This window comes from Catharus ustulatus, chromosome 5 (genome assembly GCF_009819885.2).
Source record: "Catharus ustulatus isolate bCatUst1 chromosome 5, bCatUst1.pri.v2, whole genome shotgun sequence".
Lineage (NCBI taxonomy): Eukaryota > Metazoa > Chordata > Aves > Passeriformes > Turdidae > Catharus > Catharus ustulatus.
This window is the reverse complement of record NC_046225.1, coordinates 17,861,659-17,922,606: the sequence shown is the minus strand read 5'-3', so window position 1 is coordinate 17,922,606 and position 60,948 is coordinate 17,861,659. Positions and strand designations below refer to the sequence as shown.

General features: G+C 43.7%; 1 protein-coding gene across 2 annotated transcripts; it reads left to right on the top strand.

Annotated features, from left to right (window-relative positions):
• The first annotated feature begins 1,314 nt into the window (after positions 1–1,314).
• Positions 1,315–34,014, top strand: GPRIN3 (GPRIN family member 3). 2 transcript variants are annotated; one of them, XM_033060318.1, is made up of 2 exons: positions 1,315–1,917; positions 25,376–34,014. In XM_033060318.1, the coding sequence occupies exon 2, from the start codon at positions 25,468–25,470 to the stop codon at positions 27,844–27,846; it is 2,379 nt and encodes a 792-aa protein (XP_032916209.1). In that variant the 5' UTR covers positions 1,315–1,917; positions 25,376–25,467; the 3' UTR covers positions 27,847–34,014. The 2 variants fall into 2 exon arrangements, with proteins under 2 accessions (XP_032916209.1, XP_032916208.1); XM_033060317.2 differs by lacking the exon at positions 1,315–1,917 and adding an exon at positions 2,150–2,370.
• The last annotated feature ends 26,934 nt before the right edge of the window (positions 34,015–60,948 follow it).

Sequence of the window (60,948 nt, the reverse complement as noted above, 5' to 3'; positions counted from 1 at the left end):
TCAACTTCCCACAGGTTCTGGGACTGAGTCCTCCACATGCTCTGAAGGTGCTTCACAACCCTAAAATAGCAAGGACACAACAGCCCATAGGAAAGCTTCCTAGTCTTTACAGCTGAATGTATATAACTCTTCTTGCTGTGGCTTTCAAGGCTGGATTCAAAAGAAAGGTCTCTCAAGAATCCAGATAAGGAGTCTCATGTTTAGGAAGGTTCATGAAAACAACACTACTTGTAATTGTCCCTTGGTGAGTAGCCCGTGAGGTCCAACAAAGTCCTTGCAGCTGCAAGGTCTGTAAGTGCTGACAGCTATCTCTTCATAAAAGTGTAATTTCTGACAAAAGGAAATTGCATCATCCAGCCTTTTTCCTTCTTTATCAAAAAAAAAGGGAAGTTCTACTGTAGTGATGTTAATGGCAGGAGGATTAATTCTAGGAAGTTTGGCAATGTTTCTTTAAAAATAGGTCATTTAGCAGTATAATGAAGAGGCGTTGAACACTGACTCAGTTTGCCAAGCTGACCTTGTATTCCTGATTCAGACATGGGCACAGGGAGGACCAGGCTTTGTTCAGCCCTCCAGAGCTGAAAAAAAAAAAGTAGCAAGGTTCTGAAAAAAACAAAGTAAAGAAGAGCTACTGGGAAGTCTTGGATGTGCTAGAGCTGTAAATCTTTCGCTGATAAAGTCTGATGCTCCCTCCAACCTCCTTCCAGTGATGGATACTTGGGATGTTCAGGCTCTTAAGAGTACTGCTGGTTTGGCTTTGGCGTATGAGAAACAGTGACTATTGCAGGTGAACATTGAAAGCATATCTTAAATTTTCCATGCTTAAATAACTGTCAGAAAGCCACATTAAGGAATGGCTACTACACAAACGTGAGCTGATGTAAGTGGCTGCTGTTGGGGAAGAAATTATATTTTCTGTGGTAGGAAATGTAAGGTGTTTTTCATGATCACTTAACTCTTGAGTCAAGGAGATTTAGGATCAATAACTGAGATGGAGGGTGTTTGGTAAAGCAGTAAATAAAATATTTGTCCATTTATAAGGATCAATGGAATATGATTCACTGGTGACTACAGTGTTTAGGGATAAAAATTATTTTAGATGCCCTAGTCACCTGTTCTTTTTTCCCCTCAAGTTTTTCCATATTGCAACAGAGTTCTCCTCACAGCTTGTCATACAGCTTTTTTTAAAAATCCTGCTCCTGTTCATCCTTAAAGGATTACAGAAGAGTTAAAATTCTCCCAGTTAAAAACCTGTACTTGACTCGAGTCTCCGGGCACTGCAGAACCATTTCCTGTGATTGCAGCAGAGAGAGATAAAATTCCACTGTGGTGGGAATAAACTGAAATTAGATCAAAGATTTCCGGATAATTAAGAGTTCCAAACCAAAACCTTTATTGCTGCTTTTCGCTTGACTCTACTATTTAATTTTTTTTTTTTATTCCCAGGCAAACAGGGCAGTGCTTCACACAGGAAGCCAAATTTACCTATCAAAAACAACAACCCAAATTGAAAACGTAACAAGAGCCGAACCGCATTTGCATCCGCTGCGATTCCCCGCGCAAACCTGGAGCAGCCCGCGAGCAGAGGGCTCAGGAGGCGCCTGGCTGGCTGAACGCTTCCTCCGCGGACACACGCAGGCCTAGCACAGGTGGATGGAACTGGCGGATTTGGGGTGTGAGGCGCCAGCTCCTCTGCCCTGAAGCAGCTCAGCGCCTAGTTTTGGGTTAGGAGCTGCGGAGAAGCCGGCTGGCACAGGTGCCAAAGAGCGAGCCCGTGGCTGTGGCACTGCTGCCGAGGTCCCCCTGCTCAGCCCCATGCTCTGATGGAGAACAGGAGCCTGCAGCTCCCGCGCTATAAAAGCCAGGCGAGGCCCGGGGTGGGGCTGGCGTCAGCGGGAAATGTCTCCCTGGCAGCAGGTACGTGTCCGCGCCCTGCGCGTTTGGGAGGGCTCGGGGCGGGCGGCGGAGCCGAGCGCGCCGGGGCTGCCGCGGTCCCTCCCCGCCGGCGGGGCCCGGAGCTGCCCCGCTCTGCTGCGGCCGCGGGGGGAGCCCGGCCCCGGCCCGGCGCCGCAGCCCCGGCGCTCCCCGCCTCCCGAGCCGGCCGGGAGCCGCAGCTGGCAGCGGCCGGAGCCGCAGCTCCGCGGGCGGCGGCGGAGCCTGCCCGGGCTGCCCGCGCCTCGTCGGTGGCGGTACGGATCGCCTCCGTCCTGCCCCCGCGGCGGGAAGGGCCGCTTAAGCGGAGCCCTCCTTCCCGCCCTCCTCCGCCCCGAGGAACGGCTTGTTTTCCTGCCCGGATGATGGATTTCTCCGCAAGGTCATCCCTGCCCGCGGCGGCGGTGTGCCCGCGGCTCTCCAGGCGCCGCCGCGGAGGTAAGGGGCGGGGGAGCGGAGCGGGCACGGTGAGCGCCTACACGGCACACACACACGGCGGCGAGGGCGTTCGGAGCCGGAGAGCAGCGGGGTGGCTGCGTGGGCAGGTGCCGGGGCGAGGCGGGCGTGCCTCGCCCTGCCGGCCGTGCCGGCTCGGGAGTCCGAGCGGGCGGACCGAGCGCGTCCCGCCGAACCGAGCCGGGCGGGAGGGGCTGCGGCCGCCCCGCCGAGCGGGCACCAGCGGGTGGGAGCGGCCGGGCCGGCCCCGAGGGTGCGTCTCATCCTCAGCTCCTTTCTACCCGCGCTCGTAAGCGACTTTGGCTCGCGCGTGGTCCGGGAGCGCGGAAAACTTAAGAAAAGAAATAAAAAAGGTGGAGGATTAATGATGAGATGCCCTCCCTACCGCCGGGACGGGCCGGGGGGATGCGCGGCGCGGTCGCCACGGCAACGTGCCCGCGGCCGCGATGTCGCAGCGCGGAAGATGCCCCGGAGGCGGCGGCCGCCGCGGGGCAACCTCAGCCACCGCCCGGAGCGGGGACTCTGGCCAAGGGGCGTCCCCCGGGCAGCGGTGAGGGTGAGCTGGGGTACCCCCGGCTGGTTGTCGGCGGAGCCCGGGGCTCCCTGGACCGTAGTGTGGCGGATCTCGAACTAGAGCGGGAGGGTCCGTGAGGGTTGTGAGCTGGGATGTCACGGTCAAGGAGCATCGCGCCGTGAGGGTTTGGCCGGTTGATGTCCCTTGCCTGGCTCAGGGCGTTGGGGCTGGGCACGGATCCCTCACGGCCTTTTCTTTCTCTAGCTGTAGTTGGTGACAAAACTACTGATGATGTCAGCTCCTGCTCTGTGGCTTGTATTGTCCACATTCAGCTTGTGTTTTGTGCCCCATACAGGCCTTGGCTTCATTAATGCTCTATTCCTTCATCCTTTTTTTGGCGAGGAAGATAACAATGCTAGTGGTGTATTTTTTAGTCATAAGACATTATTATGATCCCATAACCTAACCTCTTCCATAATATAAAGCAGAGACTATTCCCCAGTGATTCCAAGGTCTGGCCCACCAGCCTCTTCAAATGGTCTTGATTTAATTACTTCCAACAACGAGAATTGACTACATTCCTAGATAATTGGCTCCAATTTTTAATCACTTTGTTAAACGTTTGCATCTCTTTTCCACTTTGAACTTTTCTGCCTTCATCTTCTAGCTACTGGATCTTGTAGTGTTTTGCCTGTCAGCTTAAATAGCTATCTAGTTTCAGATCATCTCTCTTTGCTCAAGTATTTAAGGGGAGTAATTAAATAGCCACTTAACGTAGTCTCTGATGAGATAAATAGACCTGACTCTCTTGGTCTCTCCCTGGAATGCAGATGCTCCCCAGGAGAAATGTCTGGGCTGCTCTTCTCTGAGCCTCCACCACTGTCCTCGCTGGCCTCCGGTGCTGCACAGTGGATTCCAGGAAGGCCCTTGTTAGTGTCACGTGTGGAGATAATACCCTCGTGCACAGTATTCCCCTGTCTATTCCCCCAATAGTACAAACTTTTCTTTCCCACGACTACACAGTGGGAACTTCTGTTCCATTAGTTACAGGCAGTGATCCTTGCACTTCTTTGCAAGCCAAGGTCTTCTCAGAAGCTGGCTGCCTATCCTGTAAGGAGCATTTGAATTAAATATTTCTACGTGTATACCTTTGAATCTGCCTGTATTAGTTTTTTCCCTCCTCAGATCACCTCAGTTCTGTGGAGTCTGCAGCTCAGGAGTCACAATAGATTTCTGGTATCCTCTAGAAGTCAGAAGGATTTCTTTTCCCAGGACCTCCCTCCTAAAGGTCTGTCTTCTCCCTCAGCCAACTTCAAATAAGTTTAAGGTCACCTGAAGTAAATGGAACCCAGAAGTTTTACTGAGTAATATAGAAACTGGAAACTGAAAGAGCCAGTTACATTGAATTGCTTTTGGATCTGCTTTTGTTCAGCTGTGCCTCCAAGTGTTGGTGAGAGGAAAAGAAAATTGCTTTCCTGTCTTAAAGAGCTGTAAATCCTACCACTGGCTATGATGTCTAGGCTGACATATACAGCGTCATTATTTTGTGATTCTTTAGCTGGAATGCTGTGAGTTTTACTTGCTCTGAAGTGTGCTTAAGCCTGGACTTACAGCTCTCTAGAAAGCACAGTATGTGAGAGCATGGGCCAGAGGTAGGTGGCTTTGACAGAATATTGTCAGTTTTTCTAGCAGCATGTAGCATCTTGAATCTCAAGAAAAGGATAAGATTGAGTAGTCTAAAGGCACCTTCTGTGGGAGATGGTACAAAACAAAGTTCTTTGAAATTAACTTTCTTTTTGTTTGGGTTGGGTTTTTCTTTTGTTTGGGGGTTGTGTATTTGTAACCGCCTTGATTTGCCCTGTGTACAAGTTTAATGTGCAGTGGGGGAGGGTGATGTAAGAGGTCTGAAAATTAAAGGTCTTTACATGCAGACCATCCCATGGAGTAAATGATATGATGATGCCCTTGAGTAAGGTTTGTTTGCACGAATAAAGATAGGTTTCAGCCTTTAGAATGACCTAGCTGTCTTCAAACTGTTAAAAGTAAGAAAAGTACCTTCTGATCATGTAATGACTTAAATGTCAGAATAAAGAGTGTTCTTGAAATTTCATGAAGATTTTATTATAAGTCTCAGAAAATGTCTATTAATAAGATTTCATGAAGTATAGACAGTGATGCATTAAATATAAACAGTGAGGGACCCTTAAAAGGTCTGAAAAATCATCACAGAGCTCAGATACCATATCTGGTTGGATAGAGCTCTAGAATTCTGCTGAATTTTCTACAGGCTGGTGTCATAGGAATTGTTTTCTCAATTGTTTGTCTGAGTGTATACCCCCCAATACAAAATTTCTAAATTAAAGATACCTGAGAGGTATCTTTCCCTCACCCATTCAAACTCAGCTTCTGTCCCTCAGATTGGGCTCCTGAATATCTCCTGAGTTTTTTCAACATATGCTTTCCCTTCTCATGGCTGCACCTTTTCTTCAACTCCTTCTGCAATCAGAAGAATATATGTATGTTTCTTTAGGGTGGCTGGTCCCAAGAATTACACATTTCTGAATTATGAAGCCCATCCAGAGTCAGCCTAGCACTAAGAATAGTGGCTGTTAATTAATTCTACAGGGCCAGAACAGAGAGAGATAGTAATTTTGAGTCTCAGACTTGCTGAAGACTGTCCAGTGAGTGCTGGGTTAGACAGATTTCACTAGCAAAATACTATGGCAGTGGTAAAATTTGTCAGATTTGGGTCCTGCAACTGTTACTAACACTGTTATTTTTAGGAACATAAACTCCCTCTGTCAGACTCAGCCAAAACTAAGGGGAACAACACCCTGCCTCCAGTTTGTGAAATCCTCACTGCTGTAGGAGTACAAGCAATCTGTTCGTAGTCTCACAGTTACAGACAGAACAAGATTTCATAACTGAGAATTATGCTCCTAGCAGCACATCACTTCTTAATTTATAACTCCCACACTAAAAGCAGAGTTAGGATACAGACTGAATCTGCTACCTTTGTGGATTTAGAAGCAATCCTGAATTAAGATCTGATTTTAACTACTGTAAGTAAACAACTTCTTGAGAGTCAAAAACAAAAAAAAAAAGATGGATCGTTTTACTAGGGGAAAACAAGTTCTGGACATGTTCTGAAACAAAGTTCCTGTCCAGTAGGAGAAGTTTTTTCAAAGTGTATCTACATACAGTTTACTTTTGCATATAGTAAAAATAGAAAAGGTCGACATATATCTGTTTTATTATATATATGGACTTTGAACTCTGTAACAGTTCTATAGAAACAAAGACTGGTACCGATTAAAAATTTAATCTCACACGATCAGTTACTTATTAACATGGAGTTATTTGTCTCTTGGGAGTCTGTGGCTAGGAGCTCACATTTGTAAATTGGCAGCAGATCCTAGAGGATTGAGGTGTCAGCATACTGCTGAGTAAACAGGGAAGAAAATGCAGTGCCAACGCCTGCAACTCCATGCAGGCTGTGGGGAAAAAAGGCAAAGAAAAAGGTGGACACCTAAATAGAAATGACTGGGAACCAGCATAGTACCATTTTGCACCTATTTGTCCTCTGTCAGCAGTGGACACGTGCACTTGGTGAGAATAATTAAGTGGAAAAAAGAATGCCAACAATGACAAATATTACCATGCATTGTGGTAAAAGAGTGCTGCAGGTGTGTTCACAGAGGACAGATTCAATTCTTTCCCCTCATTTTCCCCATGCCTCTAAATCTGTGATCCTGTGTAACAAAGCTTGATGACAGGTATGGAAGCTATTACCACAGCCAGTATCGGCCAGTCATCCAGGAAGATACGGTATCTGATAAATTATCCAGGAAAAAGTGTCTGTATATTCCAGTGTAACTGTTAGCAACAAATTACTTCTACTGAGTGTTTACTGTACTTATTATACATTAGTAAAATGTGGTAGTAACAGTTGAGTTTGCTTGTTTCCTCCCTCTGACAGTAGTTCTTTTAGAAGAACAAGGAGTTGATCAAGGGGGACCCAGACATCCCAGTGCCCTGTTAAACTGTTAGCATCTGTGCTGCCAGCATCTCTAGGTACTGTTGGTGTCCCTGTCTAACATAGTGGAGACCAGTTCTGAGCTGAGGCTGAAAGCTTGTACTACTTGGCAAGTGGTAACAATTCATTTTCCAGCCTAAGTTATATCACTGTTGTCTAGCTTTGGACAAGAAATACTATGCTGAGGGTGTGGAGGAGAAGTTTTTTAAAAGAGGATCATAAGAAGTATGTGTTCTGAGATATTTATCATCTCCCTCTCAGGTAACCCTCATAGTCAAACTCAGCTATGATAAAACAGATATGAAGCATATTGCTAGACAGGAATCTTCACTGTGGTCTGGTGACCTCCTAATCTAGGAAGCAGCAGCATTGCTAAGTTTAAAATCACTCATATTGCCTGTGGATTGATCGTGGTTACACAGCAATAACGCACTTGTGTGCCTGTACATTAATGCACACACACAAGTTGTGGGAAGAGCAGTGCTCTCTGAAGCATTTGTAGTCTGGATGATTCTGGCAAGAGGTATTTTAGTGCTTCAGTTAGCTACAACTATGAACTAAAGCATAGGTCAGGACTGAAGTGACTACTGTAGGACAGGTTGCCTAGAGAGCTTGAAACCAGTATTCAAAACATATACCAAACATAAGCAGACCATAGTGACCAAACATTCAGCTTTGGAAAGACAGATGTAACTTATTTTCTCTTTTTCTGTTTTGTTTTTGGTTTGTTGTTTTGGGTTGTGTGATTGTGGGGTTTTTTTTCTGCTAAATGGACAAGGTGTTTCTAAAAATACTGAGAAGTAATCAATGTTTGTTTGAATTCTCACAGTAATACCTCTATCCTGAGATTCTCCTGTAGCTCAGTGATGGTAATTAATATTGTCAGCTCTTCAAAATCATCATGCAATTATCACCAGTTGGCATTTTTATCTGGATGAACAGGATGGCTTCCTATATGCACATGTGCCTTCCTATTTCTTTTGGAAAATATTGAACAAATATTGACTACTGCAGTTGAAATCCCAGACTGCATTCTAATGGTAAAAATCTTTTTCCCGGTGATGCTGATGTGCAAACAAACAAAGTTCTGTTTGTAAAAGAGAAGTCAAACAAGAAAAAAGGCAAAATGAAGCAAGGAGATGTGCAATTCTTTTTAATATTCTTCATGCAAATAGCCAACAGATTCAAACAGAGGGCATGAGTACTATGCTACATTATGACTAATCTTAAAAGGATACTATAAAAAGCAATGGCTTACCTCAATGATGATAGTGAAGTCAGTGAAGAATTAATTCAGGAATTTTCTGGTGACTCCAGGACCCCTCTTTACATGCAGGAAATAATCACTAGAAAGCTGAGAAAATCAGTCAGGATGTTATCATGGAAACAGTGGGAATTTCCAACACAGGATAACAAAGGATCTGATGTTTACCTTAAATTTGCATAAACAGGAGTCAATTCATTAACATTTATGTGAGGGGGAAAAAGTTATGTGGTTAGGCATAATTTTCAGATGGATGGATTTTTCCTTTTCTGGAAAAAAAGGAAGGAAAATAACAGTAGACTGGTTACTAATCTGATTTTACATGGCTTTGGGAAGAGATGAGTGTTCCTCTTGGTAGCAAGTAGAGCTGGCACATGGTTTCTCTGGTCAGGGAAATGTGGTGTCTGCCAGCTTTGGGGTGAGCAGAGTCCCTTAATCTAAAGCCAGCCTGACTGAAAGTTATTTTCTACTCGTGGGCAGTCATTTTGTCTTAGTAAAGAAACTGTCAAATGTTTAGAAGTCTAAGGACTAGTGCTTTACTTTTGGTGTATTGCCGGGGAGATCTTAATCCAGAAAGCAGTGTGTCTGCTGAGTGCTCAGAGAGCAGACCCTCCCTTCCACAGGGCCCCAGGACTGTGGAGTTTTGCTAAGACCAGGGTCAAATAACAGATTAAGTCTGTAAAGCTGGTATAATAGAGCAGGTAAGAAGTTTTCCAACAAAGAAGGTGGTATGGATGGGGCAGTGTTGCATTTCAGCAAGTCCCTCTTTTCTTAGACTACTGGAGCTACAATTTGGAGCAGCTTCCAAGATGGCCTTTGGGCACTAAGGAATGAGTTAGATATCATCAGGCCCCAACTTCAGGAAGTGGAGAGGTGTAAAAGTTATCTAAAGCTTCCCAGCTCAGCTCTCCTGGAAGCAGTCTGGCTGTTGAGGATTTAGCCAGCCCTATGGCTAGAAAATGCTGAAGGATAATCGCACTTTAGTATTTAGCAAACTAAAGGGTCACTTTCATTGCAGTCACTCTCCTTCCTCTGAAGTATCAGTTTCATGAAAAACTTCACACAATTGAAAGATTATGGTTGAGATGACTCATTAAGAAAATTATGGAATATAATAAGCATACTGAGGAGTGTAGTAAGGGGTAGAATTAATGGTAATAAAATACTTGTCAGAAGGATGATAGTCTTGAGAAGAACTGTATGGAAACAAGATGACACAATTATTCCTCTCTGAAAGGCTGGCATTTCAGAACTCTTTATAATACTGCTGCACACCACAGCCTCTCCATGTTAATTAAAATAAAAATGTTAATCTTGCCCTTGAGGTTAATAGTTAGGGAGCATCTGTTAAAAGCTGTTGAAGAGGCTATGAAGGCTTGCATGAGTTTGAGGACCCAGATTTCTGCTCAAGCTAAGCAGTAGCCTTACCAGATCTGCTGTTTCAGTACTCTATAAAATAGCATCAGTTTCTAGCTGTCCATGGGGACAGGTATCCAAAGCCAGCTGTGGTAACATTTGACAATTCTTTGTTGCAGCATCAAAGGCATTTTCACAGAAAGGGTAAGAGGTGTTTCAAAGAGTCACCTCAAGTGCATGGTATGGCAGAATAAAGTGACCAGGCTTTCAGCTCCCTGTCTCCTGCCCCATTCTTCAAATAAACTCGTTCATACTATAAGTGAGAGCATTAGTAACTGCAAATGTGCTTTCATCTACCTCTGCCAATAGCTGCTAGTCTTGGAAGACCATACCTGCATGTGATGAGTTCAGGTCAGGACTGTGCAGAATCTGTGCTGTTATCTCATGCCTGAGAACATTGGGTTCATCAGCTGAATTCAGCCTGTAGTTTTGGCCACGTGCTAGTGGTGCTAAAAATGCATGAGGATGCACTGTGAGCTACGACTGAGGAATAAAAATGGTTCATTCATTTCCTGAGAAGTCAAGCAAGCTGCATCAGGAGCTGCAGAGAAGTTTTAACAAATGAGTATTACAAAAGGATTAGCTTCATTAATTTAGCTGCTTGTGCTTTTGGCACTCAGGAATTAATCCAGCCTTTATTGAATGTTTTGAGTCTCAATTAGCTTGATGCCTTTTAAGGAGAAGGGACAAGCAGTTTTCTCCTGCATAGAGCAGGCATAGAAACTCAGAGATTTCCTTTGGTGAGAAAAGGGGTTTTTAGTTCCTCTCTGGGTTTAGGGTATGCATCAACTTAAAAGCAACAATACAAACCTCAAGTCATGGGGCCACAGTGCAATAAAAGCAGATAATATCCTACCATAAAGCCTGGGAGCTTTCCCTCAGGAATATTCCTCTATTAAATGGTCTATTTGAGAATTGCTTCCAGCTGGACCATGCTTGGCCATTATCACATAAACATGTGAGTTGATATTGGGAAATAGAAGAACAGTATTTATCCAGTTCAAAAGATGCTCTTAATATGAAGGGCCTCAAGGGAATATTGCTTGGAAAACAAATTTTCATAATAAAATGACCTATTTTAGAATTACAGTTTTCCATGCTGGAGGGGACAGGAAGGTAGCAGGATGCTTGCCAAAGAGATGGACAATAAGCACACTCACACTTGGTCCCTAATGAGAAGATGAGTGGATTGAATGTGTTCATGAGATAGTACACTGGGGTTTTGGAGTGATTTTTTTGTTGTTTGTTTGGGGTTGGGTTTTGGTTTGTTTTTTTCTTTTATTTTTTTTTTACTAGATTCCTGCATGCAGACTGTTTGTATGTGTTTGGTGTATCCAGATTGGCATGCCTGCGGGAATGTGAGCAGACCTTACTACTAGCAGCCAGCTCAAACATGTAGATGACAGGGAGAAAACCCACACAAAGCCTGAGCTGTTCCTTAAAAAGCCTTAGGAGAAGAAAATTAAGTAAAAGGACAGCAAAGCTAATAATAGTTTTGTTAAGTATGTACCAGGAAAGCAAGGTTCAATTACATTATGCCTCTAATATTATGATCCCAAGAAGGGAGCTCTGTAAGAACTGTTATTTGCTGTTACTCATCAGTTCCTTCTGTGTGGATGCTCCAGGACAATTCATGTGGTGGTGTTCCTCCAGGAGCAGAGCCTGCCTTCGAGTGACTAATGAATGCCACCTACTCAACCTCAGTTTGTCTCATATTTGCCTGTTGAAACCCTTCTTCTTTTTCAATGTGATCTATAATCTCGACTTCAGCAATCAAAATTAGTCTTTAATGACCACATGAGTTCAACCAGCTGGCAATCAGAGCCACACTGGTTGTAAAAATCATATCAGAGTCAGTAGCTAACATGCTGCTCAGAGCAGGAAACTTAATTAGATGGGTGAAATTTGACCTTGCAGTTAAAGGCTGTAATTCCTTTGTAGTTTACCGGAGATATCTAACCAGAGATATTAAATTAATATGAAATTCTTCCAAACACCATAGTTGTCACTCTGACAGGAAGCCAAACCACATCATCCTTTCAGTCATCCTGTCTTAGATGGCTGATTCATAATGAATATAGGGCAGCTGAGGTAGAGATGAATGAAAAATGTTGTTTGCTAGTAGACCATATGATGACTCTTGCAGTGTGGAGTTAAAGACACGGTTAAATGTGTTTTGAGGTAAACCTGTTGGCTTACATTTGGGGAGCATTTTGAAGATGAAAATATACATCACCCTTTGAATTAATGTAGGATCGATATTTGTGTGTTGCATGGGGAATTTCATTCATGGGCTTCTGAGCTGACCTCCAGGACCAGAATTTAGCTGGGATAAATATCTTGAGGTCAACTAGTCTCGATCCTAAATTCCTCACTGTTGACACTTGTAAGTGTTAATTGGTTATATACACATAACAACTTAATTGGTTACATACTTTTAATTCTATTTTGAGAGACGACTTTCTGTTCATGACTGAAAAGAGGGCAGTCTTTGGGAAAATAGGCTTTCCCCACTTATGCATATACACTTTTTTTTTAGTTGAGTCTATTTGGTGTTTTTAGTTTGTCTGAAGGTTTTTTGTGTGGATTTTTTTGGTTTTGGGGTTTTGGTGGTTTTTTTATGTCCCTATACACAGAAAAATACTTTCTGTACAATCAGTGAGCAGAGAGCTTTTGAATTGTTTGACATTGGTCAACTATTAAAAGGGAGTGACCTAATACTTTACCTAGAAAACTCCAGGAAATGGGAAAAAGTGCTCATCAGAGGCTTAGAAAGACAAATGCTTACACTATTCAACTGCACTTGAACATGCAACATGAGGCAGCAAAGAGATAGGAACATGGTCAACATCACAAATACTTGAAACTGTCTTTCAAAAATGATGCTATACCATGGTACAAAAGACAATTTTAAAATAACCATTTATGAACAGTTTCCTGGCCTTTAGCGATATGAAGCTGTGAAATGGTCTGGCAAGGAGCACACAGTAAGAGACAGATGGGGAATCAGTGCTGGAAGAGCATTCAAGCCTAGGTCCAGGAGGCAGAGGGCCAAAAAATTTCTCTTATCACAGGGACCAACCAACTTACTTTCCTCTGCATATTCTCTTTTTTTTTTTTTTTCTGAAAATGCAGGTCTCCCCTTCACCCCTTATCTTCTCCTGCCTTCTCACCCAGAGGGAATTCACTTAGCAGTTGTAGAGCTATGTCAGCCTCGTAAATGGAATGAAGTCACTGAATGCATATGGGAGAAGGCTGGTCTTCCCAAGGTCAGCATTAATACTCTGGTTTTGTGGGAGAAACTCAGGACTGAGGCATGCTAACCTTGAAATTCAATAGCAGAGCTATTTCATCTAGTTGCTGCCCAGAGAGATGGCCAGAGACTTAATGAATTTCTAAGTGTTGATGTTTCTCCCTTAAAATAAAGGCAAAGCTCCTACACAAGGGGAAAAGAACGCATTTTCTGTCCTTCTGGAGCAGGAAAAGGGTGAGAGTTTTGAAGTGGTGATGGGGGATTTTTCAGCCCATCTGCAGTGCTAATCAGACATCTGTCTCTCTAGAACCGCCTCACATGGCAGTCTGCATTTGCAAAAACATTTTTCTCCTCTTGACTTGGAGTAGAACAAACCTAACAGTTTTCCTGTGGCTGCCCACACCTGTGGCTCTCAGGATTGTTAATAGACGAAGGACCCGAGCGAAGAGAGCTGAGAATGAAAATGAAGCTACAGGAATTATGTGGATTGTGCTAACCAGCAGCTGAGCAGGGATGGAGGACAAGGATTCTCACCTTAGTGACAGACAAGTTTCTTGGAGTGTGGCCTAGGTTTTTGATAATATGGTTATACAATGAGCACCTGATAAACTGCTCTTAGTTTCCCAGCTCTGTAGCCTGGCATTACTTGGTCCTCTGACACAATCTGCCTCTGTTCACATGCTGCTGCCATTTGTTCTTGGTCTGCTCTGAGTTCGCTTGTTCTGGCACACAGGCTACAGGTTTATAGGAGAGGTGTTTCAGAACAAATTGCCAGCCTTGCTCTCTGTAAGAGAAGAGCTCATCTGTAAGAAGATGAAAAGATAATTGAGTTGCTGGCTCAGTATCTCATTGACTGCTGCCCTGTTTATGCTGGAAGTCCCGTTCTCTCTTGTCATAAGTTCTTACCCCACCTGATCCCATGCCCTGCCTGAGCTTTCTGAAGAACAAGAGCAATAACAGAGCCCTTTCCAAAAGTGCTTACCTCCTTGTATGAACACTGATGAATCTGCAGTGGTTGCAAGTACTTTTCTTGGGTGGAGTATGTGCAAGTACTTTTCCTGGGTCTGCAACATCCTTTGCTTATTCAGCTTTAAGGTGGTGGTTTGGTTTTTAGCTTTGCAAATGCTAGCAGCAGCATATTCTGTACACTTGTTTTGTTTTTTGCCTTTCTTTTGGCAGAGGTCTCTTTCCCTCTTTGTAGATTCAGGACTTGAATCTAGGAAGCGAAGGAACTAATTTGAATATTTTTTCAGTATTGATGCAGAGATGGATCACTAAAGCCAGAATTGCTGGGCTCATGATTGCACAGCTTCTAGTAGTAGATGATGAGATGTAGAAGAAAGGTGTTCTGTACTTAAATCACTGGCATTAGACACTGGCTGTTGCATAGCTTACCCTGTGATCTTCATCTGTGTTAGATTGTATTGAAAAGACAGAAAAAGTAGAGGTTCCTACCTTTGCTCTGTATCTTTTCTGCTTGAGTGATAATGCTTAGTATCTCTTTGCTTACATGCAGCATCCAGCAAAATGGCACAGTATGTTAGAACCTTCTGGCATTGCTTGGATAAGAACAGGAATTAAAAAACTGTATTTGCAAAAATATTGAGCAGCTTTTACTGCTAGAATCCCAGTGGCTTTTACTGGTATTTCTGATTATTTAGCACTTTTGGGCATCAGACTTCTTTGATTCCCATGCCCAGCTTTAATCATTCAGATTAGGCTAGATGACTATCTTTGTTAGCATATATCAGATTTTATATGTATGTCTGTCTTCAATCATGTAAGTACTCATAGTTTGTGGTAATTCAAACTGTATCCATAAACAGGTTGTCAATAAAAATATATTGTGGTCAGAAGGCTGCTGTGCATTCACAGCTGTCAGATGACTGGTTGAAGTATCTAGTGCTTATCTTCAAGGAGGTCCTATGTGGAAATAAAACATTTTGTCTGGATTTTCATATTGGCTCTAAGATTGCTATCATTGTTTCCTCACTTTTTCAAGTGTGCCTCTGTGCATGGGGCATTAATGTCCAATGCAAGTACAGTAATTAAATCCTAAGCTGTGAATGATCCTTTTTCACACCCTGCCAGCTTCCACTGCAGCTGACTTAGAAACAAGGACAAAGCTTTCTCACAGCCCTGCTCGCTCACAGATGTGCTCTAGCAAGGCACAGCTTGACCTTAGATCACTTCTATCATCTGCAGGTTAAGTATGCTGGCAGCTTGAGCAAGGGCAGCTAAAACTGCTCCAAAGAGGAGTAAAAAGCAGTGCAGCCTGATGGGAGGTGCTGGGCATTACATGATAAACTCAGTAATTGTTTGGGGATGCTACATCTTTTTGTTTTGCTTGATTTGCTTGCAGTGTGTAGTGTGAGAAGCTGGAAGGTGAGCTGGAGTAGTAGTTTCCAGGTGAGTACCAGTCACACTGCCCATGGGGACGTCTGCTTTGAGCTTGCCCGGCTGGTTAAAGCAGCCAGCTCCAGTAAACCTGACACTCAGTTCAACTCAGATATGATATAACTCCTTTGAGCTGTCATTTTAATTAATGATAATTATTCTCATTAACCAATTTGGCAATCATCCTGAGGGACAGTGATTCAAGTCAAAGTTAATGTTTTACCAGTGCTTTCATCGCTGCATGCATTGCTTCAGTCACCTAATAAATGCAAATGTGAATTCCCTTGTCCTAAATGCTGAAGAAATAAGGAGGTGTGCCCAGAAATAGGCTCAGTGTAAGCCTTTAACTTGGAAGATGCCTTTGGCAGGAGTGGGGATGTCACATTAGCCTGGTGTAAATCTTGTAGAATTCCAAGGTGTGGACTGGACCATAAGCCTGGTATGGATAAGACAGAGACCTAGGGTATGGATATGGCTATGCCATACTGCAGTGGCAAAGCTTCGGCTTACAACACCTGCTGTGTCTCTGTTACCAGCCTGTTTTATTGAACTAGTCTCCAAATTTTGCACTGCTACCTCTTACATATTGTCTGTCATGAGGAAGTGGTCCTGGGCTTAGTTTGGCTCCAACACAGATGGGACTTCCCAGGTCAGACACTAAATAAGGATTTGATTTAATAGCACTGAGATTTTTTAAGAATTCAGAAGTAGAGAATGTAATTATTCTTAAGCTTGTGAAAATCATATTTGAATCACAGAATAAAATGCTGCAGACAGTTGGATAGCTTAGCCCCCTTTCTGGAGCTAAAAGGATAGAAACACATTGAATGTAGGGATAAAAATACCTATTTTGTATAAGCTATTGTTAGGAAACAATTCTAACAGAAGCGAGGATGGTTCCTGCAATTGTTAGCATCAGATTTTTACATCCCAGGCTCCCTGCAAAGGCAACTTTATACAGCTATTGCCATCAAACACCTGTGGGATAAAGTGCAAATAATGAGTTGGTCCTAAAATAAGCCATCATACAGCACAGCTGTTGGTGTTTTTCTTTGCTGTAGGAAGATGGAGGTGTTGAGAGAATGACCTGGTGACTGAGTTTGCCTGGAGGAAGCATTGCGGTCTCATTGTTCAAGCACATCTGAATGCAGGATGGAGAAGGCTTTAGAGCCTCTCTTTGTCCCAAAGAACTCTCTGGCTACATAGTGAATTTCAGGACAGGACACAAAGTTAGTGATGCAAGGTTTGGAAGTTGATTTTTTTTAGCAATGCTGAGTTGGTATCAGTGCCAGTACTGCCTTTTGCTCAAGCCAAGAGCCAGACTAGAAAGTTTCTCTCAATTTTATTTGATCAGCTCTGACATAGCAGTCACTGTAGCAGTCACTGTCATCTGGGATGTTGCTCAGATGCATCTTTCAACACCTTCTGTCAGCTCTGGCTGGAGACCAAAGAAAACCTGGGGTGGTTTATAGTTGTAATATTTTACCACCATTTTCCCATCTGGCATTGACCTTCATTGGAGTCAGGTGACTGGAAGCCATCACCCACCTACAGTGCTTTGTATGCCATTACACTGTTCCATAATTTCTGGATATAAAGAACAGTGGTCTCACTGATTATCTGCAGTACATGACAAGTGTCGGTTCCCCCACATCCCACGTGCAGCTCTTCATTAAATAAATAATGAATGAGGCACTGATGTGGTCCAGTTCCACTCGGATCAGCATTCAACATAATAAAGTGTATAGCCTCAAGTAAAGAAAAAGAAGAGGCTGAGATGACAACTTTTCATGTAATGGTCTCACTAAAGTCACATCATAAGCTTGAGTGACTGAGGTGAGCTGCTTAGAGTCCTTAGCTGGACACACAGGTTTGAGTCATTGCCCTCAAAAGAGCATTTACCAGCATTGTAAAGATACCACAGTATTGCTCAGATTTTATCCCTGAACACCGAAGGCCTCCAACCTGCAGCCATTTGGTTTCCTGCAGAGCCTCAATACATCAGACAAAAAGTGGCCCAGCACATGGCACTTCCTCTCATGGGTTTTTTGAGAAGGTGTTTAGCAGGAGGCAGTTTGCTAAGGAGATTATTTTGTTCTTTTTGCTGCTCTTACTGTCAATGACAGCCAGCAGCAGAGCAAAGTGACAATGTGAAAAAACAGGAAGCAACTGCTGAGGTGGCAGCAGGAAGAAGGCAAGATATTTTTAACTGTTGGGGGTTTTTAAAAAAAAAAAACTCACGGTGATAGCTGTTTCAGCTGCCAGCCTCTCTATTCACATGAGTTGTGTTTTGTGATAGCCAGGAGGCAAGAGCAGACATGGTGAGATCATCGTCATGCCTTTCTTAGGTTAATCACACGGTACAGCAAATTTCTGTTACAGTAATGACTGGGTAGGCACTGCATCCTTCTTCTCTAATTACATGCCATTTGGAGTAGTTCTTTTCCGTTAGGATAACGCCTGCAAATGACAATGGATATGTCCCTTGCCAGGTGCCTGTTATGTAAAGATCTATTTCCCTCTCTAATACTGAGCCCAGCATCTTCATTAAAATAATATGATCTATTAGAAGAATTTAATTTTTGCAGACAATGCATGAGAGTTAAACGTTATCATTTTTGGGTTTTACCTTATGCAAAAGACATTGATCCTGCTGTCAGCTCTTCCAAGGCAGAATTTCCTTATTTGCAAGGTTGGTTTTAGAACAAGAAGTGCTGCTGCATTTCTCTAGGCACTGATAATATGGTTATTCAGCAGCAAAGCAGGCCTAATTGTCTAGAGTGGTATTTCTGCTCCTGTGGATGCTTCAGCCACAAGATGAATGTTTGTATTCAGTGCACTGTGGGGAATGCTCTTAACTATAATGAAATTCAGGAAACTTCCCTTTGAGGACTTAGAAGCACGTTAAAAGTGCTTAACAGCCTTTGTCCCTAGAGCCACCTTTTCCCAGACACACCTATTCAGCAGTGGTTATGTTTTCCTGACCACAGAAATGTGATTTTGGTCTTAGTCCAGCTTCCAGTGGATGGAGGTCCATGTAAACCACATCATCCTGGTTATTGCAAGTTGTCTTGGCAACAAAGAATTGCAAGAATTGCATGGGCAGCAAGCCAGCATTATGCTTTCATCCCTAAAGATGATCACTCTGCTTTATGAAGTCACGTTGGCATTGCTGTGTAGGAAAAAGGTATTTACTGTTGATTACTGACTGCCAAACTGCTCTCACAAAAAGCTCATGAAGGGCTTTTGGTTGTCAGCTGTCAACATTCAAATGCAGTGAGCTACATAATATGCATTAATGAGGGGTTAGATTTCACCATGATTTTATCAGAAAGATAGCAGGATAGGTAAGGAGTGAAATCCCTTGGTCATTAGAAATTCTGTTGCTTTCCACACCAAATACAAAAGTGGTGTTTGAGAGGGCCACATGACCCTCCTGTTCACATTCCTCAAAAACTACGTCTTGGTTTTATGCAATAATAAACTGAAGAGAAATAAGCAGTGGCAGTGAGCTATGTGGAGTGGAGTCACCTGCCTGATGTGGACAGCAGGGTGCTGGTTTCCTCTCTTGTGCATGTGTCAGAGTGTGCATGCAGACTTCCTCCTGAAACATGGCTTACCCTTGGAGTCAGGCCACGTTTCCTTAAAAATGACTTTCAGGGTCAGACACTGGAATTAGAAAAAAACTGCTGATAAATAATGAGGCTAAACATAACATACAATTAAACAAAAAAGGTATATCCTTGTGGGTTTTACCCACGTGTTGCCTCCCCTCCAGGATGGCCCAGGATATGAGGTAGGAATATCACTGTAGCTTATGCAACTGTTACAGCTGGCTGCCAGTCGGTGTGGTTGTTGTTTGATTTAGCTGCTTTCATAAGACCGTTTATCCTTCCCTTTCACCTTGGAGGAGAAAGACTGATGGGCTCTTTGTGGTGCTCTGCAGCAAGCCCAGCGTTCCGCGGGGGCTTTTGCGTGCTTACACGCCTTGCTGAAAAAAGCCTTTTTATCAGATGCTGTAGCCCTGGGAGGAGGTGTGCAGGGAGAGAGCCTGTCTTTACAGCCCCTGCTGCTGCCCAAACCCTGTCTGCAACAGGGAGCATGCTTGGGAGGGTGAGCTGAGTGGGGAAATAGAGGGGCAGGATGATATGGGAGATGAGTGTGGAGGGGATGGATGTTCAGGCTGTCATCCAGCCCTCCCGTGGTTCCTTCCTGTGCCACCCTCCTCTGATGATGTGCGAGGCTCTTTGGAGAGATTCTAGAGGCTGCAATTACCTGAGGATCTGAGCTTCTCCTGGAAAAGGCTTTTAATCTGTGAGAAAGGAGTCAACTTTGAAGGCTCAAAACTTCAATGGCAGCAGATGATACCACAGTTCTTAATTTAAACCAGGATTTTCAATCTCCATGACAAGTGTTGTCTTCTGGCAATCTTTTCAATACTGTCTCTTCTATCACTTCTAAGTACTGGTTTTTCTTGCTTTGAAGTGTTGGAGTGCAAGGCAAATCCATTTTTTCTGGAAACGTGGAAGAATTTTGCCAAACCATGTTGCACCTGTAAATCCATAACCACTTGATTCTTACTCCAGCACAAACAAGATGCTCTTGGAGGACAATGACATTTTCAGCAGGGGAGGCCCAGCTTTTGGGGTTGGGTTGCATCGTGACATTGCTAACAGTGCACCGGCTCCCACCAGCAGGTACCAGAGCTGAATATGGGGCTTGCTGCTTGTCTCCTGGCCAGGGCAAGATGGGTGCTGCCCACAGGGAACAGATGGGACACAGGCTGGAACATCCTGTCTCGGAGCAGAACTGTATTTCCTTTTAGATGGACATCTTTCTAATTGTAGGGTAACTGCCAGCAGGACCGTAGAGCTGAATCATGCTTGATCACCACACAGTTTTTATTCTCTGTGCCTGCCTATTAAAAGCCGATTGCAGATATTCTCACACATCTGTCCCTGAGCAACTGCTGAGGTACCCATGTGTCCCTGGACTGCTTTGAAATGTTGGGGCAACGTCCCACTCAGGGCTCTTGGCAGGATGCACTTAAGGTTTGCCAGAAGCTGAGAGATGAGGGAAGGTGCAAAGCAGTTTGCTTTACTTTGTATTAGTCCCAGAGGCCACTGTGCTGTTTGTAGGACTGGATTTACACATTTTCTCATCTGTAGGTTGTGGGCAGCGGGTTAAGCTCAGCTTTGTCCTTCCAAAGTGGAGCTCCCATGCTCTGTGGAGTTAACTTCTATACCTGGCAGAGAGATGCAAGATGGGAGGAGTCAGCAACCAGAAAAATGCATTTCTTCAGCATGTACAAATATTGCTAGATAAGTCTTCTGTGGGAGTCAGGCTGATTGGCAGCCATCTCTTTTTGGCTGAAAATGGTAGTGCATCTTGCTCTTGATTTTCACATTATTCTCCTCAGTTTATTACCATTACAAAGTAAGGATCAGCACTTAGCCTCTGTTTTTGTGTTTGGACTTATTTCCCATTTTTGTCTCTCCGTTTCCATTTTTCATTGTGTCATGACACCTTTCTGAGCAGACATTGCTGGTTGTGTGTCAGCATCCAGGAACTCTGAGGTCTGGTAAGGAACCAGGCTCTGATCCTGAGAGCCTTGGCTGGATATAATTTCTCCTCAGGGCTTTTCATGTGGTTCAGTTGGTAGTTCCAGCTGATTTAGTGCTGTGGTGTGCATATAATCACCCACTTTGTTTAATGTCTGCACAGGGGGTGCTGCAGCCCTGTGGTGCTGAACGTGTTGCTTGTACTGTCCAGCCCTCTGCCTGTCTCTGGCACAGGTTCCTGCTTTGTCTGCAGGTCTGACCTCTGATAACCTGTGCATTCCCAAGGTGTAGAACGGGAAATGGGATTTGGGGCACCCTCTGCTTGAAAAGCCAGCCCCGTCTCTGATGGGAATCACAGGTGGGCAAGGTATCTGTGGGCATCCCCACCACCTCTTCCCTCCCTGTCATCGAATAATTTGACTCTTGTCAGCATCCCAAAACGCACTGAAGGATGAAAGCTCTGCATCTTGTATCTTACACCCTTTGACATTGAGAAGAGGGTAAAAAACCCACAGGCTGCAGAATTTGAAAGATGCAAGGGCATGTATATTTAAATTTTATTTTCTATATATTTACCAGTCTAATATGAGTTCAGGTGAGTCATTGTCTTTTTCCTCAGATCGAAAAACGAGAACAGACTGAATTCCCACTTCACCAGATGTTTGTCTCTGTTCTTAACCAATGTGGCTGTGTAATGATTTTTGTGATGGTCTGAGAGATCTTGTAAGATTAGAACTATTAAGGGCAAGTGTTCAGCTCTTCCATTTGCAGAGACAAGGTTGAAGAGAGGGCTCAAAGAGTACAGGATTCCAGGAGTGGAAAGGTTATGAGTATCCAGAACTGGGAAAGGGGTGCTTCATTTGTCTGGGAGCTGCTTTTTAGTTGTTTTTACAGAGGGTAGGTGGAGATGCTGGAAGTCTTATTTGTGCTTTTGCAGATTTTCAAATTTCTTGCAGAGGGAATGGAGGGCAGACTCTTGTGTAGGAATTTCCTGAAAATTTATTATGAAACATGCAGACTTCCTGGTTTTGTTGACTTTCTCATAAGCAGCAAGAGTAAAAATTGCAGTGTTATTTTATTGTGGGTTGGGTATTACTGAAAAAATATAAGTTTCTTTACGTTGTCATAATTGAGTTGCCTGGAAACTTCTTGGGATTTGGGGGTTTTTTTTGGTTTTTTTAACAGCACATGAAAAAGACCTACTCAGTTACAAGAGTCCATGAAGGCCTTCTGGCCACTCAGGGACCATCCCAGACCATTTAAGCCAAACATAGACTTTGTCAAAGTTAGAGACCTCTTGTGGCTAAAGCTCCAGGATAATTCTTTGTTGAGATGAGATTGACACAGCCAGGCAGGCTAATTTGATGTGCAAGAATAAGGATGAGGAGAACTCTGTTGGTGTAGCAAATCTGTTCTTATTACTAAAAATTGATTTTGACCTTTGTAGAGATATTAATTTCACCTCCTGTTAAAAGAAAACTTTGGATTATTGCTCCAGGTCTGGCATACAAGACTTGAAAAATTTATCAGCAATCTTGATTTGTTTTGACATGTTTTTTGGCCTTCTACTGCGTTTTGTATTTCTGTTTTTCCCAAGTATTTGCTTGCAGGCAATGTTGTTTGTTTGTTTGAATCCTCACTGTCTTGGCAGTTGAGTAGTGTTGCCATAGGTTCCAACATTGTTCTTCATTCCTATATAACAGGACTCAAATATTAAAAATGAGACAATAATCATAAATGAGATTCCCATAATAAAGATGCATTTCCAGTTCTGTAATCTGTAGGGCTTCCTTGCTGCTCTCTTTCATAAGACTTTGGTTTTTATCTGATTTTTAAAAATTCTTAAGTTAGAATATTTTCTTAAGTTACCATGTTTATTTAGACTACTTCAGTGCCTTTGGCTCCTGTCATTAGGACGGCTTAGTGACAGTCTAGAAAATAGTTCCTATGGCTTTGACAACAAAGTCTTTATAGAAACCTTATTCTCATAAACTAACTCATTTGCAGAGTCATTCCAGGCAGAAGAAAGATCCACCCTTCAACCCATATTCAAGGGTCAAGTAAAATGTCTGGATTATGCTCAGTTGTCCCACATCAGAGAATAGGTCCAGGTGGGTTTTTTGGGGCAGAATTTCTTCTGTTGATGTTGTATATCAAGGACTGGTAGCAAAATCTCTTCTAATTACCAGGTGAACATTCTACTGTGAACATTCTACTGTGGGTTTTAGGTGATTCTGGTGAAGAGCCACTAAACAGATGGGGAGAAGTCATGCAGAATTCAGACTAGAACTAATTCATTTAATTTGAAAATTAGGAATCACTCCCCCGTTGAGTGGGTATGAGTTAAAAGATAATGCTCCAGTATGCAAATTGCCTTGCCCAAGTTTTGTATAGTGAAGAACCAAACAGATTTTCTCTGAAGTCTTTTATTCTTCTGACACTATTTGCTGAGTAGTACATCTCATCCTAAAAGTGGGGATTAGTTTTTTTCTATTATTTGCTTAATTTTTCATAAATAAACTCTGGATCTAAAAAACAAGGAAGAAAGATATCTGACCTCTCCAGTTGTATATATTGGTTTGGTTTGCATCAATATTTGGAAAAGGAAAGAAGAGAGTAACAGAATTTAGTCCAATGGATACCCAAAGCCATCTGCCCCTCTCCTCACAGCCCTTAGATGTTTATAGCATAACAGGGTGAACATGGAATGTCTGTCCTTCCTTCAGGACTATATTGGCTGTCCTTAAAGTGAGAACAAAATGAAGGTAAGACATGTTGAGGGCAGCCACAGCCATTGATTTGCAGCCTGGTTTATATACTCACAGTACTTAAAGCTTGGCAATCCTTAGCCATCCTGAAAAGCTGGTGTGGGGTGATGCTGGGCTGCTGTCACAGAGTGTAGCTAAGGAACTTGGGTTCCTTCAGGGGCAGGATTACAGTCTCAGGGCTGGCTTAACCCTGCAGACTACATCTATGTGGTTGGACAGAACCCAAAGAGGCGGTATAAAAGTAATAAAATTTTAATACCTGGAAGACAGAAAGCTTAATGAATAAGTAATAAGTTGCAGCACTTTCCTTTTCTTAGAAAATATAGATTCTCTGTATTTTTAAAATTTTTCCTTCATTGAGCATTTTTCTCCTATTGCTCTTAAAGTATCCTAAGGTGCTGAAATTTGGGACTGATTTTACAGAAGGGAAGTTATAAGTTTAAGGAAGTTAAACCACTGCCATCCAGGCTGAGAAAAGGAGAGTAGAGATTTTTCTGTCAGAGCTTTTGTTGATTTTACTAGTGGGTAGGGAATGTCTGGAACAGCTGAGTGATTTATCCACTGCTTGCAGCTGCATCTCCCTAGTAATGTAGCAAGGGAGATCCTACTGTGTGCCTGCAGAGACAGGGGCACACACACAGGTACAGTCGTGTTCTCATCATCAGGTTAACAAAACTTGGGTGTCTCCCAGGTCTCATACCTGTGTTTTGTTGGCAGCATAAGCCAGTGAAAGCTTTCTTAAAAAGCACAGATAGCCTGCAGTTTAAAAGAAGAGTGGGGTAGGATTTTATCACTGGCCACCACCACTCTGCTGACATGGATCCCATCCTTGATCTCTAGGGTGGGCAGTGCTAAGCCCTTTGGAAAGCCAGCAAGTACATTTGGAGATCACCTCCTATTTGAAGGGATGGTTTCTCTGCAGTCCTGGCATGATTCCAACCTGGATAACTCTGTTCTACCTGCTAAAAATCCCTTCCACACACTTCCCTAGATAAGGCATGAACCCCTCCTGTTCTGCATGCTGCAATGTTCCCCTTTCCATTTCATACCACCTACCTGTAAGTTGATTTCTAGGTCATCTGTACCCCCATTTATTAATCAAGCTTGTAATTATTTCAAAGGATCTAAATGTGACAACAGTAAGTATGTGCACAGCTCTGGTGTGCAATACCTCCTCTTGGTTTCTATCTGCATCACCCAGCAGGTTGTGATCCCTCCATATTCCCTTTACCAGTGAGGTTTGGGCTCATCCACATAAGTCTGAAATGACCTGTTGCCCCCCCATTGACCATGTCCTTGTTGGTAGTGGAGCTAGAAAGGCTATCCTTGAGTAAAAGGGGGAACTGGTGCTCACTGAAGATGTGGAATTCACTCAAACCTAGGGATCTGTTCTTCACATAGCATTTCCTTCCACAAGTGGGTTGCTAGAGAATATTGTCACAGGGATTTTATTTTGTGACTCAATCTTCCATGCAAAATCTATACCTCTTCTTTAATTTCTTTTTTTTTCTCCCTCTTGGCATGTCAGTGTTTTCGTTAATGTATCAACACCACAGGAGCTGTTGTTGCTTTGTCACTAGTATTGTTTTCTCCATCCAGACCTGAGAACTGGGAGATCCTTGAAATCTGTGTCTTTTCTGTGACTTTCAGGCAGAATTGGGTGTTTTGCTTTCTCCCCTGCCTGCAAGTATTTCTCTTCACACTGTAAAATCAATTAGTTCTGGGTACTTTCTTCTTAGATCTGACTGCTGCTAACACTGTGTTTGTTTCATTAACAGATTAGCTTCACAGGAAACCTGTCCTCGACAGCCTGCCCAGCGAGAAAACTCCAAGGAGAAGCTGAGGACAAACAACATCTCGAAGACAGTTCATGGGGACTGTACCAGATCCTCTGAGATCTGCCAAGCTTTCCCTGGTCTCAACTTCTACAGAGGAGGAGCACCTGGGAGACCTGCAGCCTGCTAAGCACCAGCCCCAACCCCCCAGTGATGAGAGGGCCAGCAATGGCTTCCCGTGCGCTCCGTCCAGCTCAGCTGGGCTTTGCTTGTTCGACCTGAACTGCACAGGTGCTGCCAGCACACAGAGCTGTGAGCAGTGCCACACAGACAATGACAGCCAGCAGGAAGCCTTTTCTCCCAGGCTGGCCAGCACAACTGCAGAGGGGCATCCTGCAGATGTAAAGCCTGCTGGTTGCTCCCATCCAGCGGGCTTCCAGGCACCGGCAGCGCCAGCCCTTGCTGCAGCAGGAGCCCTCTTGGTGGGGTCAGGGCCAGAGATGATGCCAGCCCCACAGAGCTCCCGGCAGTTTGTGCAAGGCAGCCAGGCCAAAACGAGCTCCCTGACACAGATAGATGACTCTGCCCTGAAACCTCAGGGAACTGAGGATCAGCCAGCGCTTGAAGTGTTAAATTATTCTTCCCCGGGTGATCCTGTCGGGGTTAATCAATTCTGTCATACTTCTCAGGCAAACCTTTTGCAAACAGGGGAAAAAGACAGGGTAGCAGAAAAAAATGGTTCTGCCGTGTGTCAGTCAGCCTTGCCAGCAAGGCAAACCGAAGCTGAGCTGGGGAGAAACCTGCAGACCAGTCTGGAGGCAAAAAGCAGCACTGCAGACACAGCGCAGCTGCATCCCCCAGATAAAGCTGAAGTGGTGCAGAGCAGCGAGGCACCGGCCCAGTCTGGCCACGGGAGTCCACATCCTGTACACAACCTGGACCCCATGCCTGGGAGTCCAAACCCCACCCAGATCTCCAAATTCAGAGAAACAGGTACAATGACAGCTCAGCCAGAGAGCAGCCCTTTTACTCAGGAAGCTGTAAGCAGGACATGGCGGGATGCTGAGGTTCAGGCTGTGGCTACTGTGGAGAGCAAATCAGCTTCCACCAGTCCCAGCATCTTTGCTGCCTTCCTAAAAGGGAATCCTCCTCCAGAGGAGAAGGAAGAACTGCACATAATTTACCAAGGAGGTACGGGGCTGAGCCAGGCTGCAGTTACTGACAGTTCATCCTCACAACAGTTTCCCTGTTCTCCTGGTATCACATCAAAATCGACTGTTGTGGCTGTGACTGCTTCAGCCCAAACCCAGCCTGTCAAACTGCCTGGGGTCCCATCTGACGTGGCGTCTCCAGTATCAGCAGATAATGCAAAACCTGTTCTCCCCTGCTCCCCTGCAGCTGTTACCTCCCAAGGAGCATCTGTGGGTAATGCTGAAATGACCAGTGCAGCCTGTGATGTCAAGGATGCTGCTCAGCTGCCAAAGGATGCTCCAGTCCCACCAAGGCCCATCCCAGCTGAGCAGCTTGGAGTTGACTCCAGCAATCAAACTCCATCACAGTCTGGGGCTGGCACTGGTGAGCCAAGCACCACTTCCACTGATGCTGTCCCAGGAACCCAGAACAACGTGCGAGATCTCACTCCTCATGCAGGAAGCAGCCGGTCACCTTTGCTCTCTGGCAAGGACAGTGATGTCAGGCAGAAGGAGGCCCTGGGCAGCTCTGAACAAAGGCCTGTGCAAAGCGAGGGTGTGAGTCAAGGGCAGGCCAGTCCTAATCAATCTGTGGTAAAACCAAAGGAAGAAAACGTGGTGGTGCTTGATCCTAAAGGAGGGCTGAATGCTGGCAGCCAAGCTGCCTCTGTCCGTGCAAAGACGTGCTCGCAGGATGCAGGTCAGGAGGGGAGCAGAGGCCGCGGAGACAGCGGGCAGGCTCAGAGGGCTGGGGGCCAGAACCTGCAGGCAGGACTGATGCCTGAGCTGAGTGTGAGTTCTGCAAGTCTTGCCCCTTCCACGGCAGCATCAGCAGCTCCTCAGCAACAGGGCCTCCATGCCAGGGAGTCCAGACACGATCTCCACACTGCGGCAATTCCTGTTTCCTCTCAGGCTGTGCCGAACCTGGGGGAGAACAAAAAGCACTCCACCCCAGCCATGGAGGCGAAAGTACAGGTGAAGCAGTCCAAACACGTCAGGGATGTTGTTTGGGATGAGCAAGGAATGACATGGGAGGTTTATGGTGCTTCCCTTGATCCAGAATCCCTGGGAATTGCCATCCAGAACCACTTACAGAGACAAATACGGGAACACGAGAAACTGATCCGGGCCCAGAACAGTCAGACACGGAAATCTATTTCCTCAGATACATCCTCAAATAAAAAACTGAAAGGGAGGCAGCACAACGTGTTCCAGTCCATGCTGCAGAATTTTAGGCGTCCCAATTGCTGTGTCCGACCTGCTCCCTCTTCTGTATTAGACTGACATGGTTTGCAGGGGTGCCTAAATACCTGCAGTGGTGGAGAGAATCCCTCCCCTCAAGTCCTGCTGTTTGGTTGTGTAATTGGGGTTGTGATGCAACAGTGGAAAATGATTCCCCTTTGTTTTCTGACTAGCCACATGCTCCATCCTGCCATTATTATTGTCACAGCTGGTATATTTCCACGTTATGCCCCAACCTTGACTGCTGTCTGATGAAAAGCTAGGCACTTAGCAAAAGCACAAATTTCAATTGCCACCTTGCTGCAGGGAGAGCAGCACCTTCTGATAAAGCAGGAAGCAGAGGGATTGTCACAATTATGGGAATTTATTTATGTGCGTTATGAGGTCTTACTCAAAGGGATGGACTGGGGGGAGCTGAGGGAGGTTGAAATAAGGTTCAACAGCTGTAAGGATGTAACACAAGCCAACTTTCCTGGATTGTAAGTTACCTGTGCTGAGGCAAGTCCACGAACAGGCTATGGACATTGGCTCGCTTCTGTTGATACTCAGACGAGCCCCAGGGAGCCCAGTCTTCCCCTCCTGTTGAAACGCAGAACCAGGCAAAGAATGAGGATCAAGACTGAAGGATTCTCTCTTTGGGAGAAGCTAAGTCAGTAGGATGTTGATGGCCAGAAGGGGAGGTGAGAGATGCTTTTTGTCCTCTGCAGTGGCCACTCAAGTTACAAGCCGTCGAGGCACAGGAGGGCGCATCAGTAGATGGACCTGCATCCAGCAGGATGGTGCCCACCCTTACTCTGGTACTCCTGCCAAGTCTTTAAAAAGCAGGGAGCCATTCTGCCTGCTCAGGTGGGCTGGGCAGCCCCTGCTCCCAGCCTCCCATGGCGCTGAGCACCTCTCTTCTAAATCACTCTTTAAAGTGATGTGGATCTTTCTTCTCTCTCCAGACATGCACAGTAATGTTTTCCCATAGCAGCAGGCTTTCCTGTGCATTGGGGTCCATGAGCCTCTATGTCTAGTGTGTTACACTGATTTTTTTTCCCCTTTTAAGTCCTTAGTGAACTTTACTGGTTTTTTCAGTATTTTGGTGCTTTTCCTGCTGCCTTTCATAATCTGAATACCATTTATTTAGCCTGTATGTTATTTTGTTTTACTTAGCACTCTATATTATGAACCATTATACTGTTAACTTGAAAAATTTTCAGCAGTACTGAAATCTTGAGACAATCTTTGCTGTATTTCTGAATTTAGTTGTAGAAACTGCTAATAAAAGGTAGCTTAGTGACTGTTTCTCCAGAGGTATGATATACAATAATGTCTCAAATATATGTTGGTCTCATTTCTCAATAATATTTTTCAACTTGGGAAATGTGTTTCCCAGTAGCTTTGTATTTTGTCCACTAGAGTTCATTATGGGAGGCTGGGGAACTCCTGCAGTTTGTAGAAAATTTAGTTATTAATCCTGAAAAGCACTGATGATTTGGATATTGTAATCCTGCAGAGTACTAGAGTTAAATAGGAGATACTTTTAGCCCATTAAAAATTTTCCATGAATCACGATGATAATTTATTTCTGTCTCTAGTACCACACACCTGACTTACTCTGTAGATCTTACTGTTACAACTTACTCTAAATCTTACAGGTTTACACTGTGTAAATGAGTATTAGTATCTTTTTTTTTTCCATATGAAGCAAACCTGAAGTGGTCCCCAGTTATTTAGGAGGCCAGACTTCTCGAGTATATCAACTGCCAAGCCTGCATAGTAGCTGTTTGGGGGCAATTTTTCTCCAGCAGAAAAGTAAAATACTGTAACATACAGCATTTTAACCAAGTGCAATGAAAAGTGTTGCCCCTAAGCATAGTACTGAATTGACTCCTAGTTTTCCTCAGATATATACCAGGGGGCTTTATGTCATGTCCTTGTTCAATTTCTGTATGTTATTTCAAGTCCTCTCCTACTTGTGTTGCTGAGCTTTTAATTCTGAAACACCGCATTAGAGAGAATCTTCCCACTTCTGCGTACCAGGAGGAAAGTCTACAACCTTTTTTGTGTTAGTACTGCTGTTTCCACCCCCTTCCTAGCAGTGTCTGAGGTGTGAGTTTCACGTGAAATTTTGTGTGGGATTAGTATTGACAGTATCATTAGGTCAGATTAGTTGACAAGTTCAGTGTCTCTTCCCACATTGTGTCTGTGTCAGCCATGCTGAGGTTCCCCGAGTTTTCTGCAGTTTTTGCTGTGTTCTGTCCAGGTCCAAAGCTCTGTGATGCTCCTTTTGCCTCCCTTCTGCCCTTCTCTTGCTAGCTGTTGCCCAGCCTGTCTTCCTGTGAAGCCGTGTCCCTTGGCTCAGCTCGCGTCCCCCTCTGCGTTCCCGTTGCTGTAGCTGTGAGCCAGCTTACTCTGAACTGTCCCTTTACAAATATGCTCAGTCTGAATATACAAATGGATTGTCCTATTTTTTTTCCTTCCAGAGGAGAATAAACAGCTATCATTCATTCACTGATTTCCATGAATTTTATCCTTTAGCTTCAGCTCTGCAAAATATTTCTAGGATATGGGTAGTGGTTGCTTTATTGAGGCCAAACTGGGCTTGGCAATGAATGAGCAGGATGCTGGGGCAGCACTGGACTTATTGCTTCTTTGCAAGGAGTGAGAGATCTCCCCTGCTTCCTTGCAGCTTCTTTCAGCTGTGAGTCTTCAGTAGCTGGTCCACCCTTCCTTCCCCACACCAAATTACCTTTCTTCTAGGAAAATCTCACCAGTGCATCCATATTACAAAGCTCTAATGGACAAGTTACTGAGTGGATGCACCTGAACACCTGCATGGGCATTACTGAAACAAAATGTAGTGCTCAGCCTGTGTTCTGGGCAAATACGAGTGCAAAGATGCAAATTGTCCGTGGCACTGTCTGGTGGCTGCAGAAGTCCTGTAGATGTGTGTTGGAAGCCAAGCAATAAAGTGCCAAAAGCCAACATATAAAAATGAGTCGATAATCACCAGCACATCTCATGGAAAATATTTTAGGTTTTGATTGTGGCTTGCTAGGGCAGACTGTAGGCAACCTGCTAGTTTAACACTGGTGATTAGTGCTTTCTCCTGCATACAATGTCTAGGTGACAATGTGAGTCCTCACTGACGACACAACAGCAAAACAACCACGGTGGGAGTAGCAATTAGCAGATATTATGCATTTGAGTGGGCTTGTAGCAGCCAAGAAAGGCTGTTCTTGGTGTCATGTCAGTCTCAAAATTTGAAATCTGCTTGGAGTAGTGATAGGGCAGAGAGTAGGGGGAGATGATCCATGTGCCACCATCCCATTCTTTTTCTCTGCCCAGTGACTCAGAATCACATTGTATTAGTTGGATGGGTAATAATCAAAGAAATCCATTTGGGCTAATAAAAAGAGGATTCAGAACAGAAAATACTTGGTCATTCCCAAGAGCAAATCTATATTAAAAAAAAAAAAAAAAAACAACCACCCAAACCTGTGTTGCAGCCTAGCCATTTGAAGTAACTTAAATTCATTTTTTTCAAGATGAGAGATTTTGGGAAATAAGCTCATTGTCAGGAAACCTTTCCCTGTCAGTCACATCTTCTAGGAAGGCTGATGTAGCAAGAACCATTAATAAAAGCAGTGAATACGAATGGAAGATTTCTAAGTTTCACTTATGGGGCTTTCTATTTGCAAAGATGAGAATAAGCACGTTTCAGTGTTGCCAATACAACCCCTGAGTTGAAGGAGCATCTTATTGCAGGCAATTTGCAATATAGGCCTGGATTTCATATAAGGCTGTGATATTCATCTGTGTGCACTTGGTTGGGATCTGCCAGCTTTGTGTTGTTTAGGCAGTACTGCTGAAGTTCTGACTCATTTCTGCTGACTTAGTGTGGAAAAAAAGAGTGGGGAAAGAGGTGAAGAGACAAGAAGGGGAATATCTGTCTCCTCTATTTCAGGAGAACAAAACATTCTTTTGAATACAGAAGAAGAAATTGCTGAGAAACATGGGGAGGGAAGGACAAAAAGATAAGTAAAATTAAGTTGGTGTAGGTGCTTCACAATGAAATCCCATTCCTATGTCTGTTTTTCCCACTTGTTTTCTGACCTCACAGGCATCCCATGTCTTTTAGGAAAATGAGTATTTCCAAAAGCTGTATATTTTGCTAGTATTTATAGATATATCCAAATAAGATTCAGCAAAACCTCTAAGCAGTCAACCTGTTTATTACTGCCACTAAAACATAAGAGGTTGTAAAATGTACCATTTGAAGAAGTGTATGGAAGGGATTAAAAAAATTGAATATATGCTCCAAAGACAGCACTAGCTTTTCTCTTGAGTTTCATTACTATGCTGAAGTGTTAAAGTTAGAAGTGGAGATCCAAATTAAAATCAGTGTTGATGAGGAATTCAAATTGGCTGCCACTGATTTTCAGTTTGGAAACTTCATGGAATGTACCATATCAGTGTTTCCTTAGTTAGCTCAGTATATGCAAGGTTTGTATGAAAGTACAAATTTTTTTAACTTATTAGCTCCATTATCTTGTTCTGTGTCTATCCTTCTACACCTTTTAAAAATTAACACAAAATGCTACCACAACAGAGTAATTTAGGCACTCAGCTTGTGGGAATGGCTGCTCTGAAGGACAGACAACTGATTGTCAGACTCTGTGGGCTTAGAAAATTAAGGGCTGTGGTCTGAAGGAAACTCTTCCCTCCTTCTCCCTAACTTCCTGTTTCAGCAACCAATCTCTGCTGGTTTATTTTTTGGTGTCTCTGTGATGCCTGTATGAGTGGTCAGTATTTTCATTTGTCCCAAAGACATGCAGGTAGATCCTTACCCAAATACTGCACACTACGAAATATCTCTGGTGCCATTGGACGCTGCGGTGTGACCTGAAGGTCAGGTCCAGTAACTTGAACTGGTTTCAATATTCTCTTAGGGGCCTAAATTATGCCTCTTGAGTCACTGTAGATGTTTAAAAGGAGCAGCTGAATTGAGCCAAGCTGATTGTTTTTTTAAACTCTGAGATTTATTGGGGTTTTTTCTGCTTTGTGTTTTTCTGAGTAGCTCTTCCTTCCTAGAGTTTATAGATTTTGCATCAAATCCTGGCAAAGAAGATTTTGCGAAGTGAAACCTACTTTTCATCATTCAGGCTTCTTTAAAGAAAAGTGATATTATTACTGAGCCAAATCACACAGAGAGGAAATATTTTTTCCTCTAAAAAAACTTCTGATGTAGGTAAGCTTATGTGTGTGTGTGTCGCTATTTAAAAGGCGAGTACATGTGTGCAGGTCTCATGCATCACTCATGCTCTAATATGATTTTTTTTTCCCCTTTGCCCTTCTGATGGAATGCTGGAGACTTAGCATCTTCCACAACCTTGAGGCAAGTTTAAATCTTTCTCTGGTCTCTAAAAAGCAGACTGTGGGTGATAGGAAGCATCTGATCTCCTTAGGAACACAAGCACATCAACTAATCCCCATTTGAAATATCAGGCCTTAAGTTTTTGTTAGCTTTCTGCTAAGACTGACACTCTAAGTAGAAATAAATGACAAATCTGCCTGCAAAGTCTCCAGTAATTGCTGCAGAATATGAGTCTCTCAGATACTTCTCAACAGCTCTGCTGTAGGAGGTGATCCTTCTGATGGAGGGTCCTTCTGACACTTCCTTTAGCTCAGTTCACAATCAATAGTTTCAAGTACATCAAAAGCAAGGTTAGACACTGCCCTGAGGAATTTCCATAAAATGGAAGAGAACCATTTGTGTGTTTGTGGCATATAAAATCACCGAGTCTGAGTTGTGAAGCAAAGGTCTCAGTGACACTGAAGAGTACTGGGAACTTCTGCCCAGAATTAAAGGTAGGGAGTGTATCTGAACTGTTAATTTCAAAAAACTATGGCCATGAGTCAGCCAGCATCAGAAGAAAACCAACTTGGAAGCTTCTAACAATAACTAATATTATTGTGGCTTTATTAATTTTATAGTTACACTGATTAAACGTGATGTACTGTACAAAATAAAGCTAGTCTTAGGCTACCAGGTGTACCATGGCATTCATTTGAGACTACCAACAGAAGTTTGCATGTGAAAAGTCTTAAAGTGATACTAAAGCATTGTTACCCACCTGATTGAGTCCCTTAGGAATTTAATGTTTTGCTGTTTTACATCTGGTTTCCATGCTGAGTACAATAAAATGAGCACTGTCTTAATTATTCTGGGTCTCTGTTTGTAGGCTGACATGGGAAAAGAAAGGATTTCCAAGAGTGAACATTCTGCCTGAATTTATGCATGTGTGTAAGTCAGAGCAGCTACAAAGAGCTTTCTGGATTCAGTCCTGAGATCTGGCACCTTGCAAAGCTCAGCGTGGTGGTGGGAGCTTCTCTGTGTTGTCCCTGCTGGAGAAGAGACCTGTCTGCCTCCTGTGTGAGTGCAGTTGCCTTTGCACAGCTGCTCAGGAGCACAGGCTCTTCTGCATCAGCTGCTGCTCCGCCCTTCCGCACGAATTCACTCAGCCTTTCACAGCCCCCTGCCACACAACAGCACATTCCTCACCCAGCACTGCCAGGAGCTAAAGGCAGCGCTTTAACCCCGCGGTGTCCCTGCTGGAGCAGATGGTCACCACCACCCAACAGCATGCCTGCACACCACACACAAAGCTGAGCATCAGCATCACAGGAACTATTTTCCAACCCCAAGTTTTGTCTCATAGTACAAAAGAGCATAAGACAACAGATTATGGGAGCATTTTGACCCAGTGCTGTTACAGATATGGGATATCCATGTACCTATCTTCTAGAAGGCATGAGGACTCCACCTTGGCACACACTTTCCTTGGATGAGAGGACAGGAGCAGAACAGACTGAAATGATGCAGTTGCATTGTGCCTCTGCTACAGGTGATGTTCTGTCTGCTCACCCTAAGCTGGAGTCTATTCCCAAAAATAGTTGTTTTTGTTACTCTATTTGTGCCTTGTACTTGTCAGGGTGCTTCAACTAATTGCCCAGTCCTTCGGGCAATTGCAGAAGGTATTTTATCAGTGAGCTTTGCTGGATTCCTTGTCGGGTGGTTCAGGTTCCTGAATGCCAGTGTCTGCCAAACATTAGTCCCCAAGCTGCCAGAGTGGAGTGCTTCCCTGTGGCAGCCTGGTTCATTCAGTTCTGTGCTGCATTTGTCAAGGAGGTCTCTTAGCAGACAGGAAATCTGAAGTTTCCCTTTTGTACTTCATCCTTGTAGCCTTGCTGCAGCAAGGAAAAAACCTAAAGATCCCCCACCCTGAGAGGACTGACCCAGCAGAAAAAGGACTAGTACAGGAAAATAAGCTACCATCCTATCAAACCAATGATGACCAGTGCACATTTTCTGGCTGATGCAGACTTTGTCATGCAACATGACAGTTTCAGGGAGATGGTGCCTTCAAAAACAGAGAATAAGTCTGGCTTGTTGTTCAAACACCAACTGATTTACTGAGGATGTGAGCTTTCCAAACAGCCGCATTACATCCCGGGGTATCCGCTTTACTCAACCTGCTAGAGAAACCGCCATGCCCTTAGGGGTTCAAATGCCATCAAAATCACTCTGTGGCAGGTGCTTCCACTCACAATAGGCGGTATTGAGAGGGAAAAGAAGATTTCCTCAGCAAATTTCAAATTATGAGAACATATTGCTCCTATGAGAACCATAAAATTACTGGTTTGGTTAGCCAATGTTTTAAAATGTAGGCACTTACATCTGCAATTGAGTATTTAAAGAAAAACTGCCTCATTGGTGAGATGTGTAGTGTGCTCTTATCTGCTGTTAAGGTCAGGTCACGGAGGCCTGGAATGCTTGAAATGTTCACAAAGCAAGACCCTGTTGATGAGACACCTGTATCCAGTGTGATAGTAGGTAACTCATTGAGGTAGCTCTCAGTAGCAAATTAGGAAATGGTGATTGGATGGATGGTTAGCAGGACTAGGGAAGTGATCACTCCCCTAATCTCAGTGCTGGTGAGGCTGTACTTCAAGTGCTGTGTTCAGTTCTGTCCCCCTCACTTTAAAATGTCCATTGAGGTGCTGGAGCATGTCCAGAGAAAGGCAAGAAGGCTTGTCAAATGTCTAGAGAGCACATCTTATGTCTTATGAGTAGCAGCTGAGGGAGCTTGGGCTGTTTTGTTTGGAGAAGAGAAGGTTCAGGAGACACCTCATCCTTCTCTACAGCTCCCTGAAAGCAGGCTGTAGTGAGGTGGGTGCTGGTCTCTTCTGCTGTGCCTGCAGTGGGAGGACCAGAGGAAATGGCTTTAAGCTGAGGCACAGGAGAGTCAGATTAGATATCAGAAAAATACTTTCCACTGTTAGGGTGGTCAGGCACTGGAATAGATTGGCCAGGGAAGTGATGGAGTCACCATCCCTGAATGTGCTCAACAGGTGTCTGGATGTGGTGCTGGTTTAGGAGTTACCATGGTACTGCTGGGTGGATGGTTGGACTGATGATCTTAAAGGTGTCTTCAAATCTTGATGATTCTAAGACTCTGGGGTATGCCCCATTGTCACTCATATTTCAGCAGTGTTTGTAGGAGTGCTTGTGCCACAAAGCACTTCTCTTTCTAAAGTGTCCTTTGCACTTACAGTAGACAAATTAAGTGGGATCAGCTGCTTGGGAGAGCGGGTGCCAGCCTACAAAAGAATTTGCCTTTGCTGTGCCATCTTAGTGATGAATTAACTTTCTTTTTAAAAAAAGTTTTCTATAGCCTGCTGTGGACTGCAGCACAAGGAAAGGATTTGGGTCATTCATGCTGAGGTTTTGCCTTAATTCCATAATTCTTTTTATTTCTTTTCCTAATTAGAAACCTGTTCATGGCAGTGCTTTTTCTCTCAATCCACTTACGTAACATCAGAAAGACATAAGTGAGCTGAGCAGTTAAGGACATTTTTCTCACGGGCTGGTGAAAAACACCACTGGGCACCCACCTTTCCCTCAGCATCTGGTGGAGAATGGCTGGTGTGCAGGAATGTCTGCTGGGTTCTGCAAAGCCCCCACGCCTGTGCTGAGCCAGGAACTGCTGCACTGTGTCACCCTGGCTGCAAGGAGGAGAAGAGACCAGGTCTGCCTGGGAACCGGCAGAGGTGAGGCCATCCATGAAGCTGCTCCTTCTGGGGTTTGGGAGCTCCTCATGTTTCTTCCCTTCCTGTGTCTCTTATTTTTCCAAGGACAGCTACTGAGCTGCCAGTTAATGAGAGAAATTGCTTAGGTTTAGTAAGTCTTAAGCTAGGAAAAAGCCTCTAGGAAGATACTGTCTCCATGCATTGGGTTACTCACCCTACTCAAACTCCTGGGCTCCCCTTTGGTTTTGAACGTTTGGAGTGCCTGCTCTGTAGGCAGAGGCTGGTGGACAAGCTTTGAGAAAAAAATGGGGAATAAATAGGACTGACACTTGCTCGGGTTGTATCCAAATATCTCCCTGTACCCAGTGTGACTTCTTCAGCAATTTAAAGAAGAAATGCTGGCTAACAAAGCTAAAATTAGTAGAGTAGTTTAAGTAAACCCCCTGTTATGACTCCTACAAACTACATAAGGCAAATTCAAAATATGTTCTAATTTTGGTTCATAACATGAAATATCCTTTATTACAGGTTTATCTCTTTGCTTTCACTGACATGGTTCTGCATACTTACATATTTCCCTGCTGGGAAAGTCTCCCTGGTATTCACCCTAACTTTCCTGCTGTGCAGCTTATGCACTGACAATATACCTCCTTTCTGCACTCATCTTCTTCTATAGAAGAATAATGCACTCACTGTAACTGAAGTTCTCTGGAAACCACTATCTGCATTGTCATTTTGGGCTTTATTACCCTGGGAGCTGGCAGTACTCTCTCTCCTCCCAAACTCACACACCTTTCCAGCTTGACTCAGTTGATGATGAATGACAGCTGAAGAGTGAAGTGGTTGGTTTTTCACTCTCCTTTGCCCCTCACTTTTCAGATGTTGCCGTGAGTGATACTGCCAGCTGCCTTGCATTTCCTAATGTACGTTTCTGTGCTATGGGGACATATCCTGACATCACTAAACTGAGTGCAAACTACACAGTCAGTACATGGCTCTCCTTCCTGGGCTGAATATGGATAAGTATCCTTTTGCCCATCTGCCACTCATCTCTCTGCCCCTACAAAGCCAGGTTCTCTGGCCTGTTCCCTTTTGGTAGCACAGGTGGAGCAGAAAGCAGTCCTCTTTTTTTTTTTTCACTGGATATTTCTCTGAGATGGCAGACTTTCCAAAAGTACAAAGCTGCAGTAGCCATCTCATAATGTCCATTCCTTTGCTTTCAGGGAGAAAAATCTGTGCCATTTCATTTGTGTATTTTCTTTCCAGCCTGGCTCACATACAGGCTGGAATAACTACTGCAAGCTAATTGATGGCACTGTAGAGAGAGCCTCCAAAATTGAAGGCAGTTCCCTAAATGGTCCTAATTTCTGCTGAAATAGAAGCTGGAGCTTTTGCAGAACCCAACCCTGACAAAAGGAGAACTATGTGGTATAGATACAGCTTTTTATAATAGCTACACATATGGAGGTTGTGTCTAGCTTCAGCACAGCTGCTTCTTTCTGTCTCCAGTGTAGACTCAAATAGAAAATGGAAAAATACTTTCATTGAATCCGCTCTCTGTTGGGGCACACTTGTCTCTTCTACTTGTCCAAGCACATAGATAATGGCACAATGCACACACTGCTCTTTCCTGGCAGTCTGCTCTGATCACACACATTTCTATTATTGTGAGGCATTCAATACCAGCCCTGGAAGAGCTTTCATACTTCCTTAACTTGTTTGGTAAGTTTTGTTTGAATAAATTATTTGAGTCTTTCAGTGCTGTGACCTATTTCCTTAAAAGGTCATCTGCCCAACCAACCCCCAAAAACTATATTTCCTGATTCTAGGAGAAAAAAAGAGGCTTGGTTTAAGCGTCCTTGCCTAAGAATATACAGCTTGTAAAACAAGTGCAGAGCTTTACTTGGATAGTAAAGAAAGATCTGTAGAGAAAGGTTTAAATGCTCCTTTTCCTGGGATGCTCCACACCTTTCCAGGCAGATGAGCTATGTTTTGCAAAGGCATTTCAGCACTGTTAGAACAGTTCCGTTTGGCTTTCCAAGTGATTGACGTGTTTTCAATCGTGCTGCAGCGTGCATGAAAATGACCTATAGATCATTTAAAGAAAAACATCCATCTAGATGAAAAGCCTCTGAGCAGCTTTCCTGTAAGATTGGTTTCTAACCAGTGCTCTTGGCAGGTTGGACTTTGCAAGGACAGCGAGAAAGGAGGCTCCCATCTTTCCTCACCTTTGCAAACACCAGGTGTATTGGTGATGTGCATTAAGCTCAGGAGGCAGTGGAGGCTCTGGCAGGTGGGAAGAATGCAGGGACACAAGTGCTCCTCATTACTTGAGCTCCTGAGCAGCAGGAGATAGCAACCACGAGCCTAAAGGCATTTGATGAAGATGCAGTGAGCTGTAGCAGAGCCTTAGGTATAACAATGGGCTAAAGATCCTCTTCAGGAGAGATGGGAAAGCTTCTAGACAAGACTGTCTGTGCTGAAAACCAGCTGAGGTTATCAGGAATACTGCAGGTAAGGTGCAACATGGAGTTCTCGCTTATGTGATGACTTTATTCAAGTTTTGTTCAAAGGGTTGCAAAACTTTGTCAAGAGGAGAGGATGGAGGGTCTGAGCTGAGAGGAGGGACAGGGATGTGGGATATTGTGCTACATGGGGTGTATGGTGTTATTAGTGCATAGCAATTAAAAGGTGCGGATTCAGGGGGAGATTTTGGTTCTCAGCGCAGGAGTAAGGTGGTTTGAGATGCTTGCCTGAACGTATGGTTCTTGCTTTGCAAGCCAGGAGTCAGAACAAGTAGAGTTAGGTCCAAACAAAAGAAGGACACAGAGCTAAGGCTGCAGCAGTTGTGCCTGTGCCCCCCACCAGCCAGGGCAGCCCAGGGAGTGCAAAGTGGCTCAACTGTATGGACTTACCAGAGAGGCACACAAAACTCTGCAAGGCCAAGCTCTCCATCAGAAGTTTTACAGTTCCCCTCTCTTTTTCTTGCCATGAGACACAGCTGTAAAAAGAAGTTAGAAATCCCTGGTAGTTTGTTTGCATTGGTTTTAATGGGTGAATGATGTTTTAACTGAGGTTTGAGAGATAGAAAAGGCAGATGCAGATTGATTGGGTAACTTCCTAGAGTGTTAGAGAAATGGGACATAAAAGCTTTTTCCTGTATAAAAAGGTATTGTCAGCACTTTTTTTACAATTAAAGCTCTAGCAGAAGAACAAAAAGGTGCTCCGGTATTTTGGATGTTCTTGACAAGTTATATAGAATTGCCACATATTTTAAATGAGATCTCTTTTAAATAAAGCAGAGTTCCTGCATTCTCTGTCTTGTAGCTCTCATCCTAGCCCTGCCTGCCTTGTTTACCACGGACCAGCATTGCCTGCAGGTATACAGAGCGCACATCGATTTTAATGTCACACTTACACACTGCACACAAACACCATGGCAGTTCCTGGCAGCAGCAGCACCAGCCATGGTGTCACATGGATATTTAACTCCTTCTCACACTGTGCCTTTGGCATGCAGAACCTGCAGTGGATCTGCTCTTGTAGGACTCAGTGGGGGGAATCAATTTGGGTGAGGGGAAATTGAGGTTTAGCTCTCCAAACTGCAAAGATGGCCTGAAATGGTGCTTTCAGCATAATCAATGCAGCTGTATGCCTTAAACCTGCAGGTAGCTCTAAATCTTTTCTTGCAGTGCAAATTAGTATCTGACTGGAGAATCAATTTTAAAGCTCTAAAAGACTTTTGGCAATAATTGTTCACAGAACTGGGTCCTCCCCTGCTGTTAGCTATGGTGCAGCACAGAAAAGCTGGGCAGAGTGAAGGTCATTTTTTCTTCATTGTTTGTGAAAAAGGCTAAGCCTCTGTGATTTGCTTCTAAGTGAAGCAAATCAAACCCTTTTCCCCTCCTAACTTTTAATGAGCTGTCAAAGCTTGACAGAAATCTAAAGGAAACAGCTGATCTTGGCAGGACTGTTGAAGTGCACTGCAATTTATAGTAAAGAGGGCAACTGTGTTGGCCCAAGGTTTAATTCTCACGTGTCTCATTCCAGTGAGCAGTGCTGTCTCTGCCTGCTGATCCAGAAACAGAGGGGTTAGTCTCAAGACTGTGGCACTTTGTATGAGTTCCCCTCAAAATAGCCAACCTGTCAATTGTGGAGGCAATTTTAGCTCTCACTTAGATTCCACTTTTATTGCAGGCTATTCTGAAGCCATTGGACATCAGGGAATCTTGGGGACTACTGTGTAGGTAGGTTTCAGTTCATGATTTATGCATTCCAGCATGAGTCTTCTAAGACTAGCCCCTAATATCTGAGAGAGAGAGAGAGAGGCTTCTTAATCTTCTGATTACCTGTCATGTTTAGAAAAAGTCTTTGCTTCCACGTCACTTGTAACAGAGGGTGCAGGCATTTGTTCCTCTAAGAGAATTTTTGTGTCTGATGTGCTGATAGCAGGGGAGCCAGAAAATGCTGCAGTCACACTGCAGGATGTTTTACAGCTTCTGTACTGAGCCCAAACCCAAAATCCAATTCCCTTCTATGTGGGAAGTACTTAGGTTTGGGTTTTTTAAAGTCACCAGCTGTTCATCAGCTCATGACCTGGACAAGGTGCAATGTGTGAGACAATGCTGGCTGTCAGGTATCAAATTGTGTCAGTGGCAGAGCCCAGGAACATTCTTCAACTTTAATCACTGGGAGTGTTTCACACAAGACCAGTAAGTTCCAGCTGAGTCAGCCGGGTGCTGAAATTAGTTAACATGTTTTTCTGGCATACAGTAGGCAAACAATCTGTTCAGGCGACAAGGACAGTGCCTTCTGATGATTAAACCTGCAGAAGACCTTCTTGCACTGGGGTTTTCCATGTCTCAAAGGACTAAATCTTACAGAAAATAATTAATTAACTCCAGAAGCTGAGCTTGCTCGCCTCCCACAGGGTCCACCTCAACAGGGAGCAAAGGCCTTCAGGCTGATCTCCAGTGAGTGGAGGCTGACAGCCTTGGCATCCCTTTGCTAAGCAGACAAAATGAATGAATGGGGAACCTCTGCTGATTAAATGTATTAAATAATGATGCTTCCTTGGAAGAATCAGTAAATCAATGCTTATCTCTCGATTTGCCCAAGTATCTTCCATACAACCTTGCAGCAGCATCACCAACAGCCCAGTGACACATCCCAGTGGTGCCTATGGCACCTCTCCATCTCTGATGCTATGTGGGCACACTGCACAGTGTCTCTCCTCTGCAGAAGGGTGAATGAGGCACAACTCAGGTTGCCCTCAACCAGTTCATGCTTTGGTTACTCTACAGCATCAGCTTACATTCTTGCCTGGATCACTAGGAAAGGGGGTGGCCACGGATTTTCTTGACAGAGGGCAAGGTTGTGGGAAGTCCACTGGAGCAAATGTCCCATTGCCTCCACGCTGGCCTTTGGGCCAAGCTGTCCCTTTGCAAGGTGGACACAGCCTGGCAGCTGGCCAGCAGCCTACCCTGCCTAGAATTTTTGCCTTGCCTGAGAAATCACTGCTCCCTCCTGTCCAGGCCAAGTGTGATGTTATGTTAATGTGGTACTCTTCCTCAGATCACAGTGGAGGTTGCAGAGAATGGATTTTCCTTTTCCTTAATCCTACCTCTACTTTACCTATTCAGTTAGAATTCCCTCTGCAAGTCTTATCTCTAGTTCTGCTCCTTAACCTTAAGGGTTCATAAGAGTAAAGAAATTCCTGAACTGTGGGCGCTCCAAGAGAACCTTGGGTACCAGAGCACAGCAGTGCAGCATTGCTGAGCAGGGAGATTCTTACCAGGAAACAAAATTAAGAGCTTTAATTCCCCTCTGAAAGGCAGGGGGAATCTGCATTTACCTATGCTTCAGCATCCTATCTGGCTTTTAGTTCAGCCAGCCCCTGGACTGCAATTGCCAGAGCTCTGGGCATTGCAATCGACTCGGATGACTGCCCTGGAATGTAATGAGACTGCAGTGTATTGAGAATAATAATTCACATCATACTCCTCAGCTGCACTGCGTTGTCCTTTTATATTAAAGGGCAGGGACTCTGGTTTATGTAGTTTTCTCTGAAGAGTCATATTTGGTCTGAGTTGGATTTGAAAACAATAAAAAAACATAGCTGTTAAACATGTGTGGAAAAATCATCTCCTTCTTCCTGTCCTAATCAATAGGCTGTCCACAAATGTATCTGCAGCTTCTCATGTTGGCATTTAGTTCATTAAAGATTTGTGTCTGAATCAAGCCCTAAGGGCCAGATTATCAGTTGGACTTAATGAACATAGTGCTATCGACTTCAACAAAGCCATCAGTCCTTTACAGCTGCTGATGAATTGACTTTGAATCTGAATTACGCCACACACCTAAGGTCTGAATCTTAACTGCTGTCCTGTATGTAGAGTGAGTTTTGTCCATTTTGGGGGAGGTTAGGCATCCAACACTGTTACATCTTGAGGCTGAATTTAACTGAGCCTTTGTCAGAAATTCCATGTTCAGAGTTAACAGAGCTGAATTTATTGCCTATTTTTTCACCCCAAGTTGTTTTGTTTCATTGTTCTGTTTTGTAACAGTCTTCCTGGGACTGCAGAGTGCCTGGTGTAAAGGGGCTCTTCCCTCCTGAATGACCTGCTTGCTGTTACCTGAACATAGAGTCACTTGTGAGAAGCTGACAGAACGGTTAATAGCCGCACTACTGAAGTGCCCTTGATTTAGTCAGTCATTTGCTTATCTTAGTGTTTATATTCAGGACTGACTGGGGGAGTTTCTTGTCTGCTGTAGCTGTTTCCACATCTGGATATAACCTACACAACCCCAGCTGGCAGAGCCAGAGCCTGTGCCCTGAGCTCCCTCTGGTTCCCAGAGTCTTGTGGGGCTTTCCTTCCTCAGCACATGCAGGGCCCAAAAACATGTCTGTGACCGCATGGCTGTGTCATGGGGTCCTGTTGCTTCCCCTCTGCTTTGGGAAAGGCTGCACTCTCACATGCAGCCTGATGGCAGTTTTGTGCCAGGTTAACACATGCATTTCTCTGTGTAAACCCAGTCCAGCAATGTGGTCTGTACCAGGAAGGCATGGGAAACTCCTCATAGCTACTGTGGATGGGGTTGCTAACAACACTGAACAGAAGGCATGGGGAGCTGCTAATCACCATCAAATGACCTTTTAATCCCATTCCCATGAATGTATATTGGGTTAATTTTTCAGCCGGCAGTCCATGGTTCTGGGTGAGCACATCTCCAGCAGTGCTTTGAGGGCAGCTCCTTCCCTTCACCACGTGTCATCAGGGGGTTAATTGTAGTGAAAGTAATGGGCATTTGACATTCGAGATTTCACGGGTCTGTTCAAGCAGAGATGGTTTGGGAAACAGAGAGCATCTGCAAATTCAAGCCCCTGCCTGAAGATGTGTCTGAGAGATAATGATGATCAATAGCATAACAACTAATAACAGCTTGAGGCATCTGGACTGAAAGAGTCAACCCAGACTGAAAGAAACAGCCCGGTTGTGGAGGCAGAGCTGGCATTGCCTGTATAGTCACTTGAAACAGGTGGAGGAATGGGGCAAACACTCAGTTTGCATCAGTGTGTCTTTTGTCTCTGTGAATGCAATATGATCAGGAGATGCTAAAGCTCCAGTTCTGTCTACTGGATATTTTTTACACCCGACTTGAGATACAGGGAGTAATGGGCTCTATTGGCAGTGCTAAGCCCTGAGGGAATGAGTGCTCAGGATGTTTGAGCAATTAGAGGATTGTGCATGTGGAAGCAAGAGAGCTCCTCATCAGGGGAAGTCATCCTTGTTTCAAGGTCAAGCATTTCTTTGGCAGCTCTTTCAGTATCTCCTAGTTTCTGTCTTCTGATTTCTAAAGCTTCCTGTCTTTTACAGCAGGTCTTCAGCTTGTTGCAGGGGAAGTGGCTGTCATCCATAATATGTGGAAGAGTATTTCATGGCTGAACTATACTGCCACTCTGCATTGGCATTACTTGATCATCAAACATTATTTGATCATCAGTGTCCATTTTTTGCAATTTCTTTCAATGAGAAGGAAAAACTGCACTGCTGCCTTAGCTCTAAGCAGTATCTTCAATTCTCCTTAAATTTACTGTTAACTGCACCTTATGCAGCATGTAGAAATAATTAGATGAGTGAATGTATGCTAGTTTAAGGTTTTAATAGCATATCTTTACCTCCTGGATTCAAGGATATAGGAGAAGAACAAAAGGAAGTCCAGTGAGTCTCGACAAGTCATTGTGGATTAGCTTTTTTATTTTTTTTGTAAAGGACAAACTGAGAATGTCTTTTTAATGTTGGATTTAAAACATAAGCTGTGAGGGTCTCCTCTGCACCATACCCTGCAGTGAATTAATGAAGTTATCCCATTGCTTTCACACCTAGTTTTGTTCCTATTTGCCAAATCTTTATGAAGAATTAATGTTTTGCAGTGAAACTATACTATGAAAGCAGCAGTTTTAAGGAGGGCATAAGTAACAGCAAGCCCATCATTTTCACCAGGCAGCATTTCACTATGCTGAAACAGAGGTCTCGAACAAGTGCATTTAGATTAATATGTAATGTTAGCCCTTCTTGTAGGTAGTGCCTTTAAATGAATACAAGAGGGGTAACCCAAACATTTTGCTCAGTATTTATATTTATACCCTTAGATCACTGCAAAATCCTGGCCTTTTTGAAGTCACTGGCAAGATTTCCACTGATCTCAGGAGATTTTTTTTTCCCTTGAAGAGCATGTTGTCTTTCCCTCTAAATTCCCAGCAGAAAAAAACCCATCAGAAACAGGTTAATGCCAACTCTGAGGCCCACCTAAAAACTGGGATACCTTGTAAGTAGCAGCAACACATCATGTGGGTAAGACATTCCTCCAGCAGCAGGCTAGCCTGAATGACATTTGGGTCCCAGAGAAAAAGCCATCACTGTGGTTCCTGAGGACCCCCTCAGACAGCTCCACACCCAGCAAGCTCAGAGTGGGGCAACACTCCTGACTGACAAATAAGGGGTTACTCTGGTGAATGGGCTTGTTGTGACAGTCTTGTGTTTAAATGTGTCAAGCACACCTCACCTCTTTCTGCTGGGACAGTGTTGGCTCAAGACATCTGCTGCTCGCTCCATCCTGCTCCTTCACTGCAATCTCCCGGACAGCAGCTGGCAGGCCCCCAGCAGATTTTCTCTCTTAGTGTTAATTTCTTAGAACATGTTTATAAACCATTAGGAATATAGATGCCTACTTTGTTTCTGGCAAATTTCATGTGTGTCCCTAGCTAAAAACTGCATGGCTAAGATAACTGGGAACAATACTCATGGATCAGCCATGTGTCCCCTGTGCCTTCCCCAGCAGACATGCCTGAATTAATAATTTCAATCATTTCATTTCAAAGCATCCTTCAGAATGCACTGACCTCCTTCCTGTTTGGATAAAGCTTCTAAAGAGCACTGAAGGAAGCTCTGTTAAGGGGACATAAATATACAGCCTTTCTGAATGAGAACATGTCTGTCATCTTTAAAGAAACAGCAGTCAGAAACAGTCCAGGTATATGTCTGACAGATATCCTGTAACAGATAGCAGAGGAGCCATCTATCAGCCCTGCCTGTCCACTATTGTATCTGAAGTGCCTTTGAAACCAGAAAAAATATTTTACTGTGATAGAGGAACCCAGAGCCAAATTAAAAGTCTCTTATGATTTTAACTCATTAGAGTTAAATAGTATAAATAGAGCTTAGACCTTCTCTCATTATCACCAAATCAGACTCTTTACTGCTTCCTTATGGCTTAAGTTGTTTTACTGTCAATATGATTTTCCTAAATCTTTCCAGGGGTTTTCAGTTCAGTTCAAGAAGAATTTAAAGACATATTTAGCTCTAATGTCAGGTTTGGAGGACTTAAAAGTCCTGTTACTTTTATTTGCACTAGACCATATGTGTTAGCAATAGAATCTCTTACATGAACCAAGTAGACAGAATTTGGTGGATTTCTTAGTGGAAGAAGTATGATTTGACTGCAGAATTCAAATGCTACCAAACCAGTCAGACCAGGAAAATGCTGAACAGCTAGCAGGTGTTTAAGAACTCTTCTTCCTAGCCATGAGTAAATGAGTTACACAAACAAGATATCAAGAACTGCTAAAATTTTCTACAGGTGCAATCTGGTGGTGCTTCAGTATTCCCTCCAATCCTGGAAACAAGAGCTGTGCTCTGCCAGCAGCATTTTCAGGCAATGTTTTAACTTCATTAAATACTGTTGCTTTTTACATGCACATTCAAAGCGCTTTTATGCTGAGCTTCTTCCTACCTACTGTGCCACAGAGGCACTGGCTGCAGAAGGCTGGGAGTGCACACCTTCATTGCTGATTTTTAAACATTTGGCATTTAAAATTGTGAAGTGATTGATGCTAAAGTTCTCCAAGGTTATAGCGGTTCTGGTCACTCCCCACTCATTCTGTTTTTGTTCACATAGCATCAGTACCTAAGAGCAGCTGGTATTATCCAAACCTGCTATTTTAGCCCTTGGTTTGGCTGTTGAAAGGGCAAATATTACTGTGATTTAATGTTTTATGCATATGCTCCTGCAGGCAAAAGTGGTAATAAATCAGCATTGATAGAAGAGATTAACTTCATGGTTCAGTGGAAAGTGTGTCCAATGGGTATATAAAGTAATAATCTGAGCTATTCCTATTTTGTTTTCCATTTAGTTACTTTGTGTCAATACTGCCTATCTGAAATATTTGAAACATTGCCATAAATGCCATCATCTTCATCACAACACATAGAAACAATTTACCTCTGTTTTCTGGGTTTTATGCCTCTAGGATTTTTTGCAACTAGCTAAGTGATTCAAGAACTTGTAAAATGAGGATATGATAAAATACTGTATGTAACAGCAAAGCCACTTTGAACACTTCAAATACTGTAAAATCATTATTTGTATTCTGTGAAAGGGTGACATGTGGGCTCTGCAATGCTTCTCTAAATTCTCCTTCATTCACTGTAGGAAACTTCAGTCCTACCCTTCTTTCCATAGAAATGACCAGCTGAAAATTAGGTAAAAAGCTTTCTAAGACAAATCAACAAGGAAAAAAAAACCCCACTGATGATATTTTTGTACTGATCAGAAGTTTTGTTGGTTCCCTATTGTGAACCTCAGTAATGTTTTCATTTAGTACCTGGCAGGTTGCTCCTCTCAGACTGTTAACTCCTGACATGCAGAGTTAGTTTTATGTTGCTGGACTGACTCCACAAGTGAGTGGAGTCATCGAACTCAGGCTCTGTCTAGCCCTGCTCAGCTGTGATGCAGCTTCTCTTTTGTTTTGTCAGCAGAGTCAGGCTGCATTGCGTTTGGTTAATGAGCATATTTGTGTGCCAATTGCAGGAGTGGGGCACAGCCTGGCCCTTCCTTTTGTTCTGATTTGTTTCTGTCACTGGGAATGCAGAAGGAAAAACAAAGAAAAGGCAAAACCTAGCAGAAATTTTTCCAGATTTTCACCTCTCTTTTGAACTAAGTGGAAAATGAGGAAATGAGGGCAGTGTTTACAAGAATAAATACCCTCTAAAGTAAAAGGTAGCTTAAAACAGCAACTCAGATTTTGGCCTGTAATCTCCAAGGCCTGAGAACACCAATTTCACTGACTTGATCTCATACTTCCAAGTCCACTAAACCACTAAACCAGGAAGATGTTAGAATTAAGGTCTGAACTGAACTGCCATGACTGGAACGAGTTTGATGGTAGTCATTAAAGTTTGCTAAATACTAATACACGGTTCTTTTCCACAGTAAACTTTATTTTTTTCTTTCCTGCAATTTTGGATCACTTGATCATTTAAACACTTCCTCTGGATGGTGAGGAAAGTCAGCAAATCTCCTCGCTCTGCAGAAGACTGCAGTCACACCTGGATAACTCAGTCTTTATTTCACCAAGAATCAATATTTCTAAGACTGTTTCAGGTTTCCCAGCATCTTGGTGCTAATGTGACTCAGCCTGCACTCAAGGAACCATAAGTGTTTCAGGAGTTTCACTGGCATATGCTGCAAGTTTAAAATGCATTTGCTGCTTTTCTGACAAAAGAGGAAACGATGGAGCAGGCCTTACTTAGTGCAGTTGGTGACAGGAGTTTTGCAGGAAAGTAAGTGTTTTTAGTGTTCCTGTAACCTTGCAAGGCAGAAGTTAAAAAGAGAAAGCAGATGTAACTCCATTGTGCTAGGTTGTATTTTTTATTTAGACATTTTAGGCTTTAACCAATACTGTCCATTTCGATTCTAATGCCAGCACAGTAGCATTGGAAAAGACAGAGTAAAGACTAAAAGGTTAGCTCTGCAGAAACTGCCACTTGTAGGATAATTGGCTGTTAGTGCCTTCAGCTTGAGTATATTGTAATGGCCATTATTTCATGGTTGACCTGAATAAGGCAGCTACACTGTTATATTTTAAAAGTTTTATTTTACTCACCAAGAAAAATAAGATGAAAAATCTTAATGTAAATCTGAATTTAGCATGGGATCTGTGGCAGCTGCTGGTGGACTATCTGTTGAGAACAGCCCCCAAGCTCAGAGCAGAGTCAGAGCAGGTTTCTCAAGGCTGTGTCCAGTTGGGTTTTGAGTAACAGCAATGATTGAGAGGTCACAGCCTCTCTGGGGATCCTGTGCAGTGTTTGACCACTCTCACAGGAAGGGGAAAAAAAACATGTCTCATTTTATGGTTGAATGGGATTTCATGTACAGTAAATTCACGACTACAAGCCGCACTGACTATAAGCCGCATCTCTGGGTGTTGGGAAACATTTCGTTCTTTGTCCATACACAAGCCGCACCTGAGTATAAGCCGCTCTGTCGTTTGCAGCGAGGACCCGCGTGCAACAAAGTTGCCAAATAGTAACAGAATCGTGGCAGGGCGGGGTTTACTGGCTCGGCTCGGGCTGTGCAGGCTTGGCCCCCTCGGGGCTGCCGACGGGGCCAGATGGCCCAGCTCTGCGCTGCTGCTCGGCGGGGCCGCTCCGGGCTGGCCGCCGCCTCTGGGCTCACTCGCCCCGGCCTGGTGCTGCCCCGTGGTGGCAGGTGGGTCACGGAGCCCCCCCGCTCCCGCTGCGGGGGCAGGAGCCCCCTGCTTACCCCACAGGCCGCGGGGATGTCAGCACAGAGCCCTCAGCCTCTCCCCCACCTGAAGGAGGGAACTCCCCTGCCTCCCTCCCCCCCCACCACCGCACTGCTGGCACTGAGCTGGCCCCACCCGCTGCACAACACAGTAACCAATTTGTAACAATCGCGAAATCCTGGTTTTACTGGCAGGTGCTCAGCTCGGCACCCTGGCTGGCAGTTCTGGGGTTGTAAATGTCAGAAAATTATTCACATATTAGCCGCTCCTGAGTATAAGCCGCATTTCTGGTGTGGGAGCAAAATTTTAGTCAAAATGGTGCGGCTTGTATTCGTAAAATTACTGTACTTCCATTTGTGCCCATCACCTCTTATCCAGTCACTGGATAGCACTGAGTAGAGTTGGGCTCCATCTTCTCTATCCCTTCCCCCCATATCACTTTTGCACATTGATGAGCTCCACCCTCAGCTGTCTCTTTTTGAGGTTGTACAGTCCTAGTTTGCATTTTCTCCTTGTATGACAGACAGTCCATTCCCTTCATCATCTTCTGGCCCTGGTTTCACTCCAGTAAATCCATATGTTCCTTGTATGGGGAGCCCAGTGCTGGCTCAGCACTCCATGTGTGTCTCACCAGTGCTAGAGGAAGTATCAGATCCTGCTGGCAATGCCCCTTGTCATTTCTCTTGAAGAATCTGGTGGGCTTCCTTGTTGCAAAGGCACGATGATAACTTATGGTCAGCTTAGTGCTCACCAGGATCCCCATGTCCTATGTTGTACAGCTGCTTTACGAACACTTGGCCCCCACCAGGTGCTGATGTGTAGGGCTGTTTCTCCACAGATGCAGGAGGAGTCTGCAATGTGCCTTGTTGAGCTGCATGAGGTTTTTTCAGCCCATTTCTCCTGCCTGTTGAGGTCCCTCTGGACAGCAGCACAACCCTGCTGAGTATCAGCCACTCCTCTCAGTTTTGTGTCATCAGCAAACTTGCTGAGGGTAGACTCCATCCACCCTGTCATTAAAATTATTAATGAAAATGTTTAACAGTACTGACCACCAGTGGAGTGCCTCCAGCTGGGCTTCGTGCCACAGCTGGATTTTGTCATCATGACTGAGCCTGGCAGTTCAGACCAATTTCAGTTGACTGCCTAACTTGCACTTCTTCAGATTGTCTCTGAGGGTGTTGTGGGAAGCAGTACTGAAAGCCTACTACAGTCCTTGGAACAAATGAACAACATCCTCTGCTCTCCCCTCCCCAGTCATCTCTTCATAATCAGGTTGGTCAGGCATGCTTGTCCCTTCAGAAATCCTCACTGACCACTTCATTATAATGTCCTTCATGTGCTTAGAAATTTCTTCATCACTTTCCCAGGGGTCAAAGTGAGAGGTACTAGCTTGAAAACAGGAATGATATTTTCTTTCTTCCCATCCTCAGGAACCTCCTCCAAGGAATCCAACCTTCCAAATATCACCAAGAATGGCTTCACTGTCGTACTACCTGCTAATGCATTCAGCACTTGTGGGTACATCCCATCAGAGCCCATGGAATTAACCCATGTCCACTTTGTTTAAATATCCCCTAACCTCATCCTATTTCACCACAGCAGTCTTCCTTGCTCCAGTTTTCCAGGTCTCAGGGACTTGGATTGTTTAAGGGTGGTCTAACCTGTAAAGAGTGAGACAAAACAAACTCTGTTCCTCAGGGCTGTCTGTTCTTTGTCACCAGGTCCTTTTTCCCTTCCTAAAATATGTTGCCAAGTAATATTCATCTTGTAGGTTTATTATTTAAAAAAAAAAAAAAGTAATCTCATGAATGTCACTTGACCAATTTGTATTGTCATCCAGATGTTGTGCAGCATTATAGCAAAACCCATGAATTGTCCCTTTGCTGAATAGCATTGCTTATATGCCCAAAGTTAAGCAAGCATTTAAAGCTTTGGATAAGGACCTTTAATTTTCATTAGTGGAAGGCTTCAAACACAACTTGCGGCCATTCAAATCTTCTTTGAGACATCTACAGAGCGAAAAATTGTACAAATTCAAAAATTAATGTAAAGAATTGCTGCTGACAAAGGAAAACTATAGAAAATACTAGAGATTTTACGGTGGACCAGGAACTGGATCAGACTGATGTTCTCCTGCTTGGCGTGTATTTAGCAGAGCTGGATGTATGTTTGGATGCATTTGGAAAAGGGCTGTATACCGCCTGAAACATTACTTTTAAAACACAAAAGACTTTAGGACATGCAGAATAACTCATCTTGGCTCTGAGCACCTCTTTTTCACAAATAAGGAGCTATCTTTCCTATGAGCACTGACACTTGCAGCTTTAGAAGTTTGATTCTTGGTTCTATGAGGCCTCAGATGGTTTCCACAAAGCCTGGTAACACAAAGCACACTTCTGAGTGTCTTGTTGAGTTCAGCCTCCTTGGGGACACTTTGCTGTGTATCTTGGCCAACTCTGTTAGGATGCATGGATTGCGACTGCAATGACAACTTTGTGCAGGGTGCAAAAGGAGTTTAGTTTATTCCTGGACTGATTTGGAGTCAGAAACCAGTGTTGTCAGCTTTGTGATACTGCTGATGAAATTTAATTTCTCAGGGTGGAGCAGTTGTGTTTTCAAATTGTTTCCGGCAAGAGCTGTATCTTTGCACCATCTCTTCCCCCCTGGGAACCGTGGCTTTTGCCTAAGCTGCTACTTTGAGACTAATAACAGTCAATTATTGTAATGGGAACAAGATCACAAGTCCCCATTCTGAGAAGCAGCAGAGTAGCTACCGTGTGCCAACAGGGTAATCAGTGCTGGCTTTTGAGAACAGCTCTTCCCAAGAGATAATGGAGATGACAACCTGACCTCAAGTTGTTAAAGGCTCTCTTGTAAAACTGAGAGATTAGTTTAATTTAGATTAGCCCTGTCAGATTCCAGCCTCGCTTGTTTTCATCCTTCTTCCTGAAATTATCTTTCAAGCCTCAGTGGGACTTAGAGTAGCAAGGCTCTTTGCCATTTACATTAGTCTGCTCTCTTCTGTCTTCTCTCTGGAGCAGGGCTCTATGGCCTTACACAAGAGTGGCTGCACTGAGGCTGAACAGGAACTGACATAATAATGCAGGTTTTAAATTTTGGCAAGTGCCTTGAGGTTCCTTGAGATGATGAATATGAGGAAAACACAAGCATTTAACATTGTTCATCTAGGGATACTTTTACTTGATTAACATATGCGTTAATAGTGCTATCAATAGCACCATCTACTGCCTTTGGGATAGCAGGACACAGAATCTGCATAGTAATAGCAGAGGTAACTAGTAAAATGAGAAAAGAGCACCTAAAGAGGTTTTTCTCCTCATGTCCTGGCAGCAGTGATGCTAGAGAGGCATTGCATTCACCCGTGTTCACAAGGCAGGCAATCTGCTGGGAGTGTGCATGGCCAGTCTCTCATCTGCAGTGCTCTGCAGAGCTGTTTCAAAGCTATTTGTGGCTCTCTTTTCAGATGTGTGTCACCAAAGCATCCATCTGATTTGGTAACAAATACCAGGAATATTCTTCCTTCCAGTGCTTTGCCGAGTCCTCTCCACCTACCTTTGTTAGACCTTAAGCCAATTTGGGGGCCAGTATCACTTTCTCATCCTCCCTGCCAACCCACTGTGTCTGCCTCTCTGCACAACCTTCACAACATTCCCTTTGTCCCATCCCCAAGGTACAAGCAGTGGATGCCCCTGGATACTAAGCCACATAAGTAGACATAGATCTCTTTGAGCATTTAATCTTTTCATCAGCTAACCCAAACTATAATCATGAGGTGATACAAGCCCTTGTGCATTTTATTAACAATGCAATTTACATATTTAAATAGGAGACTGTAACAGTGCACAGTCAAAATAGCTGCCTGAACTTTGAGGAATGAGAAGATCCCTGTCCTTTACACAGGTCAGATTAACGGTAATCTGCATATTATGCAAACTTTATTTTATTTTCCCCTTCCAGAATACCCTAAGCCTTAGGACCTTTTGGCTCAAAAGAGTCATAATCCCTTTTCAAGTCCACAAAAACTGAGTTTTACCCCAAAGAGAGTTTTGAAGGTCCTTGGGCACTCCAGCCCCATCCCTGATTTTGGAAAGGGACCACCTTATTATGCACTCTAGCTTTGCCCTCCTCTTGCTAAAAGGAACAGACTTTTCTTGTTCATCTATTTGGCTGCTTTGCTTTTTTTTTTTTTTCTGTTGTTCCAGGACAGGATGTCTCACTTAGAAATCTAATTTTTTAAGAGGAATTCAATTTCTCATGCTGCTGCTAGTTGCTCTCCAGCATTCACAGAGCCACTGCTCTGCCCCAGGGAACTGAAAGATTAAAAAAAAGAAAATCATAGGCAAGGAAACAGAATAATTATAAGTGGCTAGCATCAACATGGGAATGAGTACCAGGAAAAAAGCAGTTGTTTCCAGTACTGCAGAGCCAAGGACACCTGGGGTACGGACATGGATTTTAAGGGGGAGATACTGGTGTGAGCCTACAGGTGTATCAACCCTGCAGGAAGGCATGAAAATTACCTCTTTTCCTTCCTCAGCCATAGGAACCTAATGTCTCTCAGGTTCCCTAGACTCTGGCAGAAACAAATGACTGGATTCTGCAGTGATTATGGTTCGGGCAAGGGCTGGGCTGAACAGAAGCATTGGTCCCTTTTGCTCCTCTGACCGAATCTTCTGCAGGAAATATGCCAACCTGATTGTCCAGCATAAGGCTCAGGATGAGACACTCAAGATGAAAACACTCCTCATGTGGTAAATTACCAAGGGGTTCTCTGAAGCAAAATACTGTGTAATTGTGTCATTAAGGACTATATAATGATGCATCTTCATTTGGGGTCAAGTTAAAGCTGTACAGACAGCCCTCTTTAAAGCTCCTTCTCAGTTCTGAGTGATGCAGATTAAAGAGTGTTCTTTTGCTGCAGAATTTGGGGGTGTTGTATGAATTTATGCCACAAGAAAGTCAGTAAATCATAGCAGTTTGAAGGTCTGCTAAACAGAAAAGTAAAAAAGAAATAGCAAATACAAGCAAAATCATCAAGCAACTGAAGAACATATCAGTTCTGTCTGGATTTCAAGATTAGACAGCTTCATATCTACTATGAAACAGGAGAAGAAAATTCAGGTGCTTGCAAAACACTCAAGAATATGAATTACGAAGCTGACTGAAAAACTGAGGTGTTTTTATTGGCTTAACTGTAGCAGCAGTCTGATAGGGCAGCAGTGACAGTGTGAACAAGCACCTTAGTCCTTGGGAAGGTCAGGGAATCCTACTTGTACTCCTCAATTAACTGATTAACCTATGATTCAACATGTCTAAACCACTGATAAGTGCTTGTGAAGCATTTCAGCACTGCCAAAGCACTTGGATGTTCACTGCAAGCAACAGGAAGAAATTTTGCCACTGAGCAGCTCCTGGGCTTGGAAGGAGAACTCACTTTCCCTGCTTTCCCACATTGCACCTCCCTTTCCTCCCCACCAGCATACATAGCCTATTTTTCAGCTCAGTACCTTTCTCTGCTCTTGTCTTGTACAGTCCTTAAACACAAATGCATTTAATTAGAATTATCCTGGGACCTGTTAGCCTTCGTGTCATTAATTTGGCTGCCCATGAATCACGGTAGCTTGATAAAGGGGATTTCCTCCCTGTGGCCCTGAGCTGGCAGTCAGAGCCCTGGTGTTGCTCTCCTCAGGAGAGGTTTTCAGTTCCTGATGGGTGCCTGCTTCTGTTCATTGCCAGCCTCTGCAAAAAGCAATCGACATTAAAGATCAGCTTAGGTGCTCCAAGGCAAACTCCAAACCTCTACTTTGTACTCCTTACAGGTGAAAATGTCTTCAGGCTATTGGCAGGGATCTGTAAATTTTCTCTAAGACCTCTGTGCTGATAGTGGGGAGTCACCTTTTTTTGCACACTACACTGAACAGTGGGAAAGGAACAAGCTGTTTGTAGGGAAAGAATAGAGTATGGACTAGGCAAACCCATGAGGCTGGATAGATGAGATGTGCCATCATGTGCTGTGTTCTGCAATGAAAGCAATTACACAGCAGGACAGGGCCATGAAAATCACCTTGCTGCTTTCTCCTCTTCTGAATCCTGACCCTACTTGAAAGGGATTCATGAAGACAGATCCCAAGAGGGTGAGCGCACACTGAAATCCTCACGCAGGAGTGAACAGTGATCAATGCTGTGATCCTGTGCTGTTAGGTACTTCTGTACGCTGTGTTGGCTTTTCACTGTTGACTTAGCATTCCCAGTTCTGGAACTGCTGTGTTATATGCATCTAAGGGTACTTGAATTCATATTTATGGGAGCAAAAATTGCAAAAGAAGCTTATAGAGGCCTTGCTGGAAGGGCACTGCAGGATCCATCTATACCTCACTGGGACATGGGGACTGTGCTCCATTCCTGTCATGGTCAATACAACTGCTCAGGCAAACTGGGCTTTGTAATTGTTTCATTTACTCCAAACTATGCTGTTTTCATTGACCTTGTCTGGTGCCTGTATGACCCTGAATACCCCTATGGGCTGTGAAATGTAAACACAATTATCTGTTAATGGAGACTATCCTGTTTCCACTCAGGACAGGCCCAGCAGTGGCAGTGATTCCCACTGCTTTATGTTCCCTTTTATAGGCAAGGGTGCTGTGACTCCAAATCATTAGGCACTGTGTGGGAGCAGTACAGTAAAAATGACCTTACAGCCTCTGAGCCAGCAAAAACACTAAATCAGTTGGTCAACTGGCAACTACAGCAGGAAAAGAAGGCTGTGGGAAAAAAACCAAAACCATAAAACAAAACCCAAACAAACAAAAAAACTAAAACGCAACAAAGCCCACAAGGGTAAATCAGAGCAATCAATCATGTCTGAGACCTCCGCACGTTCTTTTTTGTTTGGCCAGGCTGTGACAAGCAAGGACACACTGGAGGAGAGCTGCTGTCTCCACTGCTTCTCCACAGAAACTCCCAGGCATGGAGAATCCTTTATTTCAGAAGCAGGAAGAACACTGTGTGTGGTCTATGCATGCAGGCATGATTTTTTTTTTTTTTTTTGGCTAGCTGACATTGCAAAGGAGCTGGGGTACAAACCAAAATTATGCACTGTATTCAGAACTCCGGGCAGCTTGAGATCATGAAATGAATGTGGCTGAGTGAGTACCCCATGCACATCTTGCTGATACATCTTGCTTTTTAAGCTTTGTGAAAGAGCTGAGCTGAATTCCCTGCTAACTCAAGCTTGTTGAATAGCATTTCCCAAAAGACTTGTAGGTGGCAAAAATGTGGACGATCTGGCAAAGGATTCATCTTCTTCAGGAAGAAAATTTGTTATCCCCTGTGCATAAGATATACAGAGTTCTGTGTCTCACAGGATGAGAGAACAGGCAGGTAGGACAGAAGGGCTCAGCTGCAATGGACACCACTTGAATTCTTCTTAAATACAACAGAAGCCCTAGCTTTCCAATCCCACTTTTTCTCCTCTTGGAATATAATTATTTTTTCAAATAATTACATGATTTTCAGTATGGTCTGGGTTCCTTGTTTCATCTGACACAACACTTGGCTGGTTTATTGAAAGCAATAGTTCACTGTTATTTATTATTTTACCCTTTCATTCAGCTTTATTTCTTTAAGAGTGTGTGCATTGCAAAGTCATGTTTGAATTTTCCATGGTCAGGTTCATTGTATGGTTTCCATCTTTGCAACATTCCCTGCTCCAACCCAGCTGCTGCCACCTGAGTGCATTAGGGTCATTCATTCCCTGCCCTCTCCTCTCACAGACAGCCCATGGAAAGGGGAGATGGCACAAGCTGGATGGACTCTATACTTCCCTCGCCTGGTCAGTCTTTATTTATCTGTCTTGCCAAGGGTGTCTGACACTGGAGAAACAAGGAGAGGAGGCCACGGCCCAAGGGGTTTGCATCCAAGCAGATGTCAGTGCAGGGGCTACTTGAAAATTTCCAGATGAATGATTTCTCAGTGGGAAACATCTTCTTCAGTAAATGAGCATGTTTGTGGAGTGTGTCTGCTTCCCATGAGTAAGTCTTCATTTGCTGAAAAAGGGAAAGTCCCAAACTAAAAAAAAATATTCAATTTGGAAACTCAGTTCCTTGTAAAACAGTGTGACCTAAATTTGCCATATCATGTGTCGTGCCTATCAGGCCTCTCCTTGAACCACAGACGGGAAAAAATCTACTGGGGCTCCAGAACTGCTTCCTACTGCAGCAACATTTCCATCATATAATCCACCTTCAGCCTTATTAGGTTTCTGGCCTTTATTCCTCCATACAAAAGGCTACTCCAGAACTTGGCTAGGTTTTAAATAAATTTTTATTTCCACCCTAAAGTTACTCACAAGCCACATAGGCCAGTTTGACTTTTTGCTAATGTTTTTCTTACAACTCTCTTCTCTCTCTGGAGTTTATTATACTGTAGCAGTAAGCAATCACATTTGCTTCCAGTCTTCATTTTCCAATATCAAACTGAATTTTCTCCTCTCTGTTTGATCCTACAGGTTCTTTTCTGCACTTGTCTTCATTCAGATTAACCCTTCATGAAGTAGGACTGAACACATTGAGCTTATAGCCATACTTCAAACAGCACAACTGATTTTTTTTTTGATTCAGCTGGAACCACATCACATCACAGATCCTAGGATTTTCATCAGGGTTCACTATCACACTGCAGCCAAAACAGATCCTGGAGTTTGAGTTAAAAAAAAGGATAGGAGCAGGGATCATCTGACTGGAATGTCCATGAGCTATGGTAGGGCAATTTCAGGCTTGAAATAATAGATTTTCAGCCAAAATGGTGCGTGCTAACATGTTACTAAAAAAAAAAATTTTTTCTGATGAAAACTTTTTTTTTTCCCTGCTGAAACTCTGTTGTGTTCCAGATCTCACCTTGCCACTAGCTTTCCAGGCATGAAGTAGTCCTGTAAAACTTGGAAAAAATAAGATTCACAAAATGTGGAGTGACTGAATTTTTCTTGGCTCCAGGATGCAGAGTTTCCAACCAGAACACGTAATTAACGGTTTTATTACAGGTTGCTTTCTGAAGGCCATTTGAACTGGCTTAAACTGGGATGCTAACTTTTGCAGTAAATCAACTTGTAAAATGCCATTCAGTGTCAAAGTGATTATTTCATGCACTTGGTAAAGGCCTCATAAATTTAAAATATAATTAAAACCAGTTTGTAGGGCAATAACAGCTGACACAAGATCTTCCTTCTTATCCTCTGCAGGCAGCTGGGTTACCACAATATGGCCTCAGTGCTTTAACGTGTAGGATGACTTCTGCCCTCCTTGTGGGGAATGACAAACTCTTCATGGAGCAGAAATTCCAAAGCAGGGTCAGATTTAAGGCAAGTTTTGTATGTTTCCACCATGGAGCCTAACTGCAAATTCCCTCTTGAGTGGTTTGTCTCCAGTGCCCAAATCCTGTCATGTAGTTTTCTCTGCTCATACAAATTAACGGGCAGGATCCTTTCCCAGCATCAGATGTGGCTCCATCCAGTCTGGTACTCAAGAGATTTTTTTTCTTTTATTATTTACACAGACTTGTATTGTCAAGGCAACAAAACACCAAATGCAGAGAGCTTTTATTTAGTCCCAGCCTACACATTTCTCTCCTGTTGATCATGCTTCATTTTACCCTGCAATAAAGGTAAGGGGCATGATTTCAGTTACCTCTCTGTCTTGGCTCTTCAGAGACAACTTCTACCCATATTGCACCTTTTGCAATGTTCAAAGCCAATAAAAACAAAGTTTTCTGACTAAACAATCAATGCTTATAGCTATGGTCCACTGTGGTTAGGACTTCACAATATTTTTAATTGGGAGACATATGCAAGGTACTTCTTCCTCCCAGTTACACTTTGAAGGGGGTGAATGACTCTGACTGTAATTTGACATCTAGTACTTCATCTTTGAGGCCACCAGGTTAACTTGCAACAGTTATGGCAAAGGTCTATGTTTTGCGGATATATTTCCCTCATTGGAAAATTGCTATTACATCTCTAGTGCAGAGAGGCACTGAGAAAAAGAAGTACAAAAATTTTTGACTGCTCTGAGCAGCTGGACCCTACTGCTCTGTGTTGCTTTTGCTGCCAGCCATGCCCTTGGCAGGCAGCAGTGGGGACACAGCTGCCAGCTCTTCCTGAAACATGCTGCATTATTAAACTCATAAACATAAAAAATGATGGAAACAGGAAAAAAAAAAAGAAAACCTGGGCTGTCATGTATCTGGTCACTGAAAGATGAACCTTTTCTGATGTGTAATATTGGAGAGGTTTTCTTTACCAATATATAACAGCAAAAGAACCCCATTTATTGTCCTTCCATTTTTATTACTCTTATCTCATTTATCTCCCTGCAGAATGCTGGAAATTCTTCCCTGCTCCCTGACAATTGCCTGGAGTGACTGGAACTCTACAAATAGCAGCATCCCAAACACAGGGGTTTGTGTTGCAACACTTTCACAAAGTCAAGCCCAGATTCAAGAGTTCAGATTCTCTTTTCAGTTGATTTAAGCCTAAATCTTCACTTCTGGCTAAGGCTGCCTCATTTCCATCTGTTAGCTGAGCTCACACAATATTGCCCCAAGCCAGGTTTTAGTGGGGTCCCAATACATCTAAATCAGGGCTCCAGGACTGCACTAAGCATAGAAGTGTGGTCAGACACAGAGAGGCTGGATGATGCTGGTTTTCTAGGCCAGGAACCAAAGACTGAAAATTTTGAGGGTTTTTGAACAGTATAACCATCCCATTAATATCCCCAGATGTGTGTCTGAACAGCAGCACAGGCTGCTACACTCATCTTGTCCCATGGAGATCCTACACAGCTTTGTGCATGCTGCAGTCCTACCAGCTGTTGCCTGGATCTACCTGGTTTTAAAAATGTCTGCAGGTTTCACCACACATTATTTGCAGGATAGTGTAGCTCACTGTGGGATAGGGTAGAAATCAT

Coding starts and splice junctions, on each gene's coding strand:
- GPRIN3 (XM_033060318.1), top strand. CDS start 25,468: ATGGGGACTGTACCAGATCCTCTGAGATCTGCCAAGCTTTCCCTGGTC.